At 33.9% G+C, this 72,089-nt stretch overlaps 4 protein-coding genes across 4 annotated transcripts; all 4 read right to left on the bottom strand.

The window, feature by feature from the left end:
• Positions 1-17,418: 17,418 nt before the first annotated feature.
• Positions 17,419-19,601, bottom strand: LOC149207401 (coniferin beta-glucosidase-like). The gene is made up of 6 exons (XM_089393894.1): positions 19,251-19,601; positions 19,045-19,160; positions 18,415-18,667; positions 18,209-18,310; positions 17,989-18,098; positions 17,419-17,882 (listed from the first exon to the last, which is right to left on the bottom strand). Exons 1-6 carry the CDS (start codon positions 19,584-19,586, stop codon positions 17,681-17,683), a joined length of 1,119 nt encoding a protein of 372 aa, XP_089250020.1. The 5' UTR covers positions 19,587-19,601; the 3' UTR covers positions 17,419-17,680.
• Positions 19,602-19,706: 105 nt separating this feature from the next.
• Positions 19,707-21,565, bottom strand: LOC149207402 (coniferin beta-glucosidase-like). The gene is made up of 6 exons (XM_089398027.1): positions 21,230-21,565; positions 21,024-21,139; positions 20,394-20,646; positions 20,187-20,289; positions 19,968-20,076; positions 19,707-19,861 (listed from the first exon to the last, which is right to left on the bottom strand). Exons 1-6 carry the CDS (start codon positions 21,563-21,565, stop codon positions 19,744-19,746), a joined length of 1,035 nt encoding a protein of 344 aa, XP_089254153.1. The 3' UTR covers positions 19,707-19,743.
• Positions 21,566-21,575: 10 nt separating this feature from the next.
• LOC149207403 (coniferin beta-glucosidase-like) lies at positions 21,576-23,499 on the bottom strand. The gene is made up of 6 exons (XM_089398028.1): positions 23,176-23,499; positions 22,970-23,103; positions 22,330-22,584; positions 22,125-22,225; positions 21,906-22,014; positions 21,576-21,799 (listed from the first exon to the last, which is right to left on the bottom strand). The coding sequence occupies exons 1-6, from the start codon at positions 23,497-23,499 to the stop codon at positions 21,682-21,684; spliced, it is 1,041 nt and encodes a 346-aa protein (XP_089254154.1). The 3' UTR covers positions 21,576-21,681.
• A 10,017-nt stretch (positions 23,500-33,516) lies between these two features.
• On the bottom strand, positions 33,517-34,306 carry LOC149207404 (uncharacterized). Its single transcript, XM_089398029.1, has 2 exons — positions 34,295-34,306; positions 33,517-34,053 (listed from the first exon to the last, which is right to left on the bottom strand). The coding sequence occupies exons 1-2, from the start codon at positions 34,304-34,306 to the stop codon at positions 33,517-33,519; spliced, it is 549 nt and encodes a 182-aa protein (XP_089254155.1).
• Positions 34,307-72,089: the final 37,783 nt, after the last annotated feature.

Below are 72,089 nucleotides of genomic sequence, written 5' to 3' on the forward strand. Positions count from 1 at the left end.
TTATTATACGAAAAAAATTTGCTCAGATATTTTTTTTTCAATTCAGAATAATTTGTGCCAGTTGAATGCGGATATAAAGGATCGTCCATCAATGAATATTCTTCCACCAGTCGAACTATGAATAATATCTTTCTATTAATTTGAACCACTCTTCAATTCATTAAAACAACTTAAACTAACATTCATCTTCAAATATTGACTTGGACGAAAGGTCTTCAGATCAACGAACAATATGGTGTATACATATGATGTCCATATTTGATACAATTAATTTTTGTCACTTGAAATTAGAAATTCCAAGATTTTCGATAACTAAATTAGCTGCTATAAACTTCCATCTATTTTAACCTCAGCGTATAACTCTTGCTACAGTTCTCGCTACTTGGTTAGTAGATATGCATTGCACACAAGGTTTTGAGTCCCAATAATGACATAGAACTCTTGCTACAGTTCTCGCTACTTGGTTAGTAAATATGCATTGCACCCAAGGTTTTGAGTCCCAATAATGGCATAGCTAACACCTGTATCTTAAATTTTGTCTTCTCCCTTGCACATCGAATTCATAGTGATTCATTAAAGATTTAATCCTTTCTTTTAGCGTCACTTCTTGGCATTGATCCTCGTGATAGGAAATCCTATTCATATTGATACATATTATATGGATTCTTCTTTTAATAATTTGGAACTTTGGTTGTGTACTGTCATAAAGTAATAACCTTAAGGAACCTGGAGATTCTTCCTATCAGTAACTGGAAGCCAACCTTCTGTGCACGGACTCTGTAGACTTGGCCTTCGCACGACCACCTTCTGCACAAGAAAAACTCATATTTGTAGAAATTTAGACTGCAGAAAGTTAGACTTTGTAACCAAACCTCCCCTAATGCTCAGATATTACAAGTGGATTGTTGCAGATTGAATTCAAACCCCCGAGTGCGCCTGAAACCCTCGTGACTCTAGAAAATACAAATGAAAATTGCATGAGCAAACCGCCAACTTAAAGGGAAAGGAAAGGGACTTAAGGACCCATTATAAAGATAAGCAGGTTAAACGATTGAACAAATCAAGATTCAAGTGAAATTTAAAAATTTAAAGTAGTGAGATTTTATGGTGTAAGAACTTTTAATTATCTAACAATGGATCTGGTGGTGCACAGGGGTATAGAATGGCAATTCAGGAAATTATTTTGAAAAAAACGCCTTATCACTTAAATATCAAAACATTTAAACATTTACTTCGTGATACATGTTAAAAAATATAAAATATAATAAAAGTAAAAAACTATTTATTATTATTATTAATTCATTGTCAACTTTACCACCACCACTCATATTTTTCTTTATTTATTTTGATGAAACATACCATTTGTATGGAATGATATGGCTCAGTGGTATTTTAACACAGTAACGTGTACCCATACTTCAAGATATTTAATTAGCCCTCTTAAGTCTAACAAGGACATTATCTTTTACATTTCATACTCATCCTTTTCTATCATTAGAGTATTAGTTTAGGATGGGATATATGGTTGCGATAATGTAGTATATAATTTTAGTAAGAACCATATGTCTAGACACACTATCTTATAATTTTGAGAAGAAATTGGCCTTTGTATTTCTTCGTTTGTTTAAAAGTTGCTTCCTTATAGTTTGATGTGAGAAACCAAGGTTGTGATGAATTCTAACCCTATTTATTTTCCCTTGAGTTAATGGAATATCAATAGTAGGCTTGCTCATTTTTAATAAAACAAAATTACAAGTAATAGTTTTTAATAAGTTTTTTAAATTTATATGGGGCATTTGATATTTATTGTAATTCGACCAATCATTGCACATTATCTCAATCAATATCTTGGTTAGTTTTTCGTTTTCAAATTCTCTTGCCATCAATACTTTGAATCATATAGTAACTATGCATTAGTACATATGTTCATGTCAACAACACCACTTAATTAAATTGTGATATAAAACTATTTTTAATTCCAAAAATTTTATGGTTTAATTTTATTCATGTGTTCAAAGATTCACAATAAACTAAAATGAGGAATCTATGTGTTTATTTCTTTATAAAGCACCACATGGATATAAGTTTGATCCTAATATAGCCCATGATGATTGATAACATATTCATCATTAGGATCTTCATTATATCCTCATTGAAAATGATATTCATCACTAGAGGCCTAACATATTTAACATCATTCTCTCACTCACAATTAGGTGAAGAAATTATTAAATTCCCATGATAGTAGTATTTGCGGTGATCACCTTTCAACGATAGATATTTCCAAAAACATTGTTTATGTAGGTTCTTTTCACTTAATCAATTTTTTAATTGTAATATTTTCATTAAATATTGCACTACTTATCAACATTATTCCCCTAAGGCATGATCTCCAATAACTCCACTTCACCTTTTCATCACAATAGGTCCCTTCTACAAATAGGCCATTAGTTTCATGGTGTAGCCATTCTTTTGTAGAGGTTCATAAATGATTCATTTTTTTCATAAATGACCTATAAAATGGGATAAATACACGTTTGTTTTTTTTTTTCACCTTCTCTCTTTTTTTTTATTGTATTATGGTAGTTAAGCATTCCACTAACTACCCACTTTATGCCCTTAAAGAATAGCTCCTCTAGCTCCATTGCATCTAATCATCACCATATGTCCCTTCTACATATTGGCCATTGGTTTCATGGTGTAACCATCTTTCCATTTTTGGTCATAAATATGTCATTGTGCTCATAACCTACCTCATGAAATGAGATAAATCGATGTCAATCTTCAATATCACTATCACGACTACAACTTCTTTATTTTCCAATTAGTCATTTTATAGTTCCAATACAATTGGTTTCTAATCATATATATCACTTCAAAGTGAAAAAATAGTGTGAGATAACTTCACTATTAGGTTTCGAGCACAATTACTGATGTTCTTATTATCAACATGGAAATCATAAAAATTGGGGTTTTCTGTAAATCATTAAAACCATGCTCCAATGAACTAGGAAAAATCACAAGACCAAATGAAATTACATTCTCATCCCAACATTACATGTACCTATAGGAAATATATTAAAGCTATTATTGGGTATAGTCCTTTATCTTATTGATGATAACGAGGTATTTTTACCGATTGATTGTTAAATCTAATCCATCCATTTTTTTGAACTTCTATTATATATCCCTCTTTTAGAATAGACTAGCTAGTGTGGTGTGTGTCAATGAAGATTGTCAACAAAGTTATCGACTTAACGGGAATTGTAACTGGAAAACAAGAACTGTGGCCATAAAACCACTATTTTTGTGCAAAATACATGAAAACACCCCAAAAATGAAAAGTGTTGATGTTGGAACAACTATTATTTTTTATTTTTTTATTTTTTTAGGGTAAATTTTGATTTTTTTAACAATGGTAGTAGCCAAAAACATGAAAAAAAAACACCCTAAAAATGAGAAGCGTTGATACTGCATCAACATTTTTGTTTCAAGTTAAAATTCTGACATTATTTAGCAATGATGTTAAACATAAAATACGAGGACTCTAAAAAACCTTAAAATTCCAACAACCTTTAGGCATGGTATTAAATATAAAATATATTGTCTCTAGAAAAACATAAAATTCAAACAATTTTTAGCCATGGAATTAAAGATAAAATTTCATGACTCTAAAACACCTTAAAATTCTAACTATTTTCAACCATAGAATTAAAAATAAAATATCGTCACTCAGAAAAACCTTAAAATTTTGACATTTTTCAACCATGGAATTAAAACCAAATATCATGACTACAAAAAACCTTAATTTTTCAACATATTTCAACCATAACATTATGGATAAATTATATGACTAAAAAAGACACTAAATTGAAAACATAAATGAAAGAGTCATTATACTAAGAGAAGTTTTCATTTTAAATTCCCTGGTATATTAAAGAATCTTATGTAACCACCTAAATTACATTAAATATATGATAAAGAAACGATGTAAAGATATTTCTTTTATGTTTTTTTTCTTTTGGTTGTGAGAAGTTCTCTTCCAGGTGAGCTTGGAAGAAGCCATCCTTCAAAGAAAGCGTAATAGCTCACATCCATAGGAATTAACTTATCTACTTTGCGAGCGGTACTATAATAATCTGTACCAAACATTTCTCCTTGGATGTATACTCACCCAAAATGTCCAATCTCAATACTTTGAGATTCTACTTGCCGACTTAAGGCAAGAATTGGGTGTTTGGCACTATCGTGCCTCTTGTCGAGTGGCCCAACCAATGAGACAAGGATGTGATATTTGGCCTAAATAGAAAGAAAGGGGGGGTATCGGCTAGTATAGATCTTTTGAAATCTTAACCTAAGACAACTTTTCCCATTGAAATGAAAACTTAAAAAGAAATCATCAAAATGAATTATCCCCTTTTAATAGGGCACTAAAAATATAACAATTTTTTTTATTAACTATGGTATATCAAATGATAACAATAAATATCATGAAAATATCACTATATACTTTAAAAGGTCAACACTAATTCCTAATATTTTTTTTACTTTTAATCAAGACATTAATACTAGTAGATTGAATGAAACATAATTTATTTCTCAAAGTTATTGTTGCATTGTGGATATTCTAAAGAAATGAATTCTTTATAATTAGAAAATATAATCCAAAGATATAAATTTCTCATAACTTCATGTAAGATCATAAGTTTCAAATTAAAATATTTATTTCAAGTTACCATGCAAATATAATTTATATAAAATATCTTAGGCAATTATTCAAAACCACTCATAGGTTCTTCTACACCATCAAAAACTAGAACACCTTCAGATGAATGACTGGTTGCAAATGAAGATGAAACATATTCTTCTATTTCATTAAATAGTGCCCCATTTGAGTCAACATGCATGTCCATCATTTCAAATTTCAAATGTCTTCTAGATTTGTGATTGACTTCAGCAGAATCTATATTAACAATGTCTCTTGAGACAAAAACCTCTTCTTAATCTCTATGGCCTTGAAGCAAAGATTTCCTCTCTTTGTTAAATTGAAGTCATTAAGTGTATGTCAACATCCTCTAATTCTAGGAGGTCGGTGTGGTGATTATTTATATTTGTACCATTTTTTTTCTCTTTCTAATAATTTGTTTATTAGAAAGAATGAATGCATATGTGGCATACCAATGTACTTCAACTACTATATATTCATTTTATTTAATGACCTTTATAACCCTGGCAACCTAGAATGAATAACCATTTGGATCTACATTTACTGACTCTGTGATCATGCAACCCTTCTTACCATCCTTCACAAAACCCCTATTGATGTAGGAGCATCACCTCACATTTTTCTCCTGAAACCAATTTTGTAAATATCTTATGATATGTTGTGTCTATGTGGCCCTTGGAGGGGGAACCTAAAAATTTATAGTTTTCTATTAAGAATATATGTATTTTGTTTGGGAGAGGCGTAGTTGTGTCTTAGGAGGCTTCTATAAGTAGGTCAATTGTCAATTTTAGAGAAGCTACTATTAGCAGCATACTTTTGTTCATTATAGGATATTTTTTCTCTTTCAGATTCATATTTGTATGCTCGAAGTCCCCAAGGGGAAGAGGCCAAAGAAGAAAAAATGAAGATAAATAAGATCCCAAGAAGGGAGCCGCTACACATCCTCTATAAATATAAATTCTCAAGTGATAAGAATTATATTATTGTGTTTTATCCTCTTTCCAAATGCATGTTTAATTATTGATCAAAAGAAAGTGTGATTCTATCTCGAAATTGTTGAGAAAGAAAAAATTGGTAGATTTGTTGTGTTTAATATATTGTTTAAAGTGCTTAAGTTTCTTCATTAGGGAAGTGTGCTTTGCTTTGTCAAACAAAGTAATTGTCACTATAATGTGAACGCAGTTTAGAAGGAGCAAACCAGTAAATAAATTTGAAGTTGCAACCTTTTGCAAGAAAAAAGGACTATTGGGAAAGCAGTAATTGTAGTGAATTGAAAGGAGTGAAAGACGAGTTGAGATGGGCACAATTGTAGTTGGGGGTATACGAATTCATAATAAGTAAATAGAGGCAGACCCCAACCTCATATTATTGGACCAACGGTAATCAACAATTGGAGAAAATTAGCATAAGAGTTTGGCGATAGGAGGAAGGTCGACTACGGACCACAAGTCGCGATCCAACCTCAAATACCCCCCCATCTTAGAGTTGTCAGGATTTTGGAAAATTAAAAAAAAAATGGATAAAATGGGTAGAATAGTCAGAGGCCGGGCCTTGGGTGTAATTAACAGTGCTTGGAAGGATATCTATTGTGACCTTTCGACCAATTCGATGTAAGAAATTGATCTCAGCCAATGTGTTTCGAGTGGACCACTAGGATCTGTTTTGTTTAAGTGATATCAATATGAGGCTTGAATTTTATAACAAAGAAGAAGAATTCACATTTTTTTTTAATTCATGGTATTTGTGCACCATAAAGAATAATCAATGTAGAATTGCGAATTTTGAGGGGGGTGTTTAATGGAATTATGAACCTGTTGTCGAGTTCCACTAATTAGAGAATAGATTAAAGGTGAGAATATTATATTTATTTTTATTTTGATCTTAGGGTTCATTGAAGATGAAAAGGATCCTGGGTAGATAAGGAAGACCACTTGATGGGTTTCCTATCAAAGAGGCATGAGATCTCTACAAATTAGAGCAGTGTATTGAGGACAAGAGCTGCAAAACAAAGCCAACAAGACAAGGCAGAGTTGTAGATTCAGGAATATTGTAGAGCAACGTGATTTCAGTGAATATTTTGTGGACAAAAGGAAGAGAAGTGGATCTTGCATCAACAAACAGGATAAGACCAGAGATTTAATGATTTCTCCCTTTATTGAAATGATAACTGACAGTTTGGTTATTTGTAAAAGACAAGGTTGAGGAAGAAAGGAACAAAGGTAGAGACATAGGATACCAAACAAAAAGATATTCTAAAAGGGGTAGGAGATTTTAGAGGTAAGAGAAACTTTGAAAAAGGATTGTAGAAATCTAGGGAGAATTCCAGCCAATTGCAGAGCTAGAAGATAGATGAATTCCATCTAGAGGCAGATCTAGGAGAATTGAGATATTTAAATATTAAAGGAGGAGAACCAGGCAGGTAAAAATAGTTTCATGTTTATGTTTAACTAGGAAATTTATGAGTGTGGGTAGAATTAGATGCAGACAAAGATTTTTTTGGTCATGACAATATTTTCTCACACAAAGCAGGATATCATCTAGGCTAAAGAGAGAACCAATTGTGTTATCAAAATACTATGGTAGAAGAAAACCCTTGTAGCAGAGAAGGTGCGCATAGAGAGAAACATTCCAGCTGAGGTTAGGAGAAGAGTGTGATAGGGGAATTTCGCAAGGAGAAGACAACAAGAGAAGTTCTTATAAGGTAGGCAGAGGAGAAACAACTAGAGAGAAGACATGAGTGGTCAATAACTTCCATACGAGGGAACCAAGAGAGACACGAATAGCTAAGAGGGGGTGAGGTGTTCATCTAACAAGCAAAGTGAGGCTTGTTACAAGGTTATGTTACAACTAACAATGAACATGGAGGAGCATATGCAGAGCAAGAAGAAGAAGAAAGTGACCATTTCTAGTCACGATGAAGGGTCAAGTAAAAGCCACAAAAAAGGGGACAAAAATACCAAGGAAAATGGCATGAGAAAACTTAGCAACAAAGAATTTGAAACGGAGATGGCTGATTTGAAAGCACAATTTGATGCACTAATGCAATGCCTACAAGCTAGGGAAGATAGGAAGAGATAAAACATGATGAGGAGCTTCAATTTATGTGTCAGATATAAGAATTTTAAGAGGAAATCCTGAAAATCCAGAGAGATAGGGAAATAAAGGATGAAGCCTTTGATGAAAGCCTAGATGCAAGAAGAGGTCAGAACAATTGAGACCAATGAAGAAAGAGAAGGGAGATCACTCCTTGGAGATAAGGAAAGGAGACTAGCGGAAAGTCTCATGGATTGTGGGAGAAGTCCAAACCAGAAAGTGATGCAAGGAGTGCTAGTAGAAGCCCAAGGGCTAAATACTTTTAAAATTAATGAATTATTTTCATTTGAATTCCATATGCATGATGATGAAGGGAATTCATTAGAAACTGTTAGGATTATTGTGGATGGATGAGACATCCTTAGAAAAAGAGGATGTAAAGAACCTTCTTAAAACTCTTACGAATTGTATGGAAAGTCCAGAAAAGCAGAAGGAACTGCAATTTGATGATGGAAGTCAACAAGAAAATCTAACAGAGGAATGGATGACTAAGAACTAGGTGAAGATACAAGGTCTTCTCATTTGAAGAGTGGTTAATTTTATGTGAATGCAAGTCTTGCACGGGAGAAAAATGGACAATTAGTCCAAAAGGAGGATGAAAGTACTAAGGTGTACCATGCAGGAAAATTCAATATAGTAGACGTTGGACAGTCCTCAAGGCAAGATTAAGAAAATTCTTAGAGGCAAAATCAAGAAGAAATAAACTTGTTCCCTAAAGAAAAACAAAAAGAAATGACCTGCAAGCAATTTCCAAGAGTAGGTAGGGTACTTATCAACGATAAGAAATAAGAACATGGACATGATGCTTCCTTAATGAGAGAAGAACTTTGATTTTTTGAGTATATAGGAGTGAAATTTCACCTTTGTGAACCAGAGCAAGGATAAATCCTAGAGGAGGATAATGAAAATCATGAAATAAAGATGTGCTTCATTCAACTCACGGAAGGAATGTCAACAACACCAGGTGATGAGGAGGAAAAAAATAATGTGCTTTTATCTAATTGTTTGGGTGAGTTTTCCCATGGGGCTTTGGATTGACGGTGAATGGGTGCGCTGTTATCGCACTCCTTGCGATAGGTCACCTTTTCAACTCCCCCGTGGGTACTTAGGTTAGTCTAATAGATAAAAAAAAAAAATGTTTGGGTGAGTTTCAAATTGTAGATACAAATTACCATGAAGTTGAATAAGTGCTTGAGGTTATGGAAGAAGCTAAAACTCCAAAAGAGTAGAGTTATGTTGACAATGAACAAAAAGAGGAAATTGATTCAGAAGTTGGAAAACCTTAAGGAACTATCACAAGGAAAGGAGATACAGAGTTATCTCAAGAAGACAATGTGTATGGAGAACATGAAGAAGCCAAGGCTAACACTCTCCAAGTTAGTGAGAGGAAGATTAATCTCAAAGGTATGATCATCTGGTTATGTCTTATTTTATTGAGTATTTATTGGGTCATTTTTTTAAATTTTTTGTCATGGGTTGAAGATATGAAAATTATGAAAAGAGAAGAAACTACATGCTTTTCACTCTCCTGAATTTGTTCAGTATGAAGATGATCTAGGGGGAGCTGGTGAGAATCCCTGAGAACAATAGAATCTAGCTAATCCAAAGGAGGTCAAAGGAGCCCAAGGATAAGAAGACAACCAAAAGTTTGTCATTGATAAAGAGGAGACACCATTGTGGCATGATATCAATGAGATAAAAGGGTTGGATTATAAATACAATTATGAAGCATTGTACATAGGAGTACATTAAGGAGGATAAGCATGCCCGGACATGGATGAGAAGGATTATGGCCATACAAGAGTCTCATCTAGGAAATTGTAGGAGATGGTGAAAGGGTTCAAGGAGGAAATCATTTTTTTTATAAGACAAAGATCCATACCTTTGGAGCTGAAAGTCAAGAGATAGAGATTATTTTCCATAACATGTATATCATATGTGCAGGTGTGACCAAAGTTTAGAGTTCAGGGAACTACGACAAACAAACTTTCATAAGGAAAACAAATGATTTGACATGGTAATCGTGTACTTTGAAGATGAATGAAGATAAATGGGAGAATATCCTTGCAATTCTTGTACGAAACATTGTGAAGGAAGGGAAATTTTGCAAAAAATTTGAAGCTGCTATATGCAAGCCTATTTTATCACCAAGAGTAAAAAGTGAGCAGACCATTCAAAAAATAAAGGAGAATATTGATAAAAGCACCATTGAAGAAGAAGAGGTAGGACAACAAATGTTTTCAAGATAATAAAGAAGGAAAGGGCATGAGATAAGCCTATCTCATGATAATTTGTTTCATTTACAAACAAGATTTATTGGGCCCAATTTTATTTTTTAAGGAGGCTAGCAGTTTGCCATATTGTATTTTGTTGAAGGAAACAAGGAGGGTGTATTTATGTAATATAGAGTTATGTTCTATGTTGAATAATGTAATGAGATAGAGAATGAAATCCTAAAACTTTGAAAAATATCCATCGTGATGATGACTAATGGAAATAATTTAACCCAAAAAGGCAGAAGTCATATTTTTTAGCATGAAAATAAAATGGATATGGAGGTTGAGTAGATAATGATGCTGATATAGGTAGTACCTAAGGTATCGTATGATGGAAAGGAAAGAGTAATTAGTTATAGTACTTAGCTGATTGGAAAATACTACATTAACATAACAAAGATGAAGAAATTTCAAAGAAGGGTTTGGGATCAAGGAAGAAAGAGGACAATCCACATCAAAGTGATTGTGCAGGAATGCACTAGGAAATTAATTGGCACATTTAAGAATCAAGTATGGGATAATGGAATACTTAAGTCAGGGTTGTAGCAACAACAAACATTTGAACAGGAGGTCAAACATTTTCCACCTGGGGAGTTTTATGCAGGAGCGTCACTCCACATTTTGTTGAAGGAACCAATTTTGTAAATATCTTATGATATGTTGTGTCTACGTGGCCCTTGGAGGGAGTGCCTGCACAAATTTATTACTTTATGTTAATAATATGTTTCTTTTGTTCGAGATAGGCATAGTTGTGTCTTAGGAGGTTTCTAGAAGTAGTCTAGTTGTCAATGTTAGAGAAGTTGTTGTTAGAAACATACTTGTTTTCATTAGAGTATATTTTTTCTCTTTTAAGATTTATTTGTATGCTCGAAGGCCTCAGGCGGCAGAGGCCAGAGAAAAAAAACAAAGAGCGAGAAGAGCCCAAGAAGGGAGCTGCTACACATCCTCTATAAATATAGTTCTCAAGTGAGTAGAATTACATTATTGTGTTTTATCCTCTGTCCAAATCAATGTTTAATTCTTGATCAAAAGAAAGTGTGATTTTTTCTCGACATTGTTGAGAAAGAAAAAATTGCCTACCTTTGGTGTGTTTAATATATTATTTAGTGTGCTTAAGTTTTGTCATTGGGGAAGTGTGCTTTGGTCTGTAAAATAAAGTGATTTTCACTATAATGAAAAGGAAGCTTAGACAGGATGAATTGGTAAAGCAATTTAAAGTTGTTGTTGTTTACAAGGAGAAAGGATTATTGGGAGAGTGGTAATTGTAGTGAACTAGAAGGAGTGAAATATGAGTTGGGTCAGGCGTGATTGTATTCTGGGGTATATGAATTCGTATAAGAGAAATAGAGGTTGACCCCAACCTCACGTTGTGGACCCAACCGTAATCGAAAAGAAAAGAAAATTATCATAAGAGTTTGTTGATAGGAGGAAGGTCGACTACGAGCTAGAAGTCGAGCCCAACCTCAAATACCCCCCATGACCTGGTGTGGTCGGGCTTTTGGAAAATTTAAAACAAAAATGGAATGGGTTGACTAGTTGATGGTTTGCCTTTGGGTGCAATTAAAAGTTCTCAAAAGGATCTATACCATGACCTTTCGACCAAATAAATATAAGAAATGAATATCAAGAAGAACATTTCGAGTGGACCCTGATGAGTCACATCCATTTTGTTTAAGTGATATCAAGGCAAGGCTTGAGTTTTATAATAAAGAAGAATAAGTCACAATTTTGGTTAAGTTGTGGTATTTGTGTTCCATAAAGAATATGCAGTGTAGACTTGCAAATGTTGAGTGAGTGCTTAATGGAATTATAAACTTGTTGTCGAGTTCCACCACTTAGAGAAGAGACTAAAGGCGAGGATATTCTATTCCTTTTTATTTTGATCTTAGGGTTCATTGAAGATGAAAAGGATCCTGGGTAGATAAGGTAGACCACTGGAGTGGTCTCTTGTCACCTGTAAAGGTCTTCCATGACTTCATGTTGTGCATGTGATCTTCTAGAATCAATAGACATCTCTCTTTCCTCTATATGTGAAGAATTAATAATACCTTAGGTTGTTGTTCAAAAATGTTTTTTTCTTGATGTTCATTTGGCATATTTTGTGGCCAAAAAATGGAGTCTTCAAAAGTGTATCTTCATTTCTTGATCTTCAAATGGTATTACTTTGATTATTGAAAAAATACTCCTACCAAACTGAATTAGCAACATAAACATAATCATATGTCTTTCTTATAGATTTTTTAATTTATTCCAAGCATTTTGAATAATCTATATCTATTTTATGCCTTCGTGCATTATAGATTTCAACAACTAATTGTAATAACAATGTATTTGATGATAATATTGTTCGATATGGAATGAAATAAGAAAATTCTAAACCTAATGATGACCCCCATTATGCAATAGTTGAATACTTATTGTGGCATATAAGTGTTTTCCCATCATTTATTTTTTATACAAAATTGATGTTGGAAGTTAATGTCATTAAGTTTTTCAATGCATTTCTCTTCACCATGTGATCCTAGAATAAACCTTCAAATTCAATAGTTTCTTCCAACATGTGAAAAATAGGCTCTAGAATGCATGATTTCTTAATACATTCAATTAATGATGGCAGACTCCCAACATCCTTCCTCCTCAATGTTACTAAAAAATAATTGAACATCTGATCAATATGGTCATGGCTATTTCTAAAAATAAGAAACCAACATTTCCCTTTTTAAAAAATTTTGATTCAACAAGCATGCTTAGGTATCTAGATATAATTTGATTTATGTTTTCACGACTACTATTGTCTAATTGCAGATACAAAACTTCAAGAAGATTACCAGACCAATGAGAAAACACATCATGAATTGTGGTTATGGTCATATTTGCATCATTATGAGTAGTTGGAGTTGTGAAGTAAACCCTTGGACACACTTTCCCATTAAAGACCATACAACCGACCAAGTGAAACTGGATAAAATTTTCCTCCTATAAATTTTTTTGTGTGCAAAAAAAATGTGGTAGATGTGTTTTCTTCTAGTCCATATCATAAATTATCAAACCCAAATATTTATTTTTATTATCATAATACTTATTTTGATGCTTATACAACATTTTCCTTTCACTTGTTTGCTGATTGTAAGCTTTTGAAGTGCTTTGAGAATGAAATTTGCACACAACACAAAGAAAAACTATTAATAAACATGTTTTCATAGTTGATAACTATCCAATATTAAAAAACAATGTTATGAATGCATACCCCTTTTTACCCCTTCACATTTATCCCTTTTTTATTTAAGAGAATCACAAGTACTACAAAACCCCATTCTTGACTTCTTATAAATACATACATTGTTGAATTCATTCCTCTATATCCTCATAACATATGGCAGCACAGGATAGGAAAAAGAGCTATGCATATCGGAATAGGTTGTTCAATGAGTTCTAGGTTTGGGAACAGGTGTACTTGTGCATCAAACCGAAGAAGAGCTCCTTACGGATTGGATCATGTGTCAAGTTGGCAGCAAGGTTTTGTTGACTTTTCAGGATTATTGAGAGGATTCGGCGAGTATCCTATCAACTTACACTGTGTTTGACAATAAAATTCCATGATGTTTTCCATGTTTCATTGCTTAAGAAGTATGTTAACTAGCATTTGCACCAGATGTTGCAAAGGAAACGCCGTAAGGCATAAATTGAAAAATACAAATACAACAAAAGAATACTTTGATAAAGAATAAAAATATATTGAATGCTCAAATCAATGCCCCATTAACTGGAAGCATTTAGTAGACATATCTATCAACATTAGGATTATGCACAATGATCAAGAAATTTTCCATATACAAACAACAACTTCCACAACAACCTTTTGTCACATCCACATTTTAAGAAATGCATTGGAACGTGATCGGAATCTTCCATATTGCCTTTTTCATCATGCAGATAAATCTTCCATATTGCTATTTTGATCATGAATATTGTTAGTTCATTGTTGTAAAGTGTTAGTGTGTTAAATTCAATACTATAAGTTCGACAAGCGAAAAACATTCCTCAATTAGCATAATATACATTTTTCTCTCACCGTGTATTTTTCAGTCAAAGAGCACAAGTAACATATTAACATGTATTTTCCCTTCATTATTTTCATCATAGAGCCAAGAAATCTACGCCTTATCTATAAAGTAACAAAAACATTTTGAAATAAGTTTAATATTTCAAGCCAGTGTCTAACCTATAAAGTAACAAAAACTTTTTGAAATAAATTTAATATTTTAAGCAATTGACTAACCTACTTTAATAATTGAAAAATTCTCAAAGATGAATTATACTCCATAATAAGAGAGCCAACATTGGAGCCCATACTTTCACTAAAACCAAAAGAAACACAACCACTTGTTAAGAAGAAATTCAAGTAATAATAATAAAACAAAAATAATAAACATTAAAGTATAAAATGGTATTTCCAACACACAAGTATAAATATACATGCTCTATGTCCATTGTTAGATTAAATGGGTGTGGAGAAAATTAGTAGAGAACCCAAAATTGTATTTCTAATTAGGAGGGGTGGAGAAATGCTTTAAATGCGAGTTGTTGTCATTCTAATGAAACCCTTTGCAAAGGGGATGTTAAGATTCTGAGAGAGAAGCTAGGCTTGGTAGAGAACACCTTCCTTGTTAAACATTCCCCTACTGTAACCAAAAGGAAAGGGCAAGAGAAACAATAATGAGGTTTTTGTTCACAAGTTGTACAAAATATATAGGTGCTATTGATGTTTGAGTGAATAATGGGAGAGATTATTTATGAAATTGTGATAAGGCGCACCTAGTTTTGTAAGAAAGAGGCATATTAATGACAAGTACATCACATTTAGGTAGCATTTGCAAAATAACACCCATGGGTAAGTACAGCCAAAAGGATAATGAATCAATCTAGTCACAGTAAATATCAATATGATAATCCAGGTAAGATGTATTGTCACTTTTCCTGATTTCAGCCCTCTTGGCACCGGTAGGTTACCTATATCCTTGGGAGAGAGATAAGGTGGTTCCTGTAGAAAGGAGACAGCGGACAACAAAATATTCAATTTAATCAATTGGATTATGGTTCGAGCCCCATTTGAGAGTAGTGGGGCTTGGCAATAAGAGATCCAATGATATCTAACCAAGCCATGGAAGCCAAACTGATGTTGAAATATTTGTCCGACAAAGCGGCCTGGTGGAAAGATGGACTTCGCCATAACTATTTCAAACAAAGTCGGTGATAAAAGGATCCCCTGTCTCGCCATTCTGCGAGTCCTTGGCCTGTTTCCTTTGGAAACACCTATCATGTATCCCACGCAATGGCAAGTGCATTAAGCTTGGGAAGACAGTATGGACCATCCACCTATTTCTCAAGATGTGTCTCTCTAAGACGTGAAACCCTGGATGCTGGATCAAGGTATAACAACCCTTTTCCTTGATGGCACCTTTAAAAGAAACCTGGAATGGCAGGGGCAGGGAGCCTTCATTGACTTCAGATGAAATCAAGAGAGTCGATATTACGGCAGGTTGGTATTTTCATGAACAAACAAGTGAAGGCTCAAGCCCTCTTCAAAGGCCTCCAGCTTCCTGAAGCTCAAGGGGCCTGCTAGGCAACAGTGGTGGGTGATTCAATGATTATTCTAAGAGCTACTGTGCACGTCTCTTCCAAACAGTGATACACAGCCCATTGGCACAAAAGAATTATTAAAAAATGCGGAGCTTCAACAAGATCAAATTCCTTCATGTCTCAAGGCATCAAAACGATCAAATTTCTTGAATCTTCACGTCTCAAGGCATCGAAACGGGAAAAAAAATTTGGGCTCTACGTTAAGCTTGGGTTATTGTCTATTAAATGGGAGCACCTTTCACCTCTCCAACAGTGCAACTTACTCTGGATCTGTCTGGAGCTGGTTTACCCCTAATGGGTGGAAGGTGCCATACTCTGGATCAGTCTGGAGCTGGTTTACCCCTAATGGGTGGAAGGTGCCATACTCTGGATCTGTCTGGAGCTGGTTTACCCCTAATGGGTGGAAGGTGCCATACTTTGGATCTGCAAAGTATCTGTCTGGAGCTGGTCCATAACTCGCTCTGATTATGTATGGCCTAGTCTAATAGGTGGAAGGTGTCATACTCTGGATCAGTCTGGAGCTGATTTACCCCTAATGGGTGGAAGGCGCCATACTCTTGATCTGTCTGGAGCTGGTCCATAACTCGGTCTGATTATGTATGATCTGTAACCTAATTGGCACAACCCCGAACAGGCGTCAAAGATGTTGATTGACCACCAAGGCAGAAGGTTGAGGTGAGATCCCATCTAAAGTTGGAAGGAAAGAAACTATGGATAAAATCCTGGCTGCTCCTCTGAATCCGGGGTAGAATAACAGTTAGGAAGTACCTTGCTCTGGTTTCCTCTTGAGCTAGTCCACATGTCACTCTGATCATGTGTGGTTTGTAACATGATTTGGTTGGAACCTATGAACAAACCTCAAAGATGTCGGTAGACTACCAAGGGTAAGATTACGGGGAAACCCGAGAGACCTCAACTCTATCGTGTAGTAAAAACTACATGAGAACATTAAAATATGAGTAGTTCAACTATATTATTATATTTAGTCATACATCAACAGACACAGAAGACAGTTAAAACAAAAAAGAGAACATATAAATTATCTTGGTACTCTGAGAAGTGTGGCAGGGGATTGTAAACTGAACCGTATAAAGCTGCCAAAAGAATTGCGAACTTGTTTTCAAGACAATTGTTGCTTGAGAGAGTGAGACTGAAATATAGCAGAAATTTCAAGCAAATCAAATACTTCCCAGACCTTCAGAGTCGATACAACTGAGATAGGTACAATTTTTAGGAGACACCATTATACCAAATACAACGCAACGTAGGTTACCACGGTTAAAGAGAGGACATCATAACGAAACAACGAATTAAACATGGAACCGTCATTTCTAAAGGAAACAATGGTACCTAAAGCTGTTCGAAACGTTCAAAGGAAGGAGCAAAATGTCATTTATAAGAAAATAGTAAACTTCGTCCACAACAACGCTACTTATGGTGGAAATTGTTGGGAAAACCACCACAAGAAAGGAACAAAAAATGGGAAGGCTAGAAATGCAATTATCTTTGCCCTTGAAATGTTTGCTAAAAGGAGAAGAGAGTTCGAAGGAAATTAAAGAACTCAAAAGGCAGTCCTGGGAGTCATCATTGCCCGATTTGAGAGAGCTTCCATTTTTTGAAAGAGTTGTTTTAATTGCACCTCCCCTCTCCATTTTGTTAAAGCTCTTTAATATATGCATAGTAATTTTTAAAAAGATATAGGATAGTACAACGATTTAGATAGACACATGTCGCATATCGTGCAACTTTTTTGTTTTTTTCAATGTTCTTACTCTGCAATTCCCTCGAACATCTGAATGGGGTTTTCTGCATTTTGGAATAGATCGATGATTTCTTTGTAATGTGTGTCACGGTGGATAGATCCAAACACAACATATTTGCTTGCAGGATTTTGGGTAGAGTTGCAGGAAAGTGTGCGCTTTGATTAGCAAATAGACAACGCAGTCTAAATGCTGCTGCTTCTAACACTTCCCTGATCGTCGTGCTGAAGAAATTGCCTCAACCATTGAGCCGAGAGCTTGGGATACCTCTTTTGATCAGAAATGAAATCCACGTGATAAAGACCAAATCTAATGGTATACCCAAATGCCCACTCAAAATTATCCAGAAGAGACCACACAAAGTACCCTCGAACATCTGAGCCATTTCTGTGTTAACACACGCATAAATGGTCATCAGTTTAATCAGTTAAACAAATGAAATTCAGTAAAGGCCAATAGCAAGATAATGAAAATCGTGAAAATTTGATCTTACTTGATTGCTGCAGTAAGATAACTCAAACAATCTCCATGAAACCTTATTCTCCTCACATCGTTTAGATTTTCTTGCAGAGTCGACGAGGATTCCTCAGACTCTGGATAGCCTAGAAGGCAAAACAGAGAGATAAGATAAGTACATACTAGGGTTTGACAACCTTCGGCTCAGTTCTTATAGAAAAACAAATCCTCTGAGATATTTACATAAATTTTTTATCGTTCTCTGTGATAATAATAATCGGGTTGTCATAGAATTCTTTTACATACTCCACAATTTTCTGAATTCCATGAGGTACCACAAACAAACCATCCATCGCTGTCTGGGAATCATATAAAAATGGAGGAATTGCATGAGCCATTGGCCAAACTGTACTGCAAAAATCACAATTTTTTTTTAAAGAGGTCAAGGACTGGATATTCATACCCGTTCTCCGATGGAGACTCCGTGGCGCTCTCCAGTCAGATAAACCCTGGATTCTGGATATAAATATTGCGTGTTGTCGGGGGAAAGGGAAGGAGTGCTTGTTGCATATAAGGTTGTATAGTGATTAATACCCATATAGTCGAATGATCCCCGAAGTTTCGCAGATAGTTCCGAGGATATGGAGGGTAAGCGCGATCCTAATCTTTCACGCATTTCTTGTGGATAATCTCCAAAAACAATTGGATCCAAAAACCTGCAAACCGTGTAGAAATTAATTTCAACAATTAATATGAAATCCCATTAGCCTTTTTGAGAGAGATCATTCGGATTTTCCACGGTAGAATATGAATTTTTGTGGACGTTTCCACAGTAGAATATAGAATATGAATTTGGTCCAGGTTGGTCCTGATGGTGGAATTTTTTTGGATTCTAAATCTCCACAAAATTCATATGGGATTTGAAAAATAATTCATATTAGGTTTCGAAAGCTCGACAAAATTCATATTCTACTGTGAAAATTCCTAATGATCTCTAAAAAAAACCATAATCTATTCCCATTAGCCTTTGCTATCACAAGGGATACATTAATTTTAAACAGACAAGGGTATAACTCAAAGTCATGGCACTCACCATCGGAGATTGAAGGATAAAATTCTGTCAACAGCTGATCTCTCTTCTGGAGAATCTTCCAAGGGTTCGTACCACGGCGCGCTCATAACTAACCCTATAGATCCTCCTTGAATTTTCTGCACACAAATGCTCCGCTCTGATTCAAATTTGACAAACTACATTCACAATATTTGGCGTTATTGTAAGTGCGTGAAAAGATTCCTGACCTGATATTTCTCCCTATATTTCTCCACTGCAGCTGTGTGGGCGAGAAAAACGTGATGTGCAGCTAGATATGGCTCTGCTGACGAGCAATTCCCTGTTATGCACAAAGAATTGGCGTGAGGGGCAGCACACCTCGTCGGTGGAAATATTCCGACGGTGTATCCCAACGGCACAAACAGAATGATTATTCTAAGAGCTACTGTGCACGTCTCTTCCAAACAGTGATACACAGGCCATTGGCACAAAAGAATTATTAAAAAATGCGGAGCTTCAACAAGATCAAATTCCTTATCAGCTGCGAAGCTGGCGGTGCGTCCGTCCAGCTTCCGCTTTCTCATTAACCGTTTAGTTTCGCTTCCTCATTAACCTTTCACCGTTCAGTTGAACAGTTTTAGATCAACGATCACAGTTCATTCAATCGTCTAACACCATAAATCGACGGTCAACAATAGAACACGGCGGCGGCTGGGGCAATTCATTTCAAATGGGAACGCCTTACGGCGTAAAAATGAAATCCACGTGATAAAGACCAAATCTAATGGTATACCCAAATGCCCACTCAAAATTATCCAGAAGAGACCACACAAAGTACCCTCGAACATCTGAGCCATTTCTGTGTTAACACATGCATAAATGGTCATCAGTTTAATCAGTTAAACAAATGAAATTCAGTAAAGGCCAATAGAAAGATAATGAAAATCGTGAAAATTTGATCTTACTTGATTGCTGCAGTAAGATAACTCAAACAATCTCCATGAAACCTTATTCTCCTCACATCGTTTAGATTTTCTTGCAGAGTCGACGAGGATTCCTCAGACTCTGGATAGCCTAGAAGGCAAAACAGAGAGATAAGATAAGTACATACTAGGGTTTGACAACCTTCGGCTCAGTTCTTATAGAAAAACAAATCCTCTGAGATATTTACATAAATTTTTTACCGTTCTCTGTGATAATAATAATCGGGTTGTCATAGAATTCTTTTACATACTCCACGATTTTCTGAATTCCATGAGGTACCACAAACAAACCATCCATCGCTATCTGGGAATCATATAAAAATGGAGGAATTGCATGAGCCATTGGCCAAACTGTACTGCAAAAATCACAAATTTTTTTTAAAGAGCTCAAGGACTGGATATTCATACCCGTTCTCCGATGGAGACTCCGTGGCACTCTCCAGTCAGATAAACCCTGGATTCTGGATATAAATATTGCGTGTTGTCGGGGGAAAGGGGAGGAGTGCTTGTTGCATATAAGTTTGTATAGTGATTAATACCCATATAGTCGAATGATCCCCGAAGTTTCGCAGATAGTTCTGAGGATATGGAGGGTAAGCGCGATCCTAATCTTTCACGCATTTCTTGTGGATAATCTCCAAAAACAATTGGATCCAAAAACCTGCAAACCATGTAGAAATTAATTTCAACAATTAATATGAAATCCCATTAGCCTTTTTGAGAGAGATCATTCGGATTTTCCACGGTAGAATATGAATTTTTGTGGACGTTTCCACAGTAGAATATAGAATATGAATTTGGTCCAGGTTGGTCCTGATGGTGGAATTTTTTTGGATTCTAAATCTCTACAAAATTCATATGGGATTTGAAAAATAATTCATATTAGGATTTGAAAGCTCGACAAAATTCATATTCTACTGTGAAAATTCCTAATGATCTCTAAAAAAAACCACAATCTATTCCCATTAGCCTTTGCTATCACAAGGGATACATTAATTTTACACAGACGAGGGTATAACTCAAAGTCATGGCACTCACCATCGGAGATTGAAGGATAAAATTCTATCAACAGCTGATCTCTCTTCTGGAGAATCTTCCAAGGGTTCGTACCACGGCACGCTCATAACTAACCCTATAGATCCTCCTTGAATTTTCTGCACACAAATGCTCCGCTCTGATTCAAATTTGACAAACTACATTCACAATATTTGGCGTTATTGTAAGTGCGTGAAAAGATTCCTGACCTGATATTTCTCCCTATATTTCTGCACTACAGCTGTGTGGGCGAGCAAAACATGATGTGCAGCTAGATATGGCTCTGCTGACGAGCAATTCCCTGTTATGCACAAAGAATTGGCGTGAGGGGCAGCACACCTCGTCGGTGGAAATATTCCGACGGTGTATCCCAACGGCACAAACAGAATGATTATTCTAAGAGCTACTATGCACGTCTCTTCCAAACAGTGATACACATGCCATTGGCACAAAAGAATTATTAAAAAATGCGGAGCTTCAACAAGATCAAATTCCTTATCAGCTGCGAAGCTGGCGGTGCGTCCGTCCAGCTTCCGCTTTCTCATTAACCGTTTAGTTTCGCTTCCTCATTAACCTTTCACCGTTCAGTTGAACAGTTTTAGATCAACGATCACAGTTCATTCAATCGTCTAACACCATATTCATTTCAAATGGGAACGCCTTACGGCGTAAAAATGAAATCCACGTGATAAAGACCAAATCTAATGGTATACCCAAATGCCCACTCAAAATTATCCAGAAGAGACCACACAAAGTACCCTCGAACATCTGAGCCATTTCTGTGTTAACACACGCATAAATGGTCATCAGTTTAATCAGTTAAACAAATGAAATTCAGTAAAGGCCAATAGCAAGATAATGAAAATCGTGAAAATTTGATCTTACTTGATTGCTGCAGTAAGATAACTCAAACAATCTCCATGAAACCTTATTCTCCTCACATCATTTAGATTTTCTTGCAGAGTCGACGAGGATTCCTCAGACTCTGGATAGCCTAGAAGGCAAAACAGAGAGATAAGATAAGTACATACTAGGGTTTGACAACCTTCGGCTCAGTTCTTATAGAAAAACAAATCCTCTGAGATATTTACATAAATTTTTTACCGTTCTCTGTGATAATAATAATCGGGTTGTCATAGAATTCTTTTACATACTCCACGATTTTCTGAATTCCATGAGGTACCACAAACAAACCATCCATCGTTGTGTGGGAATCATATAAAAATGGAGGAATTGCATGAGCCATTGGCCAAACTGTACTGCAAAAATCACAAATTTTTTTTAAAGAGGTCAAGGACTGGATATTCATACCCGTTCTCCGATGGAGACTCCGTGGCGCTCTCTAGTCAGATAAACCCTGGATTCTGGATATAAATATTGCGTGTTGTCGGGGGAAAGGGGAGGAGTTCTTGTTGCATATAAGGTTGTATAGTGATTAATACCCATATAGTCGAACGATCCCCGAATTTTCGCAGATAGTTCCGAGGATATGGAGGGTAAGCGCGATCCTAATCTTTCACGTATTTCTTGTGGATAATCTCCAAAAACAATTGGATCCAAAAACCTGCAAACCATGTAGAAATTAATTTCAACAATTAATATGAAATCCCATTAGCCTTTTTGAGAGAGATCATTCGGATTTTCCACGGTAGAATATGAATTTTTGTGGACGTTTCCACAGTAAAATATAGAATATGAATTTGGTCCAGGTTGGTCCTGATGGTGGAATTTTTTTGGATTCTAAATCTCTACAAAATTCATATTCTACTTTGGGATTTGAAAAATAATTCATATTAGGATTCGAAAGCTCGACAAAATTCATATTCTACTGTGAAAATTCCTAATGATCTCTAAAAAAAACCACAATCTATTCCCATTAGCCTTTGCTATCACAAGGGATACATTAATTTTACACAGACGAGGGTATAACTCAAAGTCATGGCACTCACCATCGGAGATTGAAGGATAAAATTCTGTCAACAGCTGATCTCTCTTCTGGAGAATCTTCCAAGGGTTCGTACCACGGCGCGCTCATAACTAACCCTATAGATCCTCCTTGAATTTTCTGCACACAAATGCTCCGCTCTGATTCAAATTTGACAAACTATATTCACAATATTTGGCGTTATTGTAAGTGCGTGAAAAGATTCCTGACCTGATATTTCTCCACTACAGCTGTGTGGGCGAGAAAAACGTGATGTGCAGCTAGATATGGCTCTGCTGATGAGCAATTCCCTGTTATGCACAAAGAATTGGCGTGAGGGGCAGCACACCTCGTCGGTGGAAATATTCCGACGGTGTATCCCAACGGCACAAACAGAATGATTATTCTAAGAGCTATTGTGCACGTCTCTTCCAAACAATGATACACAGGCCATTGGCACAAAAGAATTATTAAAAAATGCGGAGCTTCAACAAGATCAAATTCCTTATCAGCTGCGAAGCTGGCGGTGCGTCTGTCCCGCTTCCGCTTTCTCATTAATCGTTTAGTTTCGCTTCCTCATTAACCTTTCACCATTCAGTTGAACAGTTTTAGATCAACGATCACAGTTCATTCAATCGTCTAACGCCATAAATCGACGGTCAACAATAGAACACGGTGGCGGCTGGGGCAATTCATTTCAAATGGGAACGCCTTACGGCGTAAATATGTTGATCATGTGATTGACTGGTTTGTATTACAGGTGGAGCCAGATTGAGAATTCCAACCATAGCCTCAATGTATATTGTAGAAAAAGGTGCTCATGCTCTGGAACGGAGCAATCAAGAAGGTTAAAGTGCAGTGGAAGTGCTTTGGTCCTAATGAAGCTACATGGGAGATGGCGGATAAAATGCGGGCTATGTATTGTTCCATACTCATTGGTTGAGCAGATGTTTTGTTAAATGTCTTTGGTATATCTTTTTGGTACATGTTTTGGTTATGTTTGGTATATGTACATATGTATATGGATGTAAATGCCACCATGAACTATGTTATAAATATATAATAAGCGGTATGGGTGTCGTCTCATCATAGTTTTCATGTTGTCATGTTTCTTTGCTTCTCAGCGGTATGATCATTGTAAATACTGCATCAAGCTATGTTATAAAGTTCCATGGGTAGTATCTTTCTTTTCAATAGTTTTGCTAAGGTATAGGTGTGGTTGACCACTGAGGACAGTGTCCCCCAAGAGGAGGGTTCCATAACATCCATGGTGAAAATTCAATGTAATAAAAGCTAATAAAGGAAAAATAATAACCACGGCTGATGGGACACTTATTCCAAGCTAAATGTTGGGAAAAACATCCTAGTGTGGGTGTTCATTGGTTTATTATGCCTAAGGAAATTGGCAAAGGAAATGGCTAAGGATTTGGAAAGGAAAAAATGAATTTTAGGCACATTTATTTATGAAAATAATGGAAATTAGGAGAAAAGGAAGGTGACAGGTCACGGGTTTCATGTGAGGAGGAAATTGAAGCAAAATAATGGAAAATGAAAAAAATTGAAGCGTAATTAATAAAAAGGCTTCTTAGGATCCGTTGGTACATTTTTTCAGTTTAGTTTTGGAGATATCTCATTATTCTCTCTCTCTCTTACTCTTGGACACTTAGATTTTTCTTGGATAACTTTGGCATTAGATCAAGTAAGGAAAAGAAGGCAAGAGGAAGCAAAGGTCAAGAAAGGAAGAGAAGGATCAAGCCACTACAACAAGGTTATTTGAAGGTATCTATTTGCATGTGTGTTTTCTTTACTAGATTTGGAATGCATGGTATTGCATGTGGTTATTTATTGTTATGGCATGGGTTTTGCGAAGTGTGACATTGTTTTCAGCCTAGCCTTTCCATTTCCGGATATCCATAGTGTGATGGGGTTCTCATGTTTTGGTTGAGATGGATTACCAAATGGATTCGAATCTGAGTGAGGTAGATCTCCAAAAGAAATAACATATGGCCTAGTGATCCCTAAACTAGACTATGGATCATGGTAAATCTACTGACCTAGCGACCCCTCAACCAGATTGTGGGTTGCAGTAAAGCTAGGTATTGTGTTCCTCAGTGGAACTAGGGATCCTCTGCTGGTTAATGGCGGGATATATGGTGAGGCCTAGAGGTGGTTTCCCTTGATTAGGCATAGGAATCCTTGCTCATGAATGATGGGATATATGGTAAATCCTAGAGGGTGGTGTCTCGGTTTACGGCCTAGTAATTTATGGATCGAAGTGTGGATTACAGTAAAGCCTAAGAAACTAGGAGGCAGGAAAACTCCTAATGGTTTAGGTGGAGAAATTTGGTGGCATCCATGCTTGTTTAGGCCTATTGATCTGGTGGAGATCATGGTAAAGCCTATTATTACATGTTTATTTTTTTCGCCTAGTGACCCACTCTAGATTACAGTAAAGCCTGGTTTCTATTAACGAGGGTGAGTTGGTTTATCCTTGGGATGCCCTCGTTGTTTCTTTTCGTTCGATTCCCACATTCATGCTTGTAATATGGCACAGGGGTGAATGATTAAAGAGAGAATTGGCTGAACCATTCTCTGGTCTGGTGGAATGTTGTAGTCTCATCCCGGGTTGGCCTTTACATTCATTAATAAGAGGTTCTTTACTTGATATCTTATGTGTAAATTTATTGGTTTATATGTGGATTCAATGGTTGATGTATTCTTGATATTTTTGTTGTTATTATGTTGTTTATAAGCATGTATTATAACTGTGATGATGTATGGCTCTCCTCATGTTTGTATTTGTAAATGAATGGATAATGTATCTATGACCTAATATATGATAATGTAGCTAATGATATAATGGAAAACAACTTCTTAGTGACTCTTCAATAAGTATGAGACCCCTATGCTCAGATTTGTTGTTTAAACCTGTAGATTACATATTTGTCACATGTTTGACAAAAATTTTGTCATGGCTTGTAGGGGTCCAGTCGAGCACTTGTTTAAGTAATTTCATTTGTAACATTATTCACTTGCTATCTTTCAGTTCTACAAGTGTCATTGAGTTATGGGTAGTGACTTGGGATCTAGGCCTAGAAAAATGGCACAAATCTCGGAGACGCAGGCACAGGTCTGAGGAGAAAATTCCCTAGACATGCATACCCATGCTCTAGGAGTGTTTGGAGCCTCTTGGTCACATGTGTGTCCATATCAAGAGAGCGTCCAAGGTTTAATGGTATAAAAATTCAGTTGGTCCCAGGGGCTGGTTACCTGAGTGGTTGGGATGGCCCCTGGGAGTTCTTTTGCTAATGTGGAAGGTCTATGTGGTGTGTTTCTGCCGATTCCACTTCCTTAAGGTTACCTATGAGGTTGAATCCCATTATAGTGGCCTCTCATTCATATTTACCCCGGTTGGTTGGTTACTTGGGTAGATGTGGGATGATGGTGTTAGAATGTTAATTTTTATTTATTTATGTAAAAGTTAGTTGAATTTTTACTATTTCATGTTATAGGAAAAATCCAAATCTTCTTAGTCATGGAGATCAACCAATTATAAGTGATTGTGAGTTCATACATGTTGCATCCAGGATAAAAGAGGATAGTTATCAGCCCATTCTTCGTAATCTAGTAGATGGAAAGAGTTATGGCCAAGTATTGGTTCATGATGTTGTTGTAGGAAAACTAACATATGAGGATAAAGATGCAAAAGGAGATAGATAACATCTATCAAAAACCACAAACGTTGATCAATTATCTTATAGATTTATGTTCAAACGAAGGAGATTGGGTTTTGGAATTCTTCTCCGGTTCAGGTAATTTTTATGATATAAAATTATATTTCAATGTATATATTTTTAATTTTTATATGTTTATGCTAATTTAGTTAGTTATTTCTGTTGTACTTAATGATTAGGTACAACACTAGGATGCTCCTTACAAAAATCAAGAAATTTCAAAAACATTGAAAAAGACTCAGTCCAATGTAATTTTATTAAGTAAAGAATTAATTTTATTAAAGGTATTCCAAATGAAATCCAAGAAGTTGGCTTGAGTAAAGGGGATCTTAATCAATCACATGTGGCAAAAAAGGAAAAGGAACCTCAACCACCGTCAGATGGAATGATAGAAAAAGGATACTTCGGGAGATTTATAGACATCAAAGATCCAATAGGAGAGGAAAATGACCAAACTAAAGCACATAACACTATGGAAGAAGAAAATAATGAAGCTGAAGAAGATGATGAACATGGACTATATGATATTGTTGATTAAATTTAAGTTATGCTTGAAATCAAGCTCAATTTTGAGAACTATTCTTTAGTTATACTTGTAATGTTTTGACTTTGAGATTTTATGATCAAAATAAGTACTCAATTATTGTTGTTATATGTTTAATACTTTTATTATTTGATTTTCACTGTAATTTTTAGGTGAATCATTATATTTTGAAAAAAAAACTTTGGAAATTATTATTTTTTGACATAAAATTCACAAAAAAAAATATATATTTTGTAAAACTTTTTTTGCTCAAAACTTTCCCATATAAATCATTTATTTGAGATGTCATTTTAAGCCAAAAGGCCCCGAAGTTTATAATTTTTTTTATTATATCTATATTAAAAATGGGTATTTTTTTTGTCAAATGTTTAAAATTATTGCTTTCTTAGTGACAATTATTTGATGTACTTTGAAATATTGATTAATGATACACAAATATATGTAAAATCATGACTTTAAAATATTGACATTTCTTTTTTAAACTATACAAACTACAATAATTATTTCATTACAAAAAATTTTGAAAACAAAAACTTGAAAAACACTTACAAAACAACCATCTCAGGGAAGAAGAAGAAGAAGAAAAATAAAAATACTAAAAAAATTGTTAAATAACCAACATTTAAAATATAATTATCCATACTAAATACCTAAGAAAATTTAAAGTGTAAAAAAGAAGCCCCTCCAAAAGAGGAGTTGATGTTACATCAACACTTTTCAAAATTGTCATGAAAATCACTAACATTTAAAAAATAATGTCCATACTTAATATATAAGAAAATTTAAAATTCAAAAAATATGCTCGAAAAAAAAATTGATGCTACATCAACACTTTTCTAAATCAGATGATCTTTTGCAACCTCTAAAAAAATCAGAACTTAGTAAAATTCATGTTAAGTTGGCAACTTTGTTTATCATCTGCCATGCAAAAAATTGAAGTAGCCAAGGATCATTGAAAAGGTTAATAAATCATAGGTTTCATCCTCATGTCTTCCACAAAGTGGATCTTGTGCTTCTATAAAACCAATCTCATGATACAGTAGGTTCAAGAAAGTCTAAATCATTGTAGTAAGGACCTTACATTATCAAATAATGTCTACGAAAGGTGGGATATTTTCATTTGGGAGATAGAAGGGGAAATTCTTCCTAACCTCTTAAATGTGCACTACATAAATAAATTTTACCCCTATTCCTTTCTTCTAAGAGTGTTCATTCATCGCGTATATAGTTTAGATAGGGTTTTATATTATGTATGTAATTTTTTCATCTAATAAATTGTTTTCTAGTGTCACTCAATTTTGCTACATTAATAATGCCGATGGTGTGAGGTTTTATTCTTGGAATATTACCTCAATAGATTGGTCCATTTTTACCCCTTATCTTTTACTTGTCCATGATGGTGACATTTGGATTAGACATTTCACCAATAACTAGGATGAATATGATGGTTTGATTGATTTCTTAACCAATTACCTTGAGTATCACATTTGTAACCTTTGTGTTTGTCTTTATTTCCAAATTCTCATCATGTAGTTTAATGTCACTTATCATGTGCATAACCCTTTATTTTCCATGAAATATTTAAGAGTTAAAGTTTTGGTGAAATCATTCCAATTGGTTTCATTTAGTGACATTCCTAGAATCCAAAATCCTTTCATAAAAAACATTTTGAATAATACTTTATATTTGCATTTAGCACATGCATGTCTAAGAAGATAAGTTTTTCATCCATATATAATTTACCATGCATCACAATTCATAATTATCTAACCGCACTATAAATTTACATTAGACATATAATTTTAAAAACTACATCTAATATATATACCAGTTTTTAAGAAATATATATTCCATATGAGGAATATACATGTTTTTGTCCTTAAGGGAATATTAGACAATAAGGATTGAAGCCATTATAAAGATCCACTCATTATGATCACAACATATCACATGCAGGAATTTAAGTCAGATGGGGAGGATAACAACATTTCTCCCAAGAATACAAGCTACATCCAGTTGACGCATGCAGATATCATAAAAAGAAACATAAGAAGTTGTCATCATAGAGTCTAGCACTCTAGAATTTATTCCATACTCATAGTGTGTTAAAAACAAAAATTAGGTGGCATAATTCACATCGATCCCTAACTAGCTTATTTCCCCATTCCCATTGGATGGAGGGTCATGAACAAAGGGTACTATTCTCCCTCAACTAAATATATGACACACTGGTCAACTATCAGCAACCTCATCATAATAGTGTGCCACTCAAGTGCTAATGTACTACATGCACCTACATTAGGATCATTTAACTCATGGCACTTGTGCTATCACACCCCTCTGAGAAATTGGTCTAGTCAACATCATATACCCTCAATGATTTAGTGTTATGATGCATCAATGTCAACCCTTTGCCTTAGTCTAAATAATATTATTTATATATTATTAACCGTCCCTAATAAAATGCACGATTAGTGGCATTTATTAGCACAATATCTAGAAACAAATGTAGTAGATGATTAATATTGATATTTAAAATATCATATGCTATGTATGTAATTAAATAAAATGAAAAATAAAAACCATTTTGGACGCAATCCAATACAAATGGAAAGGGGAGCTTTATATCACCTTGGTTTTTCATACCCTCATATAACCTTCAATGTGGATTGGAAACATGACCTAATGTGCAAGGGAATCTAGGTAGAATATGTTTCCCTAGCCTCCACCCCCTCCCCATATCAATAATTTCCCCTAACAGTGCATCCTTGGATCTTGAGGGTAGATATGTGGTGATATAGGGTGAACATATTCTCAAAGAAAAAACTATAAATCAATGTCACAAAATAAAAATTACCTCTTATCACCCTATGATAGGAAGCTAGTTAGAAGTTTAGCATGATCGATATAACATACCCATACATAATAAGTCCCAACTATCATGCTCTTAATGAGCATAATCAAAACCCCTAATATATTGTGTGGAGAATGATCTACCACTAAGAAAAATACTAACACAACCCTATCTCATGTCAACAATCACTCTAGATATATTATTTTGATTGTGCCATCTTTGACCTTATCATTTTGATCACTATGTGCTAATACCAATCTAACATATTAGAAATTTTATGCAAGCACCATCAACAATTTTTTATTCCAAATGAAAAACTCTCTTTATACATCTTGTACCTTATTTATACCTCCCAAATTGGAGTGGGATATTACAACAAAGAATATTTTGGATTTTTTCAAGTACGTGAGATTGAATGTAGGGACTTGCATTCGATGATTTTGTAGCATCTTAACTAGGTTGGAATTTATTATATGTAGTACATGGCGATTTTTTTTTAATCAAATTACTCTAACCATTAATATTCCACTTTATATTCAGATGGGGCTTCATCTAATGTTACATCCCATGGGAGTTTACTACCACAAACCCTCACCATCACTTTCAATCCATTCATAAAATATCACTCCACCTATCCACCTTACACTAATCTAAATTATAGTAACCCTATTTGTTACATCTATTATTTCTAAATATGGTATTGCTACATTTATTCTGGCTACATCTATAGTTGTTGCATGCACTTCTGTTGCATCCCAACAACTACATTAGATCAAGGTATGCAACTAATGACTATGTCTCCCATTATGGAAGGTCAATATCTATTATTACTTGAGAAATTTGTGGGGATATTATTAGTCGTTGAAATATTTATCCATAATATATCAAGTTTATTTTACAAGTTTTGTAAGTTTCATTAATTTATTCATATAACTATTGTCGGGATGCATTATAGAGAAGCTTTGGTTATGGAGGAGGGAAATTGTCTTGACAGTAGCAATCCCATTTATAGTGAATTATGTTGTATAAAACTCTAATCATATTTTATAAGTTTGTTAATTAATAAAATTGTGGGAAATAACTTAAATAAGTGGTGTTTCCATTCTAGTCTCCAAAAATATTTACTACTCCTCAATGAAAGAAGACACAAGTTTCCTTAAGATTTAAGAAGAGGAATATCATATTTAAGTATGAACCTAATTATTGTGAAGGCGGTTCAAGTTAGTGAGTGACCCATTATGTATATTGGTAGGAGGTGACCAATGTGCATTTTGGGCATGTGGTGCATTGCGTCTTCAACATGAGTTGCTATTATTTTCCCATTTCGATCAGATATGTCATTTTGTTTCTTGGGTATGATGTACTATTCTATAAGAAATGTACATTTGTATCAATTTTCAAATGAAATACATGGATTTGGACATGTATAATAAATTGTTTATGGCTTAATTTTTAATAATACTTTGTTATTATTCATTTTTTTGTTTATTTGCATTTCATGATAAAAACCATAAAGTAGACTAGGCATCATGTTTTCTACCCTAAAACCATTATTTTCTAGCTTTAACATGCAACTATTACAATGTTGAAATTTACTCACCCCTGTAAGAAATCTACACCAGTAGATTAGAGATAATACTAGGGAAAATATCCATATATTCTCCCTTGATTGGGGTATTTTTTATTTTCCAACTCACCCCACTTCTCATAGTTTACACACACACACACACACACACACACACACACACACTATTTTCACAGTAGGTTGGAATCCTGCGTTTATACATCAAGAGTAGACCATCAACTTCCACTAATAGTTTTAGGAATAACATAGTTTTTCACTCCTATATTTTTACTCATTCAATGCAATTTTAACCCTTATTTTTTCATTGGATCAAGACACCTTTTTTTTGGGTATACTTGTAGTCATTTAGCATAGTTTTCATCCCCTGATTTTGCATAGTTTTTCATATATGGTTTTCTCTTAGTCTAAGTAGTACTCCTACAAGGTCTTTTTCAACAATTATTTTTTTGATATTGTATTTTAATGCACTTTTTGAAAAATGGTGTAGATAGAGGAAAAGCTCCCTAAGGCTCCTAACACCTTTCTCTTTTACTATTTCTCTTTGTTGCATTAAATATTTATGTCTCAATATACTATGTGAAAAACCATATCATACTGTAATAGCCCTTATACTCACACTAAATTATAGAACTTTAGATGAAGAAAACACTCCCTTGTTGCATTAGTATTTGTCCTTGGCCTCTATTTTTGTTTGATACTCTTATCTTGGCTTCTCTTATTTCGATTGATGCACCTCTTCTTCATCTCCTAACTCTTGATTATTTAGAGTTAGAGTATGCCTTTTATTTCAAAATCAAAATTTTACAAAGTTAAAGAAAATAATCTCCTTTATTTCCCACTACTCTACTTGCTCAATTTGAAATTACAAGTATAAATAGTCCTAGGTAGGAAGAAGTAGGAGTTTTCATAGGTTAATGTAAATTTGTAGATGCATATTAATCTTTAGAAATATCATTGAGGAGAACAAAAACTTCACTTTGCTAAGTATTTATCATAATTTTTTATTATCATTTACATTTAAAATCTCATTAGTTGTTATTTCTTCTATTTTGGGCATTTATTTTCAATATTAATTACACCATTCGTTCATACACTTCACTCCTTGATCATATGCATGGGTCATGACCCTAGGTCAAGCCTAAAATCAACTACTTAATTTAACGCATTAAGTTCCTCCTTTGGGGGAAAAAGAACTTTGTAGCTAAGTTATGGTTGTGTGGAAAGAAATCTAAATAATTCACTACAAACACTCACATATAAAACATAATAGTTGACATTTTAGGGAATTAAGAAAATTATTTTGGTAGAAATCACTTTGAACCATACTTGTTGGTTCAAAACACGTCTTGATGATGAACCACACTTGTTGGCTCGAAACGCGTCCTGATGATGAACCACACTCGTTGGTTTGAAACACGTCCTAATGATGAACCACACTTGTTGGTTCAAAATGCGTCACCCAAAAAAATATCTTATGTTATTTCTACCGAAAGACTTTGCTTAATTCATTATGGATCACAGAAGCTTGAATATAGAAATTTTAGGGAATTATAAATCATTTCATTTGAATATAGTTAAGAACCATTGAATCATAGGTGTGCACTTTGGAGTGGATAATACCACATGTTTTGATTGTGGATATATTAGATACTTGGCCTTGATGACAAAAAGCGAAATACAAAAGGAGAGTCTAATTCCACAAGTCTTGCGCCATCATGCAAGGCCATGGCGTTTATTCTTAGCTCACATCTCTTTTTTCCTGCTACTATGTAATCTATTTCTGAGATTTTCCAAATTTTATGGGTACAAACAAATTGATTTAACAAAAGGCAGTAAAACATGACAGCTATCTAATTTAAGGAATTGGATCCCATGATTCTTGTCCTCCTCTAAGTAAGGCTCCAGCTGTAAGGAGGGCTGCTTTGTTGGCTTCGATGTCCGCCTCCTTATTATTCGCTCTCAACACATGATAAAAATTCAACTTCTGGAAAGAGTCTCTAAGATCTGTTACCCTGAAAATCAGCCTTGCTAGCCTTAGATCCGTTGGCTTAGAATGAGTCACCATAATGTTAATTATTACCTGGGAGTCCCCAATTACATTTTCCTCCCCGATGTTCAGCATTTTCATAATCTTGAGTCCTTGGAAAAGGGCCAAAGCCTGAGCTTGAATGCTAGAAGCTATGCCCAGGCCCCAGGCGAAACTGTGTATCCTTATGCCATTTGGATTCAAAATGACGCCTCCAGCTCCAGCTCTTCCTGGATTGGCCTTTGCAGCCCCATCAAAAAAGAGGGAGAATCTCTGCTGATTTGAGGCCCAATCCTTGAAGTCATTTGCTGAAATTCTTATTTTCCAATCTTTGAGGAGGGAGACACTATTAGCACTATTTTGGAACTGGAATTCAAGAAACGAGCCCCAATCTATATCTTGCTGGCTGAGATTTAAGTCATCTTTAATATCTCCCAAACTCACTTTAAGCTGGCTTTTAATCTTAGCTACCACAAGCTTGACCTCCTATTCATAGCTTCTAAAAATCCTTTTATTTCTCTCAAGCCAAACCTGCCAATAGATTATTTTTGGGAGAGCAGTCCAAGCAACTTTGATAATTTTGTTTTTTGGGGGAGTCTCGGGATACCTTTGCAGCCATTTAGTAAAAATATCAGGGATGGAGGAAGGCAACACGAAGCTGAAACTCAGAGTTCCCAACAATTCTATCCAAATCTGCAAAGTAAAGGTGCATTCAAGCATCAGATGAACTACACTTTCCTGGTTTACCTTACAAAGGCTGCACCTTGAAGGACTGTGAAAACCGCGTTTCTGGAGATTATCATCTATCAGGATTTTGGAATGACATAGCAGCCAGCTGAAGAAGTCGATTTTAGCCAAGGTGGGATAATGCCATATCCCTTTCCAAGGCTCAAGGTTTGTAGCCACATGGGGATGCTCACAAAGCTTGGCGTAACCTTGAGCAACATTGTATCTGCCAGTCAGCATACCCCATCCTCTTATGTCCCTTTTTCAAGCCAGCGAAGGAGACAGGCCGTGGAGCTTGGAAATCAGAATCTCATGCTCCAAAGAAAGATCTGGGGGTGTTTGAAGATTCCAGCCAGCCCAGCGTGAGTTCTGCCAAGCTGAAATGTCCCACAAAGTTCACATTCCTACCTCATTCATCCATCTATGCAGCGTTTGGAGTGAACAACAGTCTCCCAGAGGCTCATTAATCAAAATTTTATTTGTCCAGAGGTTGATCCTTTTTCCATTACCAGGAACCGAGAAAGCATGATCTTTGATGAGAGAGTAGGCTTTGCTGCAAAGCTTCAGGAAGGGCGTATTTGAATGCTTCTTAGGGTGATCAAGACAACGAGAGCGCTGGCCTTTGAAGTAATTTTTCCAGAGAGCTAATTGTGCCCAGCCAGGTTTAGGGGCAATAATTCTCCAGATTAATTTAGCTCTCATTGCTACATTATGGTAGCCAAGGTTCTTGAAATTCAAGCCTCCTTCCAATAGAGGTTTGGAGATACATTCCCAGTTGACTGGCGGAATCTTTTTCTCATTCTGCTTGCCCCCCTTCCAAAAGAATTTTTGGATGGTCTCCTCCATTTTTCTGAGAATGCTAGTTGGAGCGAGAAGGACAGAAAACTGAAATAGGGGAAGACTAGAAAAAACATATTTAATAAGGACAGACTTACCAGCAATGTTAAGCCACAAATAACCCCAGGCAAGCAGCTTGTTCTTGAATTTCTCAAGTTGGGGGAGCCAATCTTTGCTATAAGCTTTTTTGAGAAAAACCGGGAGGCCCAAATACTTGAAGGAAGTCCAATTTGAGGATGCTGCAAAACCAAAGGTTCTAGAAATGGAGTTTAGCAAGCTGGAAGTGGTGTTCCAGCAATAGATATGACATTTTCCTTTGTTTAGGCTGCTTCCTGAAACCAAGCAGAACTCATCCAAAGCTTTTTTAAATCTGGAGGCAATAATCCCAGAAGCTACTCCCAATAGCAGCGAGTCATCCGCGAATAGGGCATGATTAATAGTTTTCACACCCCTTGCAATATAGAGTCCAACAATATCCTGATCTGCTCTTTTTTTGTCTAGGTAAAAACTGAGCACAGAAGCTTGAAGAACAAATAAAAGAGGCGAGAGAGGGCACCCCTGCCTGAGCCCTCTCGTGGATTTGAAAAAATCGAAAGCTCTACCATTAATTAATGGGGCAATCCAAGGCTCCGAGATGCAAGCTCGAATCCAATTTATAAAATTCTCACCAAAACCAAGTTTATGTAAGACTTTCAGCAGAAAACTATGCCTAACTATGTCAAAAGCATTTGCTAAATCAAGTTTGACAACCATACCTTTTTCATTGCAACTCGAGCTTCAATGAATTGCCTCCTAGACCAAAATGAAGTTGTCCACAATCTGTCTACCTTGAATGAATCCTCCTTGGCTTTCCAGAATGATTTTGGGGAGCATGGGCTTGAGTCTGATAGGGATGACTTTGGTGATCAATTTGTAACCTATGTTACAAAGCGAAATCGGACGAAACCTGTTGAAGGAGTTGGCTCCCTTCTCTTTGGGGATGAGAGCAAGAAAAGCAGAGTTTGTGCTTCCTCCGATTTTCTTGCAAACTTGGGATTTTAGAACCATTTTGTAAAGATCCTTTTCCACAATGGACCAGCAAATTTGGAGGAATCTGGCTGAGAATCCATCCAGCCCACGGGCTTTGTCTGGGTTCATGGAAAATAAGGCAGCCTTGACATCATTCTTCGTGACTTTAGCTTCAAGGAGGTGATTCATTTCAGGAGAAATCAGGGAGGGGATCCCGTCCATCATCTCTAAGTTTTGATCTAGAATTATATCTTTGCTATACAAACTTTTAAAATGAAGAGAAGCTGCTTTTTTTATGTTTGCATTATCCTTGTGAATGTTGGTACCATCTTTGATTTCGGAAATGGAATTGGTACATTTCCTTGCCTGAGCTTGTTTGTGAGAAAAGGAAGTGTTCCTGTCCCCTGCTTTGAGCCAAAAACTACGAGACTTAAGTCTCCACTAATCTTCCTCAGCTAGACATGCCTTATGATAGTTTTGCTGAAACATAGCTTCTTTATCTAGAATCCCTTCTGTTATATCAGCTGTTTCGGCTTGGAGCTGATGGACTTCTAGCATATGTTGGATTTTTTTCCTTTCGTTGGCTGGATTTGGCAGAGATTTCGCCCATATTTTCAAAGCCCTTTTAACTCTTCTGATCTTTTCTTCCCAGACGAAAAAGGGGGAGCCTTTGACTGGCTTCACCCAAGTGTCCTTAACTAATTGCATGAAGTCTGATTCCTTAGCCCAGAGCAGACTAAATTTGAAAGGTATAGGTCCAAGATCAAGCTGAGACACGAGATCCAGCTTGATGGGTTTATGATCCGAAGTGCTGCATGGGAGAATATGCACTCTAGCCTCTAATCCAAGCAGAAGAAAAGAAATTTGAATTAAGAATCTATCCAATCTAGCAGCGATGTGGCTAGGACCAACTCTTTTGTTAGTCCAAGTGTACTTACCAGAGATTGGCTTGATGTCCAGTAGATCCCAGTCCTGCATAAGATCCTCTGCCCATTCCCTTGCCGGATCTCGAACAATGCCGCCTCCTCTCTTGTCTGTTGATAAGAGAGTGAGGTTGAGATCTCCTGTTATGATGATATTCTCAATATTAACTAGATCTACTTGAATTCTTATGGAGTCCCAACAGTCCTTTTTTTCCATAGCATTCACGGGGATGTACACGTTGAAGAGGCTGATTATCTCTTTTGAATCTATGTGCTGCAATTTTAGGAGTAGCCAGTGAGTATTGAGGGCTTCAGAGATGAATGTGAATTTGCTAGCATTCCAAAGAGAGCCCAACCCTCCGGAAGCCCCATTTTTCTAGCTATTATATTTTATTTTTTACATCATCCAACATCTCTCTCAGAGTGAGTAATAAATATACCTGATATTATTTGTGCAAGATATGTAATTTTTTGATATATTCATTTAAATAATTCAATACAATAATGTAATGATTACATCCAGACACATACATTCATACATAAAAATTGTCTCATTTATTGCCATGTTCAAAATTTTATAAAAAATACTCCCCAAACAAAATATGTTGCCATTATATTTCAAAATTATATTTTAGTGAATTGTTTTTGGAAAATTTTCAGTTAAAATTTCTTTATATTATTAAAGAAAATTAGTAGAAATATAAAATTAGTCTATTTTATTTCTATTAGACAAAGCCTCATTTTCAGAAATTTCAATAAGATTTTAGATTTTTGAAATGTGTGATAAAATACATAAAAGCTAAATTCCAATTAAAATTTCTATCAATTTGAAAAAAATAATTTAAACAAACAATTAATAATTAAATATCTACACTTTTTTTTTTCCTGGAAAAACCATATATTCTTAAAAACATAAAAAAATTTAAATATTTTAAATTACAAAATATTAACTTCATCATTCTAATAATTTAAACACAGAAAAAAAAAACTTTAAATTTTTTTAAACTACATAATATTAATTATTTTTTAATAATTTAAAATTACAATAAAAATAATGTTAAATAAAATCTCAACCAAATTGTATTGAAAAAACAAAATCTCAATGTAAAATTAAATTTGCAACATTAGAATTTGAAAGCCCCTAATGACGCTATATCATTTATTTCACTAGTTTCAAATCTATTTCTTATTTCACTAGTTTCAACCCTACTTCTTCACTCCCGTGACCATCATGTGATCTAATGAATGCTAAGTGGACTATTCAAAAATGATGAGAAATAAGTTAGTTACAACTACCTCTCATGGAAATGATCATAGACTAATGACTTACTTAACCCAGTTGAATCCCTAAAAGAACCAATACTTAATATAAAATTTAATTTTATAAAATGTTGCGAAAATATTTTATAAAACTTTGTTCAAAGCCAGGTGCCTCCTTATGAATGAGCTCAAATCCTCCATCCTATATGGATCATGCAACTTAGAAGACATCTTATATATACAAAGGAATTTTGGGGTGGGAGCGAAACCTCTGGTTGCGGGCATGAAATACTTAGGATACCACCTAAAGCCAAGAAAATACAAGCATATAGACTAGATGTGGCTCGTGGATCGATTTCATTTGAGAATCAAGAGTTGGGAACACCGGTGCCTATCTCTTGGAGGTCGTATCAGCCTCACCCAGTCGGTGCTCACGCAATTGGGAGTCTATTGGGCACATCTATTTCGAATCCTGCAGCTTATTTCAAACTCTCTCAATCGTATAATGGAAAAATACATATGGTCTAGGGCTGGAAAAAGTTTCAAATACCATCTGGTCAAACTGGATAAGATTGCCAGACTGAAAAATCTTAGAGGATGGGGAGTTATAAATGGCAGACTTCTTGGCTAGGCCTTGTTTCTTAAATCGTTATGGAGGGGTATTTTCAGTGAAGGCGTATGGGGTAAGATAATTCGCTTCAAATATGTTGAAAACAAGGACTTTATTTGCTGGATGAGACAAGGATCTATTGGAAATAAAAAAGGATCCAAGATCTGGTGCAGTTTCAACAAGATAAAAGAATTTTTTCTACAGAACATATCCTGGCTTTTCAGCACTCGACACATGATTATATTAGGGAAAGATTGTATCCTAGGTACGAACACAGAATCACCTATCTTAGTAGAGTTAATAAACTACCTCAATAGTAAAGGCTTCTTTATCTAGAACCAGGTCATCCGAGAACGGATTGGTACCATACTAATTTGGATGGAGCCCAACCAATTGGACCTCATCGGACATCTTGAACAGGAATGGATCTGAATCATTAATTCAATGAAGAGCGCTGGCGTTTGCTATGACCGCAGGGGAGACCGGATTACATGGACCGGAAAAAAAAATAAAAAATAAATAAAAAATAAAAAATAAAAAATAAAAATAAAAATAAAATAAAATAAAATAAAAATAAAAATAAATAAATAATAAAAATTAAAAAATAAATAAATAAATAAAAATAAATAAATAAATAAAATAAAAACTGGGGAGATAGAAGTAGTTGACTGCAACTTTAATATTTGCATGAAAGAACTACAGATCTATGATAGGTGTTGGTTCTATAAATTCTAGCATATGAACCTTCCTATAAAGATAACCATGTTCCTGTGGCTGACATGGCAGAATAAAAACCTTACATGGGACAATTTACAAAAGAGAAATCGACAAGGTCCAGGGATATGCTACCTATGTAGGAATGAAGGCGAAGATAACATACATCTATTTCTACAATGCCCAAGTTCTGTTAGTATTTGGAAGCATTTTACTGCTAATATGAAGATTCCATATATCCAATTCAATACCATAAATGACTGCTTAAAATGGTGGAGTACACAATGCACCAGATGGAGGACGCTCTCTCTCGCAGTCTTCTGGGAAATTTGGAAATGGTGCAATCAATTTATCTTTGGAAGTAAAAAGTGGAGAGAAGATATGATTTGTGACTACATAGATCGATGGATCAATTTTGGTCAGGAAAATGGAACTTTGCATAAGAATAAGGAAGACAAGGGGATGGCTCCTGGTAATACATACCCAGCAGGCTTTTTTATGGGGCTTCACAAGGAGGGAGATGCAGATGTGGTATTTGGATAAAATATTCTGAAGACCAAGAGTTCTGGATACACTGGTATGCGGGAGAGGGATCGAGTATGAAAGCAGAAGCTATTGCTTTGTGGGGGTTAATCTGGTTCACTAAATTCATGGATATCCCACAAATGCACATCTATGGAGATTCCCAATGTATTATTGACCATATCATGGGAAAAAAAAATATACAATAGAACTCACTTCAAAGCTGGTTAAGTCGAATAGAAATTTTATGGACCACACTCCAGGAGTCCACCATACAACACATCAGCCGAGACTACAACAAAAATGTAGAAAGGATGTCAAAGAAGGTGCTACTAGATACATTTGATGGATTGCACATTCAGATAAAAATGATGACAAGGATGATAGAAGAAGGAAGTATCCTCATGCCTGTGTAGAGAACTTCACTACTTTGTCTCCTGAGCATCAGAAAAATACAGATAAGTATTTCCTAACATACTTTTTTCTCTACTTTTTGTATACGGTAAATATGTAAACAAAGACACATTGATGATTTCTATACATGGAGGATAATTTTAGAAGACAATGTTAGAAAATGAGCACTTTCTTGGTAATTCAGAGACATATATATTGTCAATATTATGGATTGGGGGATGCTATTAAAAGTGGCATATAGTTGTTATCCCGATCAGCCAGATTTGGCTTACTTTTTTGGTATATGATGCTAATATGTAATTGTGTATATGTGTATATGTATTGTTTTATATAATACAAAACAAACGTTTTTTCTTGCTACTTTTTTTTTTTGGATTGCAAGACTTTTAAACAATTGTGAAGAAAGATCCATATGATCCATTGTAAGCATAGATCTAACATGTGGGGAAAGAATTGCATCCCTCTTATTCCTTGGTAGATCATAACTAATCTATATTGGTCCCCTTTCTCTCTCTATCTCTGTATATATAGCCAAAAATACACTTAGAGAATGACCAAAATGTAAAATAGTGAGTCCACTTCCAACATTTTAACCATAAAACTTATTTTTCGCAATTGCTTTATATGCTATTTTTTAACAATACTTAATAGCTAAAATTAAAATATTATACATAACATGTGTGTTGAGACATTTTATCTATAAACTAGATTATAAATTATTATTATTATGAATAATTTTAAATAGCACTTTAATTTTGTATTAAAAATTGAATGAATTTATCTTATTCTTAATAGGAAGTACTTCATATTTTTATTTTATTTTTTATTTTCAATTACATTTTTTTTGGACAATGAATATTTTATCATATACAACATTAAAATATTTTATTTCAACATTCTCTTTTTTATATATAGATATATGTGAAATTGAAATTGACATAATTTAGTTAATATCGATCTTCAAATAATTTATTTAAATCCTTGTTGAAATATATTTGAAAAATATAAAGTTTAAACATCTTGCTCTCACTTTGTTTTACTTATAAATAGTTTATCTTTTTTTTAAAATTGATATGAAATTATAGCAAGTGATGTGGACATAGAAATATTTTATTTCTGATTGAGTGTGTGTGAAATACTTTTACTACATTAAGTTATAACATAAATAACAAATTGAGTAACGATAATAAGGTTGGAATTATTGATATTTTTTTAGTTAAAACTAACTAAACATATATATTCATTTTTTATTTTCATTATAGACAACCTTTCTTTTCTATCATGTTTTAAATTTAAATAAATTAACATAATTATTTAAAAAAATTTAAAAATAATTGTACCATAAAGAAAAAGAGAAAGCTTATGATTATTCCCATATGCATAAAATTATTGTTGTCTTAATTTATATATATAAATAAATATAAATAATAATAACAGGATGAAAAGATTTGCATCACCACAATGCCCCTATATATCTGACCAATGTGTATAAATAATGTAGTATATTTAGAATTCTTGAGGTTCGAAATATTTCAATTGCATAATTTTTTTTTGGAGAAGGGCAGCAATACACGTTTCTTTTGTGTAAGAATATAAAATATTTAAGAGTTTTAGAATGGATTTATTATTTCATAATTTATAATGCATATATAATATCCAAAGTAAATAATTTGTACCCACTATGTGTGTCAATATATGCATAACCAATGGTTAAATATAATATTTAAAAATAAATATAATGTTTATATATAATATTTAAAAATAAATTTAATGTAACTACTAAACAAATTAGTACAATGTCCGAGAAGACTTAAAAAGGGGGTTAAAAAGGGATAAACTCTTTATTGCAAATGTAGCCAATAAAAACCAATGTGAGTGAACTGAGAGAGATGTATTTTAACTTTTATTGTAGATTACGACATGAAAAGGTTGGTCATTAGTCAAATATTGATTATTTAACTAGTTTATTTTTTTAAAGTTTTTTTAAGATTTTCAAAGTCAAGACTTTGTATTGAGTAGTGTCAAATTTATATATATTTATATATATTACAAGAGAAAAAGTAATTGGAAATAAAAAAAGGAATTTATTTTCTTCATAAGCAGTGTTTTTTTAATAGAAAGAAGAATCAATGTCAATTATGTAAACAATTGAAAGTAAAAAAAAAAAAAACTTATTGTATTGATAATGTATTCTACAACCCAATATGAGGGAGATGTGTAATTCCTTCGATGCTTAATTTCAAGTTGACATATATCCCTTTTAAAATCAATAACCTCAGTGTATATTGTAGAATTCCAGCCATAACCTCAGTGTATATTGTAAAAAAATGTGTTCATGCTCTGGAACCAAGCAATCGAGAAGGTTAAAGTGCAGTGGAAGTGCTTTGGGCCTGATGAATCTACATGGTAGATCGCGGATCAGATGTAGGCTATATATCGTTCCTTATTCATTGGTTGAGCAGATGTTTTGTTACATGTCTTTAGTATATGTTTTTGGTACATGTTTTGGTGATGTTTGGTATATGTACATATGTATGTGGATGTAAATGCCACCATGAGCTATGTTATAAAGCTCCAATAAGCGGTATGAGTGTCTTCTCATCATAGATTTCATGTCTTTATGTTGTCATGTTTCTTTGCTTCTCAGCGTGATGATCATTGTAAATACAACATCGATCTATGTTATAAAGCTCCATGGGTAGTATGTTTTCTTTTCAACAGTTTTGCTGAGGTATAGGTGTGGTTGAACACCGATGATGGTGTCCCCCAAGGGGAGGGTTCTGTAACATCCCTAGTGAAAATTCCATGTAATAAAATTTAATAAAGGAAAAATAATAACCATGGTTGATGGGACACTTATTCAAAGCTAAATGTTGGGAAAAACATCCTAGTGTGGGTATTCATTGGTTTATTATGGCTAAGGAAATTGGCAAAGGAAATGGCTAAGGCTTTGGAAAGGAAAAATTGCATTTTTGGCACATTTATTTATGAAAATAATGAAAATTATGAGAAAATGAAGGTGAAAGGTCAGAGGTTTCACGTGAGGAGGAAATTGAAGGAAAATAATGGAAAATGAAGAAAATAGAAGCGTAATTAATAAAAAGGCTTCTGAGGATCCATTGGTACATTTTGTCAGTTTAGTTTTGGATCTCTCTCATTATTCTCTCTCTCTCTCGTACTCTTGGACACTTAGACTTTTAATGGAGAACTTTGGCATTGGATCAAGAAAGGAAAAGAAGGTAAGAGGAAGAAAAGATCAAGAAAGGAAGAGAAGGATCAAGCCACTACAACAAGATTTGTTAGAAAATTATATATTATGGAGCAATGGAACACATAAAATATTGCAGAAATATAAACACAGAAAACACACAAAACAAGAGAGACACAGATATACGTGGTTCACCTAGTTTGGGCTACGTCCACCCCGAATAGCCAGTCCTTCCTTTCTATTATCCAGCAAAATGAAGAGACACAACCTACAGCAAATCCGCTGTAATATCCTCTGTTTTCTCTCATAGTCTCACCTCTCTGTTTCTTGCTCACAGAATACACATCTATATCTCAGCCTCCAATACAATGCCCTCATACAAAGAGAGGGGTTGCCTTCTAGGGAAAAAAACCCTAAACTAAACATAAGTTCTACCGTCAGATCATCTGCCTAATGAACGGCCCAGATTGACTAGAAATTACTATACTTTTACAAGGCAATTTTACATTTGTTTTTAGCTTCGGGGGCGCTACCCCCGAGCCGCCGCCAAGGGACCGCTGGCCACCAGACCCCCCAGCTGGCGGGATTGGCCCCCCCGGACCCCCGTGGGGGGGGAAGTCCCCCCCGCACCCCCCCCCCCGCGTGGAGGGGTGTACAAAATTCCTAGGGTATACATCCGGCTGAAACAAAGACCTCTGAACAATCATGCTCCACACACAACAATCTCCCACTTGGAGAATGATTGTAGAAACTCCACCACTGCTTCATTTGCTGGACAATGACTCCTTTTTGGACCTGGCTGTTTCTCATCTTCATCGTCATCCTTGAAGACCAATTGAAACTAAGCATATTCTCAGTTTCTCCCTGGTTACAACTTTTGTTAGCATATCTGCAGGATTATGGCTAGTGTGTATCTAGTTGAATTTTTACTATTTCATGTTATAAGAAAAATCTAAATCTTCTTAGTCCTGGAGATCAACCAATTATAAGTGATTGTGAGTTCATACATGTTGCATCTAGGATAAAAGAGGATAGTTATAAGTCTATTCTTTTGAATCTGGTAGATGGAAAGAGTTATAGCCAAGTATTAGTTCATGATGTTGTTGTAAGAAAACTAACATATGAGGATAAAGATGCAAAAATAGATAGATAACATCTATCAAAAACCACAAACATTGATCAATTATCTTATAGATTTATGTTCAAATGAAGGAGATTGGGTTTTGGATTTATTCTCAGGTTCAGGTAACTTTTATGATATAAAATTATATTTCAATGTATATGTTTCTAATTTTTATATCTTTATGCTAATTTAGTTAGTTATTTCTGTTGTACTTAATGATTTTGCACAACACTAGCATGTTGCTTACAAAAAGGAAGAAATTGCATAAACATTGAAAAAGACTCATTCCAATGTAATTTTAATAACTAAAGAATTAATTCTATTTAAGGTCTTCCAAATGAAATCCAATAAGTTTGTTGAAGAAAGGGGATTGTAATCAATCTCATGTGGAGAAAAAGGAAAAGGAACCTCAACAACCGCCAGATGGAATGATAGAAAAGGGATATTTTGGGATATTTGTAGACATCAAAGATCCAATAGGAGAGTAAAATTACCAAACTGAAGCACATAACAATATGGAAGAAAAAAATAATCAAGCTGAAGAATATGATGAACATGGACTATATGATATTGTTGATTAAATTTATGTTATGTTTGAAATTCAAGCTCAATTTTGAGAACTATTCTTTAGTTATACTTGTAATGTTTTGACTTTGAGATTTTATGATCACAATAAGTATTCAATTATTGTTGTTACATGTTTAATACTTTTATTATTTGATTTTAACTGTAATTTTTATGTGCATCATTATTTTTTGAAAAAAAAACTTTGGAAATTATTATTTTTTAACATAAAATTCACAAAAAAAAAAAAAAAAATTTAAACCTTTTTTTTCTCACAATTTACCCATATAAGCTATTTATTTGACATGTCATTTTTAGCCAGAAGGCCCCAAATTGTATAATTTTTTTTATTATATCTATCTTAAAAATGGGTATTTTTTTGTCAAATGTTTAAAATTATTGCTTTCTTAGTGACAATTATTTGATGTACTTTGAAATATTAATTAATGATACAAAAAGATATATGAAATCCTAATTTTAAAATAGTGACATTTCTTTTTTAAAATACACAAACAAAAATAAATATTTCATTACAAAAAAATTTGAAAAGAAAAACTGAAAAGAAAAAGTTTGAAAAACACTTTAAAAAAAACATCGCAGGGAAGAAGAAGAAGAAGAAAAAGAAGAATACTTAAAAAATTGTTAAATAACCAATATTTAAAATATAATTATCCATACTAAATATCTAAGAAGATTTAAAGTGTAAAAAACAAGCCCCTCCAAAAAAAGGAGTTGATTTTGCATCAACACTTTTCAAAATTGTCATGAAAAACACGAACATTTAAAAAATAATGTCCATACTTAATCTATAAGAAAATTAAAAATTAAAAAAATATGCTCCAAAAAAAAAGGTTGATGCTACATCAACACTTTTCTAAATCGGATGATTTTTTGTAACCTCTAAAAAAATCAGAACTTAGTAAAATTCATGTTAAGTTGGCAACTTTGTTTATCATCTGCCATGCAAAAAATTGATGTAGTCAAGGATCATTGAAAAGGTTAATAGATCATAAGTTTCATCTTCATGTCTTCCACAAAGTGGATCATTTCCTTCTTTAAAACAAATCTCATGATCTAATAGGTTCAATAAAGTCTAAATCATTGTAGTAGGGACCTTATATTATCAAACAATGTCTAGGAAAGGTGGGATATTTGCATTTGGAAGATAGAAGGGGAAATTCTCCTTAACCTCTGAAATGCGCACTACATAAATAAATTTTACCCCTAACCCTTTCTTCTAGGAGTTTTCATTCATCTTGTATATAGTTTAGATAGGGTTTTATATTATGTTTGTAATTTTTTCATCTAATAAATTGTTTTCTAGTGTCTCTCAATTTTTCTACATTAATAATGTTGATGGTGTGAGATTTTATTCCTGGAATATTACCTCAATAGATTGGTCCATTTTTACCCCTTCTCTTTTCTTTGTCCATGATGGTACCATTTGGATTAGACTTTTGACCAATAACAAGGATGAATATGATATTGTGATTGATTTTTTAACCAATTCCCTTGAGTATCGCATTTGTAACCTGTGTGTTTCTCTTTATTTCCAAATTATCATCATGTAGTTGAATGTCACTTACCATGTGCATAACCCTTTATTTTCCATGAAATATTTAAGAGTTAAATTTTTGGTGCAATCATTCCAATTGGTTTCATTTAGTGACATTCCTAGAATCCAAAATCCTTTCATAGAAAACATTTTAGATAATATTTTATACTTGCATTTAGCGCATTCATGTCTAAGACGATAGTTTTTCATTAATATATAATTTACCATGCATCACAATTCATAATTACCTAATCGCACAATAAATTTACATTAGAAATATAATTTTAAAAATTACATCCAATATATATAGCATTTTTTAAGAAATATATATTCCGTATGAGGAATATACACCTTTTTGTCCTCAAGGGAATATTAGACAATAAGGATTGAAGCCACTATAAATATCCACCCATTGTGATCACAACATATCACATGCAGGAATTTAAGTCATATGTGGAGGATAACAAAATTTCTCCCAAGAATACAAGTTACATCCAATTGACACACGGACATATTATAATAAGAAACAAAAGAAGTTGTTCATCATATACTCTAGCACTTTACAAGTTATTCCATACTCATAGCGTGTTAAAAAAAAAATTAGGTGGCATAATTATCATGCATCCTTAACTAGCTTATTCCCCCATTCCCATTGGATGGAGGGTCGTGAACCAAGGGCACTATTCCGCGCCCCCCCCCCCCCCCCCCCTTCCTCAACTAAATATATGACACACTAGCCAACTATCAATAACCTCGTCATAATAGTGTGCCACTTAAGTGGTAATGTACTACATGCACATACATTAGGATGATTTAACTCATGGCACTTGTGCTATCACATCCCTCTGAGAAATTGGTCTAGTCAACATCGTATACCCTCAATGATTTAGTGCTATGATGCATCAAGGTCAACCCTTTCCCTCAGTCTAAATAATATTATTTATATATTCTTAACCCTCCCTAATAAATGCATGATTAATGACATTTATTAGCACAATATCTAGAAACAAATATAGTATATGATTAATATTGATATTTAAAATATCATATTCTATGTAATTAAATAAAATGAAAAAATAAAAGCCATTTTGGACGCAATCCAATACAAATGGAAAGGGAATCTTTAGATCACCTTGGTAATTCATACCCTCATATAGGTAACATTCAATGTGAATTGGAAACATGACCTAATGTGCAAGTGAATCTAGGTAGAATGTGTTTCCCTAGCCTCCACCACCTCCCACATCAATAATTTCCCCTAACAATGCATCCTTGGATCTTGAGGATACATATGTGGGGATATAGGGTGGATATATTCTGAAAGAAAAAAATATAAATCAACGTCACAAAATAAAAATTACCTCCTATCACCCTATGATAGGAAGCAAGTTGGAAGTTTAGCACGATTGATAGAACATACCCATACATAATAAGTCCCAACTATCATGCTCTTAATGAGCATAATCAAAACTCATAATATATTGTGAGGAGAATGATATACCACTAAGAAAAAGACTAACACTACACTATATTGTGTCAACAATCACTCTAGTTATATTATTTTTATTGTGCCATCCTTGACCTTATCATTTTGATTACTATATGCCAACAACAATATAACATATTAGAAATTGTATGTAAGCATCATCAACATTATTTTATTCCAAATGAAAAACTCTCTTTATACATCTTGTACCTTATTTATACCTCCCAAATTCGAGTGGGATATTACAACAAAGAATCTTTTGAATTTTTTCATGTAAGGACTTGCATTCGATGGTTTTGTAGCATCTTAACTAGGTTGGAACTTATTATATGTAGTACATGATGATTTTTTTTATCAACTTAATCTAACCATTAGTATTCCACTTTCTATGCAGATGGGGCTTCATCTGATGTTACGTCCCATGGGAGTTTACCACCACAACCCCCACCACCACTTTCAATCCATCCATAAAATATCTCCACCTATCCACCCTGCACTACTCTGAATTATAGTAACCCTATTTGTTACATCCATTATTTCTAAATATGTTATTGTTATATTTATTGTGGCTACATATATAGTTGTTGCATGCACTTATGTTGCATCCCAACAACTACGTTAGATCAGGGTATGCAACTAATGACTATGTCTCCCATTATGGAAGGTCAATATCTATCATTACATGAGAAATTTATGGGGATATAATTAGTGGATGAAATCTTTATCCAGAATATATGAAGTTTAATTTACAAATTTTGAAAGTTTCATTAATTGATTCTTATAACTATTTTAGGGATGCATAGGGATGCATTGTAGAGAATCTTGGGTTATGGAGGAGGGAAAGTGTCCTGAGACTAGCAATCCCATTTATAGTGAATTATGTTGTATAAAACTCTAATAATATTTTATAAGTTTGTTAATTGATAAATTGTGGGAAATAACTTAAATAAATGGTGTTTCCTTTCTAGTCTCTAAAAAGATGCACTACTCCTCAATGTAAGAAGACTCAAGTTTCCTTAAGCTTGAAGAAGAGGAATATCATATTTAAGTATCCACCTATTTATGATGAAGGCGGTACAGGTTAGTGAGTGATCCATTATGTATATTGGCATTGCATTTTGGGCACAAGGTGCATTGTGTCTTCAACATGAGTTGCTATTATTTTCCAATTTTGATAAGATATGTCATTTTGTTTCCTGGGTATGATGTACTATTCTATAAGAAAATGTACATTTGTATCTTTTTTCAAATCAAATACATCAATTTGGACATGTATAATAAATTTTTTATGGCTTAATTTTTTAATAATACTTTGTTATTATTCAATTTTTTGTTTATTTGAATTTCATGATGAAAACCATAAAGTAGACTAGGCATCATGTTTTCTATCCTTAAAACCATTATTGTCTAGGTTTAACATGCAACTATTAAGATGTTGAAATTTACTAACCCCTGTAAGAAATCTACATCAGTAGATTAGAGATAATAGTAGGGAAAATATCCATATATTCTCCCTTGATTGGGGTAATTTTTATTTTCCAACTCACCCCACTTCTCATAGTTTATATATATACACTATTTTCACAGTAGGTTGGAATCCTTCATTTATACCTCAAGAGTAGACCATGAACTTCTACAAATAGTTTTAGGAACAACATAGTTTTCACTCGTATATTTTCACTCATTTAGTGCCAATTTTAACCCTTATTTTTTCATTGGATCAACACACCTTTTTTTTGGTATACTTGTAGTCATTTAACATTGTTTTCATCCGCTGATTTTTGCACAATTTTTTATATATGGTTTTCTCTTAATCTAAGTAGTACTCCTACAAAGTATTTTTCAACACTTATGTTGTTGATATTGTATTTTAATGCACTTTCTGAAAAATGATGTCGATAGAGGAAAAGGTGCCTGAGGCTCCTAACACCTTCCTCTTTTACTATTTCTCTTTGTTGCATTAAATATTTATGTCTCAATATACTAAGTGAAAAACCATATCATACTTTAATAGCCCTTAGACTCACACTAAATTATAGAACTTTAGATGAAGAAAAAACTCCCTTGTTGCATTAATATTTCTCCTTGGTCTCGATTTTTGTTTGATTCTCTTATCTTGGCTTCTCTTATTTAGATTGATGCACCTCTTATTCATTTCTTAACTCTTGATTATTTATAGTTAGAGTATGATTTTTATTTCAAAATGAAAATTTTACAAAGTTAAAGAAAATAATCTCCTTTATTTCCTACTACTTTACTTGCTCAATTTGAAATTACAAGTATAACTAGTCCTAGCTAAGAAGAAGAAGGAGTTTGCATAGGTTAATGTAAATTTTGTAGATGCATATTAATCTTTCGAAATATCATTGAGGAGGAGGAAAACTTCACTTTCCTAAGTATTTATCATAATTTTTTATTATAATTTCAATTTAAAATCTCATTAGTTTTTATTTCTTCTATTTAAGACATTTATTTTCAATATTAATTACACCATTTGTTCATACACGATTATATGTATAGGACATGACCCTAGGTCGAACCTGAAATCAACCACTTAACTTAACACATTAAGTTCCTCCTTTGGGGGCAAAAGAATTTTGTAGTTAAGTTATGGTTGTGGGGAAAGAAATCTAAATAATTCACTACAACCACTCACATATAAAACATAATAGTTGAAATTTTAGGGAATTATAAATCATTTCGTTTGAATATAGTTAAGAACCATTGGAGAATAGGTGTGCACTTTAGAGTGGATAATACCACGAGTTTTGATTGTGACTCCTTGCTCTTTCTATATCACTGATCTCTTCACTGTTTGATTTCAACTTGGAGGAAACCTAACCTATTTTATTTATCCATGAAAATGTAGCTTAGTGGTATTTCTATTAGGTTTCTATCTTACTGGTTCTCATAGGAGGGAGGGTCTCTAAGACAAATTTCTATGAGAAATTAGGATTTTATTGCCATTTGCCTCATAATTATATCTATCTTATTTGTCCCTTCACTCATCTCCACATGGGATGTACTTACCTCTTGCGATACTTGCATGGAAGAAACTTTTATCTACTCTTCATCTTCTTTCATCTATGATGTCTTCAACCATTATTTAAGGAAGGATTTGGAAAGGTAACATTTAATTTATCTTTTGAGTTGAGTTTTCTTGATTAGAAAGAAAACTTCAGTCACAAAATCAATATATTTTTTTATTATTAATTTTTGTAAGTATTATATTTTATTTTTACATCATCCAACATCTCTCGAAGTGAGTAAAAGATGTACATGATATTATTTGTGCAAGTTATGTAATTCATTGATATATTCATTTAAATTTCAATACAATAATGTAATGATGACATCCAAACACATACATTGATACAATAATGTGATTATATTTTAGTGAATTGTTTTTGGAAAATTTGCAATTAAAATTTCTTTATATTTAATTTCTTTATATTATTAAAGAAAATTGGTAGAAAAAAAAATTAGTCAATCTTATTTTTATTAGACAAAGCCTCATTTTCAGAAATTTCAATAAGCTTTTAGATTTTTGAAATGTGTGGTAAAATACCTAAAACTAAATTCCAATTAAAATTTCTATCAATTTGAAAATAATAATTAAATTTACACTTTTTTTTTTTTTTCCTGAAAAAACCATATATTTTTCCAAACATAAAAAAAATTTATAATATTTTAAATTACAAAATATTAACTTTATCATTCTGAAAAAAAAAAACTTTAAAATTTTTTAAACTATATAATATTAATTTATATTTTAATAATTTAAAATTATAGTAAAAATAATGTTAAACAAAATCTCAACCAAACTGTATTGAAAAAACAAAATCTCAATGTCAAACTAACTAAATTTGCAATATTAGAATTTATTATCAATAATATAAAATTTAGTGTTATAAAATGTTTGATAAAATATTTTATAAAACTTTCTTCGAAAATATTAACTTTATCATTCTAATAATTTAAACACATACAAAAAAAACTTTAAATTTTCTTAAACTACATAATATTAATTTATTTTTTAATAATTTAAAATTATAATAAAAATAATGTTAAGCAAAATCTCAACCAAACAGTATTGAAAAAACAAAACTCAATGTAAAACTAAATTTGCAATATTAGAATTTAATATCGATAATAGAAAATTTAGTTTTATAAAATGTTGATAAAATATTTTATAAAAGTAGGGTACCTCCTCCTCGTTATTCGGGACCCCAGTGCGCCTTAAAATAACTGTTCCGGCCTGTTTCCGCCTGAGAACGCGTCTTCTGATCTTTGTCCACGAGTGGTAAGATGACCTTCGCAAAGCAGTACGTTGGAACCTTTTGGAAAGCTGCAGAAGGTTCGATCCCTAAACCTCCTTTTGGAGGAAAGCTGGGTGTGACCTGAAAATTACATTGAAACTGAAATTTCAAATACAAGGGACAATGAGTAATAACACATTTTTGAGTTACTTGAACTTAACTTAGCATTACAAAAATACTAACGATACAAAATAACAAGACACTCGTAGCCGTATACTAACAAATATTCGAGCTCAAATAGATACAAAAATAGTAAAAGTGCTAAGACAAGGAGTCGCAGCATACTAACACACATATTCGAGCTTAATAGGCACAGACGGCGTTATTACATTTTCTCCTTCGCGCAATTTGAATACGTACCATTTTTTTCTAGTCCCTCAGCCGTGGATATCCACTCCGTGTAGCGTTCTGGATATGTGACTCCCACAGCTTTCTCCGTTTGTTGCATTTCACCGTTCACCGTTGTAGCCAATCCCCTAACCACGTCACTCGGACTGAAGACTTACGTACGCTGCAAATGCTCTTCCTTCTTTACTCTGAAATCCAGCTCCTTTTGTTTCTTACAGCACCCTAATATTGTCATGAATAACCTGACGATCGCTCCTTTCAGTTTTGCAAAACAAGCGCTGAAAGGATCACCCCTTTCAGTTTTGCAAAACAAGCGCTGGAAGCTTTGCCCAAGTGCTGCCAGCTGTAAGCAAACTTACAAAGTACGAAAATGGTAGCGCTGAATCGTGCTGAATCGTTTTTTCGTGAGTTTGGTAAGATTTCCAAGTTCAACTCATCTATGAAAAATCCTCGCAAACTTACAAAACACGAAAATATTAGCGCTGAATCGCTTTTTTCGGTAAGATTTCTAAGTTCAACTCATCTACGAAAAATCCGTCATTTTCTCCAAGTATATTTGTTCGTTGAGTTATGGTCATAACGCTCAACAAATGAGAAAATGAGAAAAACTCAAAGATGTAAAAAGTTAGTTAGTTTGTTTGTTTGTTTGTTTGTTTGTTTGTTTGTGAAGAGGCAAAAGAATGTTTTTGCATTAAAATGCATAAAAGATGTATAGAAAATGCATAAAAGATGTATAGATGACAATATTCTACCCCTAATTGCAGTTGCAAAGACACACTAGGAATTTTAGTGTAAGGGGGAGTAAAAGCACATAAATGCTCATGAATCGGACTGCCCACAACAAGCTCATGAAAATTTGGTGAATCCAGCAACAAAATTGTTATGACAATTTGGTGAATCCACCCGGGGATTCACTCAGTGAACATGTGACATATCACGTGCATTCATGGCATATTAAACAATTCCCCTCTAAAAATCACATTATTCAACCCCTACCAATATGAACCCAATACATCTTCCCAATTTAGAAAACCCATACTTTCACTAAATATTGTAGGCATCCATTTTTTCATTAACGTTTTTTATACCCCTTCATATTTTTCGGTTAACTTTAAACTTTATTTTTTATATTTTCCAATGTAAAAACCCTTTACCCCATATATATCCCCAATATGAAACCACTTGGTATGATATTTCTCCCCCATTCAATCCAACAACGGAGTTTGCTGATGACAATGAAGGTGTCATTGAAACAACCAATGTTATGGTAAATCTAGCGATTCAATTTGTTGATGTCAACTATGATGAAGACTTATTGCCTAATGATGAATGATTGCATATGTTGCAACAAAAAAATCAAATCGACATGATGCTATTTGGTAAGAGAAACCCACTTGAGTCTGAAAACCAAGTGATGTTAGTTAAGAAGTGGAAGAGACAGAAACAAAGATAGAAGTAGAGGCAAAGAAGAAAGGCCACAAAGAAAAGGCAGAGACAAAGGAAAAGGAAGATAAGGTACAATAACAAGAGAAAGCTATCATTGGAGAGCGTAAATAACATAATCGATATGGAAAAGGAAGATAAGGTACCGTAACAAGAGAAAGCTATCCAATCCATAAATAACATAATAGATATGGTTCTGCAAATACTTTTAATTCTAACATTGATTTTTAATGTGCAGGTACACCGAACCATTATGAAGAAAATTAAATTTCCTTGAAATATGGCTTGCAACACCATGTTTTGATAAATTTTGCATTGAAGTTGTAGATATTAATGTTGAAGGCAGGGTGGATAATGAAAACATTAATGAAATTTCTAGTTATTGGAGTTTTAAGAGATAAATTTTCATTCTCATATTATGTTGCATGATGAAATCACACAACAAAAGATGACATGTGGCAACAGTCCACATACAAACATATTTTTGAAGAGACATATGATATGCATGCACAACTTGAAACAATGGAAGACCCCAACCAGCAAATGAGAACACTCAGGTTTGAAGGATACAACAAAAAGAAAAAGTTGAGACAATTTAGAGGGAACAAAAGAAAAAGAAAAAGAAATTGTAATTTTTGTTTAAATTGTAAGCATAGTTGAGACATAGAGCTACATGTATCTTGGTTTAAATTTTATATAGTTGCGATCAAAGAGGAGTGTAGGAGAATCTAATTCCAGGGAACTTTTAGGTGTGGTAATTATCCATCCAAGTGTCACAATCAGTTAGAGTTCAGTGGAGTGATTGAGATATAGTTCAATTTCACTACCGTGGTTTGTTGTTGATATCTACTGTGTAATTTTATTTAACTAATTTTGAATATTAAGAAGAAAAAATCTCGTGACAAATGCAATCCTTTTGTTTAATTTTGACCGATGACATTTTGGAGATGATTTTTTAATTGTGGGTGTTGACTTATGGAGACGGATGGGAATTGGGCTGAAGTTTGTAAGATGAGTAAAACGTTGGCTGAAAAAGAATGGCGCTGAATACGCTACATGGTCACTGATAAAGATAACGAGCCATTCATAAAGCTTTTTCTGTGAGAAAAGCAATTATAATAACTTTCCAGCACCGGTCATATTGGTTCAACTGGTTCAAGCGCATTCGTTGCAGTGTCAAAATCAATCGGAGTCTATATATAAAGCCTATCTATGAATCAGAAAATTCATATGATATTGGTATAGTTATGAAGTTGATTGTGTGTGTTTGATTGACTTTTCTTCCAAAATAATTTAGAATCTATAATCAAGTTACGTTCAGAGCTTTAAGCGTCTGGAACAATAACATAACATGTATTCACAGATGACAACGCTGACTGTTTTGTGGTAGAGAGAGATCGATACTGATTGACCCTGTGAAGACGAACATTGCTCACTGGCTTGCTTCCCCTTCCCTAAAGACCTGTGGGGTTGCTTTTTTTTTTTGTTATCCCTGAGGAGTGGGCAGTTTCGGTTTAATTTTAATTTTAAACTCAACTGTATGATTAGGTCTAGAAAACGCTGATAGTGCAGAGAACCAACTCAAGCGCATGTGCTATTAACTTTAGCTTCGTGGAAGTGTCTTACAATGTTTTGTTTTCCTAATAGTTTGTAGAAATGAGTCTGTTTAATTACATAAATTTGTTTAAAAGAGTGTATTATAAGCTCTTGATTTCAAAATTATCAATGAATTATATTCCGTGTTCAGTGATTAGAAATTTTGATGAATTTTTATTTTAATATAATTTTTATTTTTAATATTAATATACAAAAATTATAATAATTAAATTTAAAAAATTATTTATGACAATAAAAAAAAAAATGGAAAGCTTATTACAAATTTGGAAATAGTTATAAATTAATGGGTTTTTTATTTGGAAATAAAAAGAAACATTTTTTTTAAATTATTGTCATTTATAAAATTTTATATGATTTTAAATTTTGGGATTGTAATACTTTTAAATAATTGTGAAGAAAGATCTATATGATCCATTGTAAGCATAGATCTAGCATGTGGAGAAAGAATTGCATCCTTCTTATTCCTTGGTAGGTTGTAACTACTCTGTAGTCGTTCCCTTTCTCTTTCTATCTCTCTATATATAACCAAAAAATAAACCTAATAGATGACCAAAATGTAAAATAGTGAGACCACTTCCAATATTTTAACCATAAAAACATATTTTTCTCAATTGCTATATATGCTACTTTTTAACAATACTTGAAATTAAAATATTTTACATAACATGTGTATTGAGACATTTTATCTATAAACTAGATTATAAATTATTATTATTATGAATATTTTTAAATAGCACTTTAACTTGATATAAAAAATTGAATGAATTTATCTTATTCTTAATAGGAAGTATTTCATATTTTTATTTTATTTTTAATTTTCAATTACATTTTTTTGGACATTGAATATTTTATTATATAAAACATTAAAATATTTTATCAACATTCTCTTTTTTATATATAGATATATGTGAAATTGATATTGAAATAATTTAGTTAATATCAATATTCAAATAATTTATTTAAATCCTCTCTTGAAATATATTTGAAAACTATAAAGTTTAAATATCTTGTTCTCACTTTCTTTTACTTGTAAATAGTTTATCTCTTTTTAAAATTGATATGAAATTATGGCAAGTGATGTAGACATAAAAATAATTTATATATGATTCAGTGTGAGTGAAATACTTTTACTACATTAAGTTGTAACATAAATAACAAATTGAGTAAAGATAATAAGATTCGAATTATTGATTTTTTTAATTAAAACTAACTAAACATATATATTATTTTTTATTTTTATTATAGCAAACATTCTTTTCTATCATATTTTAAATTTAAATAAAATAACATAATTATTTAAAAAAATTGGAACCTAGAAAGAAAAAAACCCTTATAATTATTCCCATTTACCTAAAATTATTGCTTTCCTAATTTATATATATAAATAAATATAAATACTAATAACGCTATAAAAAGATTTGCATCAACATAATGCCCCTATATATCTGACCAATGTGTGTAAATAATATAGTATATTTACAATTCTTGAAATTCGAAAGATTCCATTGCATAATTTTTTTGGAAAAGGACAGCAATACAAGTATTTTTTGGGGTAAGAATATAAAAAATTTAAAAGTTTTGGAATGTTTCCGTTGCATGGAGTTATTGTTTCGCATCAACATAATGACCCTATATATCTGACCAATGTGTGTAAATAATGTAGTATATTTACAATTCTTAGAAGTTCGAAAGATTCCAATTGCATAAATTTTTTTGGAAAAGGACAGCAATACAAGTTTTTTTGGGGGTAAGAATATAAATTTTTTAAAAGTTTTGGAATGTTTCCGTTTGCATGGAGTTATTGTTTCATAATTTATAACGCATATATAATATGCAAAGTAAATGATATGTACCCACTGTGTGTCCATATATACATAACCCATTGTTAAATATAATGTTTATATATAATATTTAAAAATAAATTTAATGTAACTACTAAACAAATTATTACAATGTCTCAGAAGACTTAAAAGGGGTAAAAAAAAGGGATAAATTCTTTATTGCAAATGGAGCTTGTAAAAACCAATACGAGTGAGCTGAGAGAGATGTATTTTATCGTTTATTGTAGCTTACGACATGAAAAGGTCGGTCATTAGCCAAATATTGATTATTTAACTAGTTTATTTTTTTTAAGATTTTCAAAGTCAAGACTTTGTATTGAGTAGTGCCAAATTTATATATATAACGAGAGAAAAGTAATTGAAAATAAAAAATGGAATTTATTTGTTTTATAAGCATTGTTTTCTTAATAGAAAGAAGAATCAATGTCAATTATGATTATGTAAACAATTGAAAGTAAAAAAAAATCTTATTGCATTGATAATATATTCTAAAATCCAATATGAGAGAGATGTGTAATTCCTTCCATGCTCAATCTCAAGTTGACATATATCCCTTTTAAAATCAATAACCTTAGTGTATATTGTAGAATTCCAGCCATAACCTCAGTGTATATTGTAGAAAAAACTGATCATGCTATGGAACCAAGCAATCGAGCACCTTAAAGTGCAGTGGAAGTGCTTTGGGCCCGATGAAGCTACATGGCAGATGGCTACAGGCTATATATTGTTCCTTATTCGTTGGTTGACCAGATGTTTTGTTATATGTCTTTGGTATATGTTTTCAGTACATTTTTTGGTGATGTTTGGTATATGTACATATGTATATGGATGTAAATGCCACCATGAGCTATGTTATAAAGCTCCAATAAAAAGTATGAGTGTCATCTCATCATAGATTTCATGTTTTTATGTTTTCATGTTTCTTTGCTTCTCAGCAGGATGATCATTGTAAATATTGCATCGAGCTATGTTATAAAGCTCCATGGGTAGTATGTTTTCTTTTCAACAGTTTTGCTGAAGTATAGGTGTAGTGAAACACCAAGGACGGTGTCCCCCAAGAGGAGGGTTATGTAACATCCTTGGTGAAAATTCCATGTAATAAAAGTTAATAAAGGAAAAATAATAACCATGGTTAATGGAACGCTTATTCCAAGATAAATTTTGGGAAAAATATCCTAGTGTGGGTGTTCATTGGTTTATTATGGCTAAGGAAATTGGCAAAGGAAATGGTTAAGGCTTTGAAAAGGAAAAATTGCATTTTTGGCACATTTATTTATGAAAATAATGGAAATTAGGAGAAAATGAAAGTGAAAGGTCACAGGTATCACATGAGGAGGAAATTGAAGGAAAATAATGGAAAATGAAGAAAATAGAAGCGTAATTAATCAAAAGGCTTGTGAGAATCCATTGCTACATTTTGTCAGTTTAGTTTTGGAGCTCTCTCATTATTCTCTCTCTCTCTCTTACTCTTGGACACTTGGATTTTCTTGGAGAACTTTGGCATTGGATCAAGAAAGGAAAAGAGGGCAAGAGGAAGCAAAAATCAAGAAAGGGAGTGAAGGATCAAGCCACTACAACAAGATTCTTTGCAGGTATCTACTTGTATGTGTGTTTTCCTTGCTAGATTTGGGATGCATGGTATTGCATGTGGTTATTTGTTGTTATGGCATGGGTTTTGTGAAGTGTGACAATGTTTTCAGCCTAGCCTTTCCATTTCTGGATAGCCATGGTGTGATGGGGTTCTCATGTTTTGATTGATATGGATTGCCAGATGGATTCAAAGCTGAGTGCGGTAGATCTCCAAAAGAAATAACATATGGCCTAATGATCCCTGAACCAGACTATGGATCATGGTAAAGCCACTGACCTAGTTACCCCTGAACCAGATTGTGGGTTATGGTAAAGCCAAGTATTGTGTTCCTCGGTGTGCCTAGGAATTCTCAGCCAGTTAATGGCAGGATATATGGTAAAGCCTAGAGGTGGTTTCCCTTAATTAGGCCTAGGAATCATTGCCAGTGAATGGTGGGATATATGGTAAATCCTAGAGGGTGGTGTGTCGGTTTAGGGCCTAGTGATCCATGGATCGAACTATGGATTGCGGTAAAGCCTAAGAGACTACGAGACGGGAAAATTCCTCATGGTGTAGGTGGAGAAATTTGGTGGCATCCATGCTTGTTTAAGCCTAGTGATCTAGTGGAGATCTCGGTAAATCCTATTATTACATGTTTATTATTTTGGCCTAGTGATCTGTTGTGGATTACGGTAAAGCCTGGTTTCTATTGATGAGGGTGAGGTGGTTTATCCTTGGGATGCCCTGGTTGGTTCTTTTGGTTTGAGTCCCACATTTGTGCTTGGAATATGGAACGGGGGTGAATGGTTAAAGAGAGAATTGGCTCAACCATTCTATGGTCTCGTGGAATGTGGTAATCCCATCCCGGGTTGGCATTTGCATTCATTAATAAGAGGTTCTTTCATTGGTATCTTATGTGTAAATGTATTGGTTTATATGTGGATTGTATGGCTGATGTATCCTTGATATTTTTTTGTTATTATATGGTTATAAAAATGTATTATAACCGTGATGATGTATGTATCTCCTCATGTTTGTATTTGTAAATGAATGGATAATGTATCTATGACCTAATATATGATAATGTAGCTGATGAAATAAGGGAAAAATGCTTCTTAGCGACTCTTAAATAAGTATGAGACCCCTATGCTCAGATTTGTTGTTTAAACATGTATATTACATATTTGTCATATATTTGACAAAATGCCTATCATGGATTGTAGGGGTCTAATCGATCACTTGTTCAAGTAATTGCATGTATAACATTATTCGATTTTTATCTTTTAATTCTAAAAGTGGCATTGAGTTATGGGAAGTGACCTAGGATCTAGGCCTGAAAAAGTGGGACAAATCCTAAAGACACAAGCACAGGTCTGAGGAGAAAATTCCCCAGACACATGTATAACCATGCTATGGGAGCATCTAGAGCCTCTTGGTCACAAGCATGTCCATATCAAGGGAGCATCGAGGGGTTTAATGGTATAAAACTTTAGTTGGTCCCAGGGGCTAGTTACCTGAGTGGTTGGGATGGCTCTTGGGAGTTATTTTGCTAATGTGGAAGGTCTATGCGGTGTGTTTCTACTAATTCCACTTCCTTAAGGTCACCTAGGAGGTTGAATTCAATTATAGTAGCCTCTTGTTCATATTTACCCCGGTTGGTCGGTAACTTGGGTAGATGTGGGATGATGGTGTTACAATGTTAATTTTTATATATTTATATAAAAGTTAGTTGAATTTTTACTATTTCATGTTATAGGAAAAATCAAAATCTTCTTAGTCGTGGAGATCAACCAATTATAAGTGATTGTGAGTTCATACATGTTGCATCCAGGATAAAAGAGGATAGTTATAAGCCTATTCTTCTAAATCTGGTAGATGGAAAGAGTTATAGCCAAGTATTGGTTCATGATGTTGTTGTAAGAAAACTAACATATGAGGATAAAGATGCAAAGAGAGATAGATAGCATCTATCAAAAACCACAAACATTGATCAATTATCTTATAGATTTATGTTCAAATGAAGGAGATTGGGTTTTGGATTTGTTCCCAAGTTCATGTAACTTTTATGATATAAAATTATATTTCAATGTATATGTTTTTAATTTTTATATGTTTATGCTAATTTAGTTATTTATTTCTATTGTATTTAATGATTAGGTATGACGCTAGCATGTTGCTTACGAAAAGGAAAAAATTGCATAAACATTGAAAAAGTCTCATTCCAATGTAATTTTATTAACTAAAGAATTAATTATATTAAAGGTCTTCCAAATGCAATCTAATACGTTTGTTTGAGGAAAGGGGGTTTTAATCAATCTCATATAGCAAAAAAGGAAAAGGAACCTCAACCACCATGAGATGAAATGATAGAAAAGGGATATTTTGGGAGATTTGTACACATCAAAGATCCAATAGGAGAGGAAAATGACCAAACTGAAGCACATAACACTATGGAAGAAGAATATAATGAATCGGAAGAATATGATGAACATGGACTATATGATATTGTTGATTAAATTTAAGTTATGCTTGAAATACAAGCTCAATTTTGAGAACTATTCTTTAGTTATACTTGTAATTTTTGACTTTGAGATTTTTTTATCAAAATAAGTATTCAATTATTGTTGTTACATGTTTAATACCTTTATTATTTGATTTTCACTGTAATTTTTATGTGAATCATTATTTTTTGAAAAAAAAAGTTTTGAAATTATTATTTTTTGACATAAAATTCACAAAAAACAATATTTTTTAAAACTTTTTTTTGCTCAAAATTTTTCCATATAAATCATTTATTTGACATGTCATTTTTAGCCAAAAGGCCCCAAAGTGTATAATTTTTTTATTATATCTATATTAAAAATGGGTTTTTTTTTTCAATAGTTTAAAATTATTGCTTTCTTAGTCACAATTATTTGATGTACTTTGAAATATTAATTAATTATGAAAAAATATATAGAAAATCCTAACTTTAAAATAGCCACATTTCCTTTTTAAACTACACAAACAAAAATAAATATTTCATTACAAAAAATTTTGAAAAGAAAAACTGAAAAGCAAAAGCTTGAAAAACACTTTAAAAACATCTCAAGGAAGAAGAAGAAGAAGAAAAAGAAGAATACTTAAAAAATTGTTAAATAACCAACATTTAAAAGATAATTATCCATACTAAATACCTAAGAAAATTTAAAGTGTCAAAAATAAGCCCCTCAAAAAAAAGGAGTTGATGTTGCATCAACAGTTTTCAAAATTGTCATGAAAATCACTAACATTTAAAAAATAATGTACATACTTAATATATAATAAAATTTAAAATTCAAAAAATATGCTCCAAAAAAAAAGGTTGATGCCACATCAACACTTTTCTAAATCGGATGGCTTTTTGTAACCTCTAAAAAAAATTAGAACTTAGTAAAATTCATGCTAAGTTGACAACTTTGTTTATCATGTGCCATGCAAAAAATTGAAGTAGCCAAGGATCATTGAAAAGGTTAATAGATCATAAGTTTCATCTTCATGTCTTCCAAAAAGTGGATCTTTTCTTTCTTTAAAACCAATCTCATGATCTACTAGGTTCAAGAAAATCTAAATCATTGTAGTAGGGACCTTACATTATCAAACAATGTTTATGAAAGGTGGGATATTTGCATTTGGGAGATAGAAGGGGAGATTCTCCCTAACCTCTTAAATGCGCACTACATAAATAAATTTTACCCCTAACCCTTTCTTCTAAGAGTGTTCATTCATCTTTTATATAGTTTAGATAGGTTTTATATTATGTTTGTAATTGTTTCATCTTATAAATTGTTTTCTAGTGTCAATCAATTTTTCTACATTAATAATGTCGATGGTGTGAGATTTTATTCCTGGAATATTACCTCAAGAGATTGGTCCATTTTTACCCCTTCTCTTTTCTTTGTCCATGATGGTGACATTTGGATTAGACTTTTCACCAATAAATAGGATGAATATGATGTTGGGATTGATTTGTTAACCAATTCCCTTGAGTATCGCATTTGTAACCTTTGTGTTTGTCTTTATTTCCAAATTATCATCATGTAGTTGAATGTCACTTATCATGTGAATAACACTTTATTATCCATGAAATATTTAAGAGTTAAATTTTTGGTGCAATCATTCCAATTGGATTCATTTAGTGACATTCCTAGAATCCAAAATCCTTTCATAGAAAACATTGTAAATAATATTTTATATTTTCATTTAGCACGTGCATGTCTAAGAAGATAAGTTTTTCATTCTTATATAATTTACCATGCATCACAATTCATAATTACCTAACCGCACTATAAATTTAAATTAGACATATAATTTTAAAAACTACATCCAATATATACCACATTTAAAAAAAAATATATATATATATATATATATATATATATATATATATATATAGATATATACTCCATATGAGGAATATACATGTTTTTGTCCTCAAGTGAATATTAGACAATAAGGATTGAAGCCATTATAAATATCCACCCATTATGATCACAACATATCACATGCAGGAATTTAAGTCATATGGCGAGGATAACAACATTTCTCCCAAGAATACAAGTTACATCCAATTGACACACGCACATATGATAAAAAGAAACATATAAGTTGTTCATCATAGAGTATAGCACTCTACAAGTTATTCCATATTCATAGTGTGTTAAAAACAAAAATTAGGTGGCATAATTCCCATCCATCCTTAACTAGCTTATTCCCCCATTCCCATTGGATGGAGGATCATGAACCAAAAGTACTATTCCGCCCTAACTAAATATATGACACACTGGCCAACTGTCAGTAACCTCATCATAATAGTGTGCCACTCATGTGGCAATGTACTACATGCACCTACATTAGGATCATTTAACTCATGGCACTTGTGCTATCACATCCCTCTGAGAAATTGGTCTAGTCAACATCGTATACCCTCAATGATTTAGTGCTATGATGCATCAAGGTCAACCCTTTGCCTCAATCTAAATAATATTATTTATATATTCTTAAACCTCCCTAATAAAATTCATGATTAATGACATTTATTAGCACAATATCTAGAAACAAATATAGTAGATGATTAATATTGATATTTAAAATATCATATGCTATGTAATTAAATAAAATGAAAAAATAAAAACCATTTGGACAGAATCCAATACAAATGGAAAGCGAATCTTTAGATCACCTTTGTATTTCATACCCTCATATAGGTAACCTTCAATGTGAATTGGAAACATGACCTAATGTGCAAGGGAATCTAGGTAGAATATGTTTCCCTAGCCTCCACCACCTCCCCATATGAATAATTTCCCCTAACAATGCATCCTTGGATATTGAGGATACATATGTCGGGATATAGGGTGGACATGTTCTAAAAGAAAATACTATAAATCAATGCACAAAATAAAAATTACCTCCTATCACCCTATGATAGGAAGCTAGTTGGAAGTTTAGCACGATCGATAGAACATACCCATACATAATAAGTCGCAACTCTCATGCTCTTAATGAGCATAATCAAAACCCCTAATATATTGTGAGGAGAATGACACACCACTAAGAAAAAGACTAACACTACCCTATCTTGTGTCAACAATCACTCTAGATATATTATTTTGATTGTGTCATCCTTCACCTTATCATTTTGATTACTATGTGCCAACACTAATCGAACATATTAGAAATTGTATGTAACCACCATCAACATTATTTTATTCCTAATGAAAAACTCTCTTTTTACATCTTGTACCTTATTTATACCTCCAAAATTGGAGTGGGATATTACAACAAAGAATCTTTTCAATTTTTTGAAGTACGTGAGATTGAATGTAAGGATTTGCATTCGATGGTTTTATAGCATCTTAACTAGGTTTAAATTTATTATATGTAGCACATGATGATTCTTTTTATCCACTTAATCTAACCATTAGTATTCCACTTTCTATTAAGATGGGGTTTCATCTGATGTTACATCCCATGGGAGTTTACCACCACAAACCCCCACCACCACTTTCAATGCATCCATAAAATATCACCCCACCTATCCACCCTACACTAATCTGAATTATGGGAACCGTATTTGTTAAATCTATTATTTCTAAATATGCTATTGTTACATTTATTGTGGCTACATATATAGTTGTTGCATGCACTTATGTTGCATCCCAACAGCTACATTAAATCAATGATCCGGATTTAAACAAGAACGCAACAAATCACAGAGATAACCATAAACACAGATATGCAGCGGAAATAATACTTCATTTCATTAATGTAAAATACTGAAATATGCTTACAAACAGTAATGGAAATAAACCAGCTAGGGCGATGGTAGCTTATCTCTGAGAAGAGATGTAGTGGCTACATGGCTCTGAACTGTGTTACAATGAGGCTTGAAGGCCTATTTATTGTTGAGAAACAATGGAAAACCCTTAACATCCCAAAACCTAACCCTAGAAGATGAAACGCCAAATTGTGGGCCCCGTTTGGGTAAATTGGTACATCAATTTCTCGGGGTCGTAACTTTGGCATACGATCTCCGTTTGACACGTACAATAGCTCGTTAGAAAGATCTATCCGAGCACTACCACTTTTGGAAGGGCAACATCGGTCCATGGACCCATGTTGCCACCGGATTCCCCAAAAAGCGTCGTTTAGGGCCTCAAAACGGCTCCGGAAGTTCAGGACCCGAAAAGCTGCTAAAAATAGTAAACTGTGCTACAAGTTAGGAAACTAAAAAAACTGAAAGAGACAGTTGTGGGGGTCCAAATGGAATATGTGGGTGGCCATCAACATCCACCTGGATCATTCCTCCCCCCTTAGGAAGTAATGGTCCCCATTGCATTGAGTGCCTCCCTGAGATGAGGAAGCTTTTGCTGAGTTGGGTCTCTAGTGAGCTGTTCTGTAATCTCTGATGTGTCTAGAAATGGTGGGAAGCATGGTCGACGACGGTCCACATTGAACACTCGGTGCAAGCAAAGGAATGGAGGAATGCTGTGCTTCAAAGCATTGTTGCCCGTAGCCTTGGTACTGGTGTAAGGACCATGTCGAAGTGGTCTGAGTTTCTAATGGATTCTGGTAAGGCGTTCTCTCTACAGATGTAACCAAACTTTGTCACCCACCTGAAACTTGTGTGGTACTCCTGTGGGTGAGGAGAAGTTATTCCTGTGTTCTGTCATGACCGTATCCCTTTGCTGCTGCTGCCACATGGAGGAACCCTTTGCGGGGGTCATGGATGTAGCAACGATATTCCCCTTACTTTGGGAGCAAACGAGACAGAAAATGAATTTCCTAGTCTGGGAGATGAGCTTGCTGCCTTTCTTGGCAGTGATCAAAGAGGTGGCAGTAGGTGGGGCTACCTGCCGTATCCTGTATAATGAATTATCCAAAGAAGTAAGGACAGCGCGAGGCCTTGACTCATACACAGCATGTCGCCTCCACAAGTATGGCTGGCCTAATAGTACATCACAAACATCCAGAGGTGTAACATCACACAATACCTTGTCTGTGAAGGGCTTGATGTTGTAGGGAAGGCGGCACTACCGGCAGAATTTGAGATCTCGTCCTTCATGGAGCCACCCGATATTGTACGGTTGCGGGTGTGGTGTAGTCGGTAGACCCAACCGCTTCACAACCTCTAATGAAATAAGGTTCTTTTGGTTGCCATTGTCGACAATGAATTGCAGAGGCGAACCCTTCACCCACATCTGTGAGTGGAAAATACGCTCCCCCTCCTCTGGGTCTTCGGGCTCCTTCTTCTGGATCTTAGCAGTGGCAACAGTGGCACTGGGCTCCGCATCAATGATCTGCTTCCCTTTGCCATTCCCCTTGTCGGGTTCTGGCTCAGGGTCAGAACATGCATCTAATTCTGAAGCCTTCAACTCGGGCACCAGCAACTGCTTGGTCTGACACTCACTTGTGTTATGAGTGGGACTCTTGTGGAATTCACACCACTTTCATGTGTCCTTCTTCGACTTCATGGTGTTGTCCTTTTCTTGTGACTTTGGCGGGTTGTCTTGGGTCACCCCGCCTTGGCTTTGTCCTTTGGTCTTCGGATTCGTAGATCCAAAGTCTCCCTTCTTCTGTTTAAATTTTTGCTCAATTTTAACAGCGTATCAGTATGCTGTGCCAAGCGAGGAGATGTTTAGGAACTCCATCTCTTCTTAGATGTATCTATGTAGGCAGCCGCGGTATTTGAGTACCAGATGCAGCTCAGAGTCCTTGATACCCAACTGTGTGCAAAGGGTATGAAAAATGTTGGTGAACTCTGGCACATATTAGTCCCTTCCCTGTCGCAGCATGGTCCACTTTATGTATTTGTCCTCGTTGCTTTTGACAAGGTAGTACTGCTCCTTGATGGCATCCCGAAATGAATCCCAAGTTGGTGCGGTTGAAAATAGTGAGCCCGTACTTTCATTCTTTTTCTCGCAGTAGGTTTCCCACCAGTCCTTGACGTGGGGGGCTGCTTTGAGAAGAGCGAAAACAATCTTTTCCGACTCGAAAATTCATGAACAGAAAAATACCCATCTAGCAGATTTAACCATTTATCTACGGCATTTGCATCTATTTAACCCTCAAATATGGGGATTTCAAAATTAACTTGTACCTTAAAGGGTGTGGCGTTTCCAGAGTAGCTGTTGGAAGCCGATGCGTCGCCTCTGGGTAGCCGCTGAAGGATCTGGGCAAAGTTATCCATCATCGCATTCCTTTGTCACTCGAGGGCTTCTTCGAACAAGATTTTGATAGGATCTCCTGCCCCCTCGTCTTTCTTCTCATCCGCCATGGGAGGCTATCGGGATTTGCAGGGCTGGTCTTGCAAAGGTTCGACCAGTTCAAGTCCTAACTCCTTATATCCCGACCTCGTTGGGGACATGTAAAGAAAAACCGAGAAAAAGCAGACCGCTCTGATACCACTGATCCGGATTTAAACAAGAATGCAACAAATCACAGAGATAACCATAAACACAGATATGCAGTAGAAATAATACTTCATTTCATTAATGTAAAATACTAAAATATGCTTACAAAAAGTAATGGAAATAAACCAGCTAGGACGATGGTAGCTTATCTCTGAGAAGAGATGTGGCGGCTACATGCCTCTGAACTGTGTTACAATGAGGCTCGAAGGCCTATTTGTTGTTGAGAAACAATGGAAAACCCTTAACATCCCAAAACCTAACACTAGAAGATGAAACGCCAAATTGTGGGCCCCGTTTGGGTAAATTGGTACATCAATTTCCCGGGGTCGTAACTTTGGCATACGATCTCTGTTTGATACATACGATAGCTCGTTAGAAAGATCTATCCGAGCACTACCACTTGGGGAAGGGCAACATCAGCCAATGGAACCATGCTGCCCCCAGATTTCGCAAAAAACGTCGTTTAGGGCCTCAAAACGGCTCTGGAAGTTCAGGACCCGAAAAATACTAAAAATAGTAAACTGTGCTACAATTTATGAAACTAAAAAAACTGAAAGAGACAGTTGTGGGGGTCCAAATGGGATAGGTGGGTGGCCACCAACATCCACCTGGATCAATCAAGTTATGCAACTAATGACTATGTCTCCCATTATGGAAGGTCAATATCTATCATTACTTGATAAATTTATGGGGATATAATTAGTTGATGAAATATTTATCCATAATATATCAAGTTATTTTACAAATTTTGAAAGTTTCATTAATTGATTCTTATAACTATTCTAGGGATGCATTTTAGAGAAGCTTGGGTTATGGAGGAGGGAAATTGTCTTGCGACTAGCAATCCCATTTATAGTGAATTATGTTGTATAAAACTCCAATCATATTTTATAAGTTTGTTAATTGATAAAATTGTGGGAAATAACTTAAATAAATGGTGTTTCCATTCTAGTCTCCAAAAATATGCACTACTCCTCAATGCAAGAAGACTCAAGTTTCCTTAAGCTTGAAGAAGAGGAATATCATATTTAATTATGCACCTATTTATGGTGAAGGTAGTACAGGTTAGTGAGTGACCCATTATGTATATTGGCATGAGGTGCCCAATATGCATTTTGGGCATGAGGTGCATTGTGTCTTCAACATGAGTTGCTATTATTTTGTCATTTCGATAAGATATGTCATTTTTTTTCTTGGGTAGGATGTACTATTCTATAAAAAAATGTACATTTGTATCAATTTTCAAATCAAATACATGGATTTGGACATGTATAATAAATTGTTTATGGCTTAATTTTTTAATAATACTTTGTTATTATTCAATTTTTTGTTTATTTGAATTTCATGATGAAAACCATAAAGTAGACTAGGCATCATGTTTTCTATCCATAAAACCATTATTGTTTTCTTTAACATGCAACTATTAAGATGTTGAAATTTACTCACCCCTGTAAGAAATCGACACTAGTAGATTAGAGATAATACTATGGAAAATATCCATATACTCTCCCTTGATTGGGGTAACATTTTTTTTTCCAACTCACCCCACTTCTCATAGTTTATATATATATATATATATATATGTATATATATATATGTATATATATATATGTATATATATATATGTATATATATATATGTATATATATATATGTATATATATATATGTATATATATATGTATATATATATCTGTGTGTGTGTGTGTACATACACTATTTTCACAGTAGGTTAGAATCCTTTATTTATACTTCAAGAGTAGGCCATCAACTTCCACTAATAGTTTTAGGAACAACATAGCTTTTCACTCCTATATTTTCACTCAGCCAATGCAAATTTTAACCCTTATTTTTTCATTGGATCAAGACACTTTTTTTTGGGTATATTTGTAGTCATTTAGCATAGTTTTCATCCCCTGATTTTGCATAGTTTTTCATATATGATTTTCTCTTAGTCTAAGTAGCACTCCTACAAAGTAGTTTTGAACACCTATGTTGTTGATATTGTATTTTAATGCACTTTTTGAAAAATGATGTAGATAGAGGAAAAGCTCCCTAAGGCTTCTAACACCTTTCTCTTTTACTACTAGTGTAACCCCTTATTACACTAGTAGTAATCAAGAAAGAAGAAATGAATCCAAACATATCTTGTAATTCATTGTTCGAAATTACCACTCCTCAAACTATCAAGATAGAAGGACATATAAAGAAGAAAAATGTTCAAGAAGTGAAAGATCACATCGAGCATCAAGAAATAAATCCGACCATATCTTGTAAAGGATTGGAAGAAATTACCACTCCTAAAACTCTAGAGATAGAAGGACATATCAAGAGGAAAAAGGTTCAAGTAGTGAAAGATCACATCGAGCATCAACAACAAGTTCTCCAACTTTTAAAGGATAACGCCACTTCGGTGCAAAATCAAACGAAACAACAGGCACTTAAAAAATGGCGACCTTACCGAATGGGAAGACTCTTCAAGGATGAGGATGTGGAAGCATTGTTTTGTGCTATTTATATTATCCAACCAGATTGGATAAACGAAGCAAGGGATGAATGGAAGAAGGACGAAGAAGTATGGCCACTTATTCAAAAGTTGCAAAAGATCCCAATTCAAACAATATTGCCAGAAATTAAAGAGGAAGGAAAAATCATATTGGAACCTGGAGCAGTCACAGAAACAAGAACCCGACAGCTACGAAATCGATCAATTTCAGAGTATCTCATCAAGTGGAAGAACTTACCTGCTGAATATTCCACATGGGAGAACAAGAATTTTATACAGAAGCATCAAGAACTACTCAAGCATTGAGGACAACGTTTTTTGAAGGAGAGGGGCATGTTAGGCCCCTATACTACTAGTGTAACCCCTTATTGTTATTAGTATAACCCACTTATTATATTGATGTACCCATGTAGTGCCCATATTGTTACTATTGTGCCCCATAGAAGCCCACTATTGTTATTATTGTGCCCTTACATTATTATTGTTATGTCGGCTCTGATTATGTTATGACCCCTTAGACTCCTATATATAGAAAGGAGGTCTTTTCATTTGTATGATAAAAGAATTGTTCATTTATGTAATGTAAAGGAAGTTGCGCCCTTGAAGAGGCTGAATTCTAAGGCGTTGATCTATCTTTTCTATCTTTTCTTGAGCTGGTTTCATAACAAATATCCCTTAGACTCACACTAAATTATTGAACTTTAGATGAAGAAAAATCTCCCTTGTTGCATTACTATTTGTCCTTGGTCTCTATTTTTGTTTGATTATGTTATCTTGGCTTCTCTTATTTAGATTGATGCACCTCTTTTTCATCTCTTAAATATTGATTATTTATACTTAGAGTATGCTTCTTATTTCAAAACGAAAATTTTACAAA

Source organism: Pinus tabuliformis, chromosome 1_2 (genome assembly GCF_031772625.1).
Source record: "Pinus tabuliformis cultivar Carrire ecotype Pingquan chromosome 1_2, CPIR1, whole genome shotgun sequence".
Classification (NCBI taxonomy): Eukaryota; Viridiplantae; Streptophyta; class Pinopsida; order Pinales; family Pinaceae; genus Pinus; species Pinus tabuliformis.

Bases quoted from the DNA above. Each gene is read 5' to 3' on its own strand.
- LOC149207403 (XM_089398028.1), bottom strand. From the start codon at position 23,499: ATGAGAAAGCGGAAGCGGGACAGACGCACCGCCAGCTTCGCAGCTGAT. The intron at 22,585-22,969 runs GTGAGTGCCATG...CATGGTTTGCAG, and splicing joins TTATCCTTCAATCTCCGATG to GTTTTTGGATCCAATTGTTT. The intron at 21,800-21,905 runs GTAAGATCAAAT...GTGTTAACACAG, and splicing joins TATCTTACTGCAGCAATCAA to AAATGGCTCAGATGTTCGAG.
- LOC149207401 (XM_089393894.1), bottom strand. From the start codon at position 19,586: ATGAGAAAGCGGAAGCTGGACGGACGCACCGCCAGCTTCGCAGCTGAT. The intron at 18,668-19,044 runs GTGAGTGCCATG...CACGGTTTGCAG, and splicing joins TTATCCTTCAATCTCCGATG to GTTTTTGGATCCAATTGTTT. The intron at 17,883-17,988 runs GTAAGATCAAAT...GTGTTAACACAG, and splicing joins TATCTTACTGCAGCAATCAA to AAATGGCTCAGATGTTCGAG.
- LOC149207402 (XM_089398027.1), bottom strand. From the start codon at position 21,565: ATGAGAAAGCGGAAGCTGGACGGACGCACCGCCAGCTTCGCAGCTGAT. The intron at 21,140-21,229 runs GTCAGGAATCTT...ATTTGTGTGCAG, and splicing joins AATATAGGGAGAAATATCAG to AAAATTCAAGGAGGATCTAT. The intron at 20,290-20,393 runs GTATGAATATCC...TATGATTCCCAG, and splicing joins GAGTCTCCATCGGAGAACGG to ATAGCGATGGATGGTTTGTT.